The sequence below is a fragment of the Plecotus auritus genome (genome assembly GCF_963455305.1).
Source record: "Plecotus auritus genome assembly, chromosome: 3".
NCBI lineage: Eukaryota > Metazoa > Chordata > Mammalia > Chiroptera > Vespertilionidae > Plecotus > Plecotus auritus.
The window spans coordinates 86,412,127-86,484,215 of NC_137772.1; the positions used below are offsets into that span (position 1 = coordinate 86,412,127).

Genomic DNA, 72,089 nt, shown 5'->3' on the forward strand with positions numbered 1-72,089 from the left:
CTAGAAAATTTATATGGGACAGTCCAATTTTTTTCTTCCTTGTCCTATACTAGTAGCCTACTAAGAAATCCTCTCCCAAAGTCAGGAAGACAGTAACCATAATAATTCAATGTTCTGCAGTCAGTGAATATCACAAATCTGAAGCATGAAAATGTAAAAAAAAAAATTGTAGTTAATGCAAGCCATCCTTCTCCTGCATTCCATATAAAGATAGAGAACGCAGGTTATTTTTTGTAAGTGACCAGTAATTGCCAATATTAGTAAGTGACCTTATTAGTTAGCAACCAATTACAAACGGGTTAGGATACAAGACAGAATTATTGAAATGGACCCTGATGTTTCAAACCTATGTTATAGCCACCTAAGAAATTCCTTGATAGCAGAATTCAAAGAAGTAGATTATTCCATTCTTTGAAGATAGTGGCAAAGTTCTGGGAAATCATCAAGGTACAGGTGATTACAGAAATCAGGAGAATAGATGAAGAATTTCAGATTAAGAAGAAAAAAAAAAGAAAAGGCTTCCAGAACTGAACCTTAAAAATACTAAATGAAAAACATGTACATTTCAAAGAAACAAAAGATTAACCAAGAATGCCAAGAGAACAAAAAATTGAGAACTGAAAATGGGAGTCTAGAAAGAAAGTGAAACCAATTAATAATAGCTAAGCTAAGATAGTAGAGAATCAGGATAAAGTTACAAGTTTCTTAATCAAAATGAAGTTTTAACTTTCTGGAGGCTTACAAATATTCATTATGTATAATGGGGAAAGAGAAGCAGTACTGTAGGACAATAGTCTAAACTACTTCATATTCCCTTCTTTATAATAAATCTAATTCAGGTATATTTTATAATTAAAAAAATTATTTTTTAAAAGGTATTTTTATTTATTTCATAGAGGAAGGAGAGGAAGGGAGGAGAGAGAGGTAGAAACATCAATGATGAGTCCTAGCTGGTTTGGCTCAGGGCATAGAGCATCAGCCTGCGGAATGAAGGGTCTTGGGTTCGATTCCAGTCAAGGGCACAGACATGGGTTGTGGGCTCAATCCCCAGTAGGGGCTGTGCAGGAGGCAGCCGATCAATGATTCTCATCATTGATGTTTCTATCTCTCTCACCCTTGCCCTTCCTTTCTGAAATCAATAAAAAAAATAGAAAAAGAAAGAAGAAACAGCAATGATGAGAGAGAATCATTGATCGACTGCCTCCTGCATGCCCCACAATGAAGACTGAGCCCACAACCTGGGCATGTGCCCTGACCAGGAATAGAACCGTGACCTCCTGGTTCATAGGTTGACATCATCCACTGAGCTACGCCCACTGGACTATATTTTATAATTTTAACAAACCTCACCAATAAACACACTTTATATATAATGCATCCTTTAAAATATAAGAAAAACTATTACTAAATTTAAAAAAAACACAAAAAAACACAAATTTCTATTATAGTAGTGTCATTCCTAAGAAAGAAAAAAAGTTATTCTTAACTAGCAAAAATGTTTCTGTATTTAGAATCATGGGCTTCTACTTATAACTCTAAGACCTATAGATTATTTACAGACGCAGAAACTAAGTCAGAAAGGCTAAACCTGTTGAAGATTATAAAGCCACTTGGTGGCAGAGACTTGCTAGAACTAAGATTCTTATCTCTGGTGTAGTGCTGTATTCTTCCCTGACATCACCTCTGCAGCAATAGCCTACCGATCCCTTAGGACTAATGGTATTGAGAAAATTTAACATAGAGAATAAAAAATTCACTAATAGTTTCCCTAAGGGGAAAATTTTAGAATTCATACAATAAAGAACTTACTTGTACCTTTACCTTCAGTGTTCAAGAACAAAAAAATGTAACCTGTAGCTCTAAATGGGCAAAAAGGACAAGTAAACACTCTGACATTCCCGCCCACCCCCCCACCCCCCCCGCCATGGTTTGGGCATACACTCCACCATTTTCCTTATGAACAACCCTAAACTTCATATCAAATGACTAGAAGAGGCTAAATTCTCACTCTTTCGGAGGCTGAAATGATGGCAAATTTGCCTTCCATTCATCCTATCCTCAGCTATGAAGGCAGAGTAGTGCCTTACCACAAAACGTTACTAAATAATACTAAATAGGTACATATTAACTTACTCTCTTAGCAGCTACCTACCCTAAACCACTGAAACCAAAGTAACCACGGGATATGAAAAGGTTTTCTAATAAAGAAAAAAATAAATAAATCCTACAAAAACCAACTAAAGGAATCCTGGTAAGGCAAAAACAGCACAAAGTGAAGTTGGGCTTCCTTAAAATCACTCTGTTCTCATCTTCACAGGTTGGCTTTCAGTACAGTTAAATTTGCAGCATGTTAAACTCAGGTGTCTGTGTTTTATACAGGAATTTGGAAGATAAGGATCAAAATCCCAGTGCAATTACAAAGACTTCTCATAAAAAGAACCAAATGGGAATTCCCTGTGATAAATAATTTCTCAAAGTTCTCATTAAAAACTTAAGAAAAAGGTAAATAAGCCAAACTTCTTCACAGAAAAAAAATGTATTTACAATTCAATTCAAAAGCAATTTTAAAGCAAACAATATAACACTGAAGTTGAAAAATCTATGCTCACCCAAAGTTGCCAAGTCTGATAAATTATTAACAGAACACTGCATCAAAAATAAGGCAATAACCCAAGATACTCAATGAACAATTTCTCCATTCCCACAACTAGATAGAACTAATCTATCTAGTAGCAAATGATACCTAACTCCATCTCAGCAAGTCTAAAATCCTTAAGGATAGAGTGATAAAATATGACCTATATTCTTCATTAGACTCTTTGAACACTTGAAGGAAAATAATTTCTAAAGCACAGAGAGGTAAAGAGGTATAATCTTTGAAAAAGATACTCAGTGTTCAATATTCAAGAATGCAATATTAATAATACACAATGGGCATTAGGTGAATGTATGCAATACAGTAATAGCAAATTAATTTATTTAGTACTTTTTCCATTCCATATCATCAGGAGGATTGATTTCAACTTTTCTTTTACCTACATCAGACCAGTTGGTACTCAAAACTGTACCACCAGACTCCATCTGCAATAAGAAATAAAAATAGATTAATTCTTAGACCATATAATCAAAATATTTTTTCTAAAAATCTCTGAAGCATAGAGTCCCAAATATTAGCAATATTTGGCTCAATAAAAACTCAAGATCATATTTTGATTTAATCTTAAGCTTTCTAAAGAAGTTACCATGTTCTGTAAAATCTGAAAAGTCTAGAGTACGTAGGTAGGAGCATCATGTTCACATATAAAGCACCATGTCTCCCTTTCCTAATCAGCATAGAGTTATATGTGGAAAAACTACCTTCAGATGAAAAGAAAATGGGCTCCCATAGAAAATGATGATATACTGTAATTTCTTTTTCAAGGACAGTAAAGACCAGGCAAAATAAACTCTTTCTACAATAGTTGAACAGAACTTTAAGAGCCCTTTCTTAATGCTCTCTCTGTACCAAATATATGCAAGTATGTGCTGAAATTTATTTTTTAGATGACGGTGCACACACGGGTATACATAGTGTTTCAGTAAAGAACTGGTTATCTATTTAGCATCTACTGAATATACTACCCATTAACCCTTGCACACTCATAAATACCTTAAAATTTTTTCTGGACATCTGTTATCTTAATGCAATAAAAATTCATTTACTTGGATCACAACAAAGAATAGTATGAATTATTAAAATCTAAACATTTAAAATGGATCAGCTGTGTTACTGACAATGTGTAACGTTACATACCCTACTATTACACTGAAACCTCACTATAGCCGCTGCCCCCCACTCTCTGCCAAGCTCCCTTTACATGGGATGCTCTTTTTCATCCCAGTTCTTTATGTTTTTAGTTATGCTCCAAACACATCATGTCACCCTATCTCTGTTGCCTTCTTTGACCCTTATCAGGACTCTACACTTGCAGAATTTGTCTTCTGTATGAGCATAATTACCATAAATAAAACATGTATCACACTGCACTGTTATAACTTTAAGGGTCTGCCTTCTTATATCTGTTTCCTAACCTTGGCTCCAACTAAAGCTCCTAAAAAACAAGGAGTATATTTTACTAATACTTATATTCTAGACCTAAGCACAAGGGCCTGGCACCTGGTAGGCTTCAAATAAAATAGTGAATAAAATTGGGCAAGACTACATAATAAACTACACTTAAGAGGACGGAAGTAAGCATATTTAGTTTATAATATGATCATATTCATTGATATTTATTTCCCTTCTCTTCTTATGGATTGTAGTACAATTTAGCATTTTCCTCTAGTTATATTGTACATCAAGCATGTCAAACTCGTAGCTTGCAGGCTGCATGTGGCCCACAACAAATATTTTTGCATCCCAGCCAATATAAGGGTATGTAAGAAACATTTTAATAAGAACTTCATGACTTAATTTTTACAATATCCTGTAATACATAACTAGAGGCCCGATGCACGAAGATTCGTGCAAGAATGGGCTTTCCTTCCCCTGGCTGCCGGCACCGCCTTTGCTCCGGCCCAGAGCTGCCTTTCTGCCTTTGCTCCGCCCAGATCCGCCTTTCCACCTTCCCACGCTGCCCAGAGGCCCAGAGCAGCGTGGAATGCCTGTGTTGTCGCCATGGTGATGACGCAAGCATCCCACCCGCTCTGCACCTGTGTATGCAAATTAACCCGCCATCTTTATTGGGTTAATTTGCATACTCACTCCTGATTGGCTGGTGGGCATCACAAAGGTTCGGTCAATTTGCATCTTTCTCTTTTATTAGTGTAGATTATTAAAAACCAACTACAACGTTCACTAATGACTGATTACTATAATCGTGTTGCATTCATTTCCCTTACGCGCCTTACGCTCAGGCACATCATTTCTCTCCACTAATACTAGCAGCGAATATTTTATTAGCCGACTGCCACACCATTAGTATTGGACTGACTTGTTTGGTGTGGGCAACAGGAAATATTTCACTTTTGGAGAACAAAAAAAATAGGTTTATTTGCGTTACGCTTATTAATTTGTGCAGTTATCCAGTGTCTGGTAAGTTAGTGTTCAAGAAAAAATATTTTTATTAAAATGTTCTATCATTTTATGTTAATGATTACTCATTTATTTTAGCCCTTTGTATTCAGCATGTCTCTATCGAAATAAACCTATGTTTCTATGAAAATTGAAGTAGTTGGGGTTTTTTTGCAGCCCACATAAACTTAAACCTTGCTTATTTGGCCCGTGTTACTTTGAGTTTGATATGCTTGTACATGATGGTCTTTTTGTCCCAACTAGGCTGGAAGGTCATACATGATAGACGCTTATTTTGTTTCTTTTGTATTCCCACACGGAAAGAAGCAACCCTAAGTATGTTTCAGGTCAATGCTGCCAAACAGATGGCCTGTTTAATGGGTGTACATGGTTCAACTATAATTAGCAAAGTTTCTGTATGAAAATGGGTATAGCTCCTGTAATCTATTTTAGAAATTTCACACACTGCTACTTTGTCTGGCATGCTCTTGAAAGTCAATACTGAGACTGACTTGTCCTTCTTGGAGAAATGGAGTAAATGTGCTCTTTCCTATTGTTCCCATTAAGTACAACTAAGAACCTGAGAGAGAGAGAGAGAGAGAGAGAGAGAGAGAGAGAGAGAGAGAAGGAGAGAGGGAGAGAGAGAGAAACATAAGACTCTAACAGGTAAAAAGAAGACAACAGATCAACTAGAAATCAGAGACCTTGGGACCCAAGGAATAACATGTGGTGAGCTTCCTGGGTTTCCTTTCTGCTTCATATATCCTAGAGTTGAAGCTAAAGAAACTGGAAATGTCAAAGGGTGAGAACAACAACAAAAAGTCCCAACAAGCCTGATCTCTGTAGCCAAAAGATGAAGAAAAACAGAAAGACAGCCTAGGAAGAGTAGACAATCATCGCTCTACTCCAGCTAAACACCACTAAAAAAACTGTGGCCCCATCCCACCCCAGGCCAATAAAGGCTGAGTAGGGAGCCTAGACTTCCACTCTAGGCTGTCATGAACCCAGCTCCTCTGCTGCCTGCAGTGTCAATGGAAACACCTGGGGAGCTGGAACTCCTACTCCCAGCAGTGACAAGGAGATGCCAAGTGTTTAAGGAGACCAAGTGAGGTACCTGAATATCTATTTCCACTTGGTAGTAATGAGGCAGTGCCTTCACTTCCCCTGCCAGACTGGTTGTGAGATAAACCCAACTAAAACTGAGGGTTTAAACAAGATCCAGAGTCCCACATCTTAACATGAAAATGTCCAGAGTTCAACTGAAAACCTCTTGACACTGGTGAAAAACACTGACAAAGTACAGATGTTAGATTATATTTAGAAAAAGAGAAAACAACAGATATTAACTTTGAGATAAAAGAGATGTTAAAATCATCTGAAAAATATTTTAAAGTAGTCATGGTAAAAAATGCTTCAACAAGGAATTATGAACTTGCTTGAAAATAAATGAAAAGGTAGAAAGCCTCAACAAAGAAACAGAAGATATAAAGAAGAACTAAATGGAAAGTTTTAGAACTGAAAAATACAATTGAAATTCAATAAATGGTGTTGGGAAAATTGGGCAGATACATGCAAAAAAATGAAAGTAGACCACCAATTTACACCATAAACTCAAAATGGATAAAGGACTTAAAAGTAAGATGGGAAACCATAAAAATCTTAGAGGAATCCAGAGGCAGCAAAATCTCAGACATATGCCAAAGCAGTATCTTCACTGATAAGATCCTAGGGCAATGGAAACTAAAGAGAAAATAAACAAATGCGACTACATCAAAATAAAAAGCTTCTGCACAGCAAAAGAAACCATCAACAAAACAACAAGAAAGCCCACTGCATGGGAAGATATTTGCCAATGTTATCTCCAATAAGGGTTTAATCTTCAACATTTACAGGGAACTCATACAACTTAACAAAAGAAAGATAAACAACCCAATCAAAAAATGGGCAATGGACCTAAATAGATACTTTTCGAAAGAGGACATAAGGAAGGCCAAGAGACATATGAAAACATGCTCAAAGTCACTAATCATCTGAGAGATGCAAATCAAAACGACAATGAGGTACCATCTCACACCTGTCAGAATGGCTGTAATCAACAAATCAACAAATCAACAAATAAAAAGTGCTGGTGAGGATGCAGAGAAAAAGGAACCCTCGTGCACTGCTGGAGGGAATGCAGACTGGTACACCCACTGTGGAGAACAGTATGGAGTTTCCTCAAAAAACTAAAAATGGAACTCCCATTTGACCCAGTAATCGCACTTATAGGAATATATCCCAAGAAATCAGAAACACCAATCAGAAAGGATATATGCACCCCTATGTTCATAGCAGCACAATTTACAATAGCTAAGATTTGGAAACAGCCTAAATGCCCATTAGCAGACGAGTGGATTAAAAAACTGTGGTACATCTATACAATGGCATACTATGCTGCTGTAAAAAAGAAATAACTCTTACCATTTGCAACAGCATGGCTGGACCTGGAGAGCATTATGCTAAGTGAAATAAGTCAGTCAGAGTAAGATAAATATCAGATGATCGTGGAATATAATGAACAACATAAACGGATGAATAAAAATAGATCCAGAGACAGAGAAGCATCGATCAGATGCTCAAACCTCAGAGGGAAGGTAGGGGAAGGTGGGCGTAAGGGGAAGGGATCAACCAAAGGACTTGTATGCATGCATGTAAGCATAACCAATGGACGCAAGACTCTGGGCATGGGGAAGTGAGGGCATATGCTGGGGGGTAGGGGAGGCCAGGGGAAGGTCAATGGGGAAAAAAAAGGAGACATATGTACTACTATTTGTAATACTTTAAACAATAAAATAAAATTTAAAAAAAAAAGACAGAAAATCAGCAATAATATAGAGGAATTCAACAAAAATATCAACCAAAAGAAGCTAATTGATATTTATAGAACACTACATTCAATAACAACAGAATACATTCTTTTCAAGTGGAAGTTTAGTTAAGATAGACCAAATCCTGGGCAATAAAACAAACATCAACAAATTTAAAAGTATGTAATTCATATAGCACACATTCTCAAACCACAATGAAATAATTAGAAATCAGTAACAGAAAGACAACAGAAAAATCTCTAATCACCTGGAAACTAAACAACATACCTCTAAACAATCCATGAGACAAAGAAGTCTCAACTGAAATCAAAATACATACTGAACTGAATAAAAATGAAAATACAACTATCAAAAATTGTGGGAGTCAGCTAAAACCCTAAGTAATCCTATATAATAAAAGGCTAATATGCAAATTGTCCCCTTGACCAGGAGTTTCACTGGAGTTCAACCAGGGGGCAGGGCCAGCTGGCCAACCGCCCACGGCCCCTCCCCCCATAGGAGTCCCCTACCCAGATCAGGGGCGGGGTTGGCCAGCCAACCTCCTGCATCCTCTCCCCCGCCCCCGCCGCCCCCGGCCTGATCAGCCCCGATCAGGGTGTGCTGGCTGGACCCCACCCGTGTGCGAATTTGTGCACCAGGCCTCTAGAGTTTATTATATAAACCCACACAACAAACAGAAAAGAGAAAAAAAGAGTCAAACCAACAATATAAGCTCACATATGAAGAACCCAGGAAAGCCCTAACCAGTTTGGCTCAGTGGATAGAGCATCAGCCTGCAGACTGAAGAGTCCCCAGGTTTGATTCCGGTCAAGGGCATGTACCTTGGTTGCAGGCACATCCCCAGTAGGGGGTGTGCAGGAGGCAGCTGATCGATGTTTCTCACTCATCGATGTTTCTAACTTTTATCTCTCTCCCTTCCTCTCTGTAAAAAATCATTAAAAAAAAAAAAAAAGAACCCAGGAAAAAAGGGGTGGGGGGCAAAATAAACCCAAAGCAAGCAGAAGGAAGAAAATAACAAAGAACAGAAATTAATAAAATTTAGAAAAAAAATAGCAAAAAAGTTTTTAAACATCAACAAAGAGCTGATTCTTTGGGAAAAAAAATCAACAAAGTTGACAAACCTCTAGCAAGACTGATAGAGAGAGAGAGAGAGAGAGGAAGGAGACACACAAATTACCATTGTAGGAATGAAATAGAATATCACCAGAGATCCTGCAGACATCAAAAGGGTTACAAGGGAATACTACCAACACTATAAACTTAAACAAAATAGACCAATTCCTCAAAAACACACAAACTTCCACAAGTCACTCAATATGAAACAGATAATTTGAATAGTCCTATATGCCATAATTTTTAAAAATATATGTTTTTATTGATTTCAGAGAAAGGAAGGGAGAGGGAGAGAGGGATGAAACATCCATGATGAGAGAGAATCATTGATTGGCTGCCTCCTGCATGCCCCCTACTGGGGATTGAGCCTGCAACCGGGGCATGTGACCTGGCAGAGAAAAGAGCCGTGACCTCCTGGTTCATGGGTCAATGCACAATCACTGAACCACACTGGCTGGGCTAAAATAATAATTTTAAAACCCCTCAAAAGAAATGAACAGGCTCAGATGATATCACTGGTTTAAAGATATTTAAAGAATAATGAAACCCAATTATACCCAAGCTCTTCCAAAAAAAAAGTAGAAGATGAAGCACTTCCCAATCCTCTTATAATGTTAGTATTACCCTGACACCAAAACCTGACAAAGTACAAAAAAAAAAAAAAAAAAAATACTACAGACCAATTCCCTCATGAATATAGACACAAAAATCCTTAACAAAGTATTTGAAAATAGAATTGAGCAATATATAACAAGAATAATTATACACTATGACAAAGTGCGATTTATTCTAGGGCTGCAAGGCTGGTTCAACAATAGAAATCAATCTTATTAATCATATAAAGCTAAAAAATCACATTATTATATTGATCAATGCAGAAGAAAGCATTCAACAAGTCAACAGCCATTCATGATATCAAAGCTCAGTAAAAAATAGGATTAGAGCAGAACCTCAACTTGGTTGAGCATCTACAAAATATGCACAACATACTTAATAGTGAAAGACTGAAGATGGGGATGTCCACTCTTATTCAACACAGTGTTAAAAGTTCCAGCCAGTGCAATATATCAAGAAAAGAAGATAAAAGGAAAAAAATAAAACAGTCCATGTTTGAAAACAATGATATAGAAAGCAGAAGGAATCTATTCTTCTTAGATCAAAAGAAATCTACGAAAAAATCTCCTAAAACTACTAAGTTCAACAAATTCACAGAATATATGGCAAACATTTTTAAAAAGCACAACTGTATTTCTAGATATAAACAACAAACCAATATCAAATGTAATATTATTTATAATCACTCAAAAAAAAAAAAGAATTACTTAGGCACATCTACCAAAACATGTACAGGACTTATATGCTGAAAACTGCATAATGCTGATGAAAGGAATCACAGAAAAACTAAATAAGTGGGTTGGAAAATTCAACACAGTAAAGATGTCAATCTCTCCAAATTGATATACAGTTTAATGCAATTCCTAAAAGGATTTTTTGTACATATAGACAAAATATTCTAAAATGTATATGGAAAGGCAAAGGAACTACAATAAAACAATTTAAAAATGAAGAATAAAGTAGGAGGAATAAATCTGCCCAATTTCAAGACTTATATAGTTATAGTAATCAAGACTGTGTGGTATTAACAAAGGGAGAGACATGTAGATCAATGGAACTCGGAAATAGACTCACGCAAAATGCTCAACTGATTTTTGAGGAAGGTGAAAAGAAATTTAATGGAGGAAAGACAATCTTTTCAACAAGTAGAGTAATAGAATATAAACAGGTTAAAACAAACAAAAACCCTTAACCACTGTCTCACACTTTAAGTCAAAATGGATCATGGACTTAAATGTAATACATAAAACTACAAAACTTTTATTTTTAAAAAATGTGGGGAAAATATCTTTGAGATCCAAGACTAAGTTTTAGATTTGACATTAAAGCATGATCCACAGAGGAAAAAATTGACAAATTAAACTTCATCAAATGAAATATTTTGGCTTTGAAAAAAACATTAAAAAAGTGACCCAGCCAGCTTGACTCAGTGGTTGAGCATCAACCTATGAAGCAGGAGGTCACGGTTTAATTCCCAGTCAAGGCACATGACCCGGATGCCTGCTAGATCTCCAGTGTGGGGCATGCAGGAGGAGGCCAATCAATGACCCTCTTATCACTGATGTTTCTATCTCTCTCTCCCTCTCCCTTCCTCCCTGAAATCAATTAAAAAAAATAGGTATTTTTAAAAATGAGAAGACAAGCTACAGGCTGTGAGAAATATCTGCAAACTACATATCTGACAAAGACTTGCCAGATTAGTGGTTATCAGGGGTTCAGAAGGGGTAGGAGTGTGAGCAAAGTGGGTATGACTATAAAATGATAAGGAGGGATCCTGTGGCAATTGGAAAGTTCTGTACTTTAACTGTCAACATCTTGGTTGTAATGTTGTACTATAGTTTTGTAAAATGTTTCAATTGAGGGAAACTAAAGGATATAAGGAATATTCCTCATTTCTTACAACTGCATGTGAATCTACAACTATCTCAAAATAAAGTTTAATTAAAACAAAAATTTTTTAAGTCAATAGTGAAAAGCACAATCATGACCAGTTACCATATAGTAACTTATGTGGAGTATCTAAACCTCAAACACACTGATTACCTAAATATTAATTAGTAAATGTTAATTTTAACATTCTACTGTAAATATAAATGCCTTAAAAGAAGAGTTACAGCCCTGGCCAAGAGACTCAGTTGGTTGGAAGCATCATCCCCTACACCAGTGGTCAGCAAACTCATTAGTCAACAGAGCGGCAAACTGCAAACCACTGCCCTACACCAAAAGACTATGGATTCCATTCCAGGGCACCTACGGGAGGCAATGGATTGATGTTTCTCTCTCACATCAATGTTTCTTTCTTCTCTCTCTTCCCCTACCCCCCTTCCCTCTCTCTCTCTAAAAAAAAAAGAAAAATCAAACATCCTCAGTGAGGTTAAAAAAAAGTGTGTTACATTTTCAATGCTACTGGTAAAAATCAAATGATTTCATCTTCAAGCAAAAAAATCTACATAATTCTACAGTGATGACTTGTTATTGAGAACTCAGAACTTGAGGCCTAATACAGACAGCATTTATGCTGCCCTGGCAAAAATCTGAATTTTCTTAATATTTTTTGAGAAATTATTAAAAAACCAATGAATAATAATATGCACTTTCACTTGCCAAACACTGTTCTGGAAGTTTCCCTTCTATATTCTTCATCTCTGATATTGAGACTCTATACATGATTCTAGAAGGTAAACAATGGAAGTTCATTCATCTATTCTGATAAATCTAACTAGAATAACTCTATCACCCACTGTAACATTGGTATTTCTTAAGCCTTTCCAGTTCTAACTCAATGATAAAAAATATCTGGTGTAAACCACTTGTTTCTTATCTCCTCCACCAGTTTCTGATTTCATCAGTAATTATTCTAAGAAATTTTAGAGCAAAAAGAAATGTTCAGACAAAGCTTACTCAAAAAGATCTCCCAACTAAAGTACATGCAATTTGGACTCAAATTTTGATCTTATTCTTTTTAAATTTCTGAAATTTACTACCACAATATATATTTTTAAAGTTTATATTCTTACAAATGATTTGTTCATGGCACGTTTCACTTCATCAGAACCATCTGAATAGATCTGCTGAAATAATTTGTTTAAAGCTGCATCTCCCTCCAACTTCTCATTCTTTTCTTCTTCCTTGATTTCTCCAACCAATTTATCCCAATTTCTTGTATAAAGAGATGATGATGGATATAGGTTCTTTACATCTACAGAGTAAAAAGAAGTGATTAATTAACATGTGTTGATTATGCCAAGAATATGTAAACTTTGTGACCATCATGTAAAGAACACCTTAGCAAATAATGGGTGATTGAATTTCACTAAACTTCATGTTTGAAATAAGTATCTTTCTGATAGACATCAATAATTAAATTTACACTTCTAAAAACTGAATCAACATAATGTAAAATACAGCAGTCTCTTTTGAACAAAGTAGTTCCATAAAATGTAAACTTTTGATAACATTATGCAAAATTAGATTAAGAACAGATTTTTCATGTCAATAATAGGGGAAACTAAGTGAAAAGTATATACAAACTTTTTTATATTTACAGAAAAGTTGCAAAGATAGTACAATTATAAAATTATTGTGTGTTTTTTAAGTTGCTTCATTCAGAAATTTCTCTTATAGACAATATTTTAATGTTAAAAATGTGACCTTTCCTAAGACACTTATATATCTTCCAGAGTAGAAATAAACTGCAAATGTAAATAATTATCCATCCTATTCGGCAGTGAGTTAATTCATCCATTCTCTCCCCACATTAAAAATATCAGAATACTTCAATAGGCGATAGTAAGAATCAGGTCCATAATATTGAAAAATACTATATGGGATGACGAGAGTTCAATGCCCACACTATGCACACATAGCAAATAACAGTATTTATAGGGCACACTGGGATAAATGGAGGCTGCTTGCAGGCAGACAGATACCAGCTCAGGGACTCAGGGCACTGTCATGGCTGCCCCAAAGACCAAAGGAATCAAGATCTTGGCACACAAATAATTTAAAAGTAACTAACCTACCCAGTAGCTATAAGAGCAGTTTTGTTCACTGTCCAATCTACACTAATAAAAGAGAAAGATGCAAACTGACCATACCTTCATGACGCCCACCAGCCAATCAGGAGTAAGTATGCAAATTAACCCAACAAAGATGGCGGGTTAATTTGCATATGCAGGCGCTGAGCAGCCGGGGACGGGACACTTGTCGCGTCGCCATGGCAACGAGGCAGATGTTCCGCACCGCCCCAGCTGCTCGGGGCCTCTGGGCAGTGTGGGAAGGCGGAAAGGCGGCTCCGGGCTGGAGCAAAGGCAGTGCCGGCAGCCAGGGGAAGAAAGGCCCATTCTTGCACGAATCTTCGTGCATCAGGCCTCTAGTAGAAATATAATGCAAGCCACATATGTGAGCCATATATATAATTTAAAAATTTCTAGTAGCCACCTTACTAGAAAGAATCAGGTGAAATGCATTTAAATAATATATTTATTTAACCTAATAAATACAAAGTAGTATCATTTCAACATAAAATAAAAACTTTATGGCATTGCCGAAACCGGTTTGGCTCAGTGGATAGAGCGTCGGCCTGCGGACTGAAAGGTCCCGGGTTCGATTCCGGTCAAGGGCATGTACCTTGGTTGCAGGCACATCCTCAGTGGGAGGTGTGCAGGAGGCAGCTGATCGATGTTTCTCTCTCATCGATGTTTCTAGCTCTCTATCCCTCTCCCTTCCTCTCTGTGAAATATCAATAAAATATATTAAAAAAAAAAAAAACTTTAAAAAAAAAACTTTATGGCATTTATTTCTTTTCCATACTAAGTCTTCAAAATTTAGTATGTATGTTACACTGAGAGCACATCTCAAATCAGGCTAGTCATATTTCTAGTGCTCAATAGGTATATGTGGCTAGCAGCTACTATATTGGACAATGCAACTACAGAGATTTAAAAAAAAATGATTCAGCCGAAACCGGTTTGGCTCAGTGGCTAGAGCGTCAGCCTGTGGACTGAAGGGTCCCAGGTTCGATTCCAGTCAAGGGCATGTACCTTAGTTGCGGGCACATCCCCAGTAGGGGGTGTGCAGGAGGCGGCTGATCGATGTTTCTCTCTCATCGATGTTTCTAACTCTCTATCCCTCTCCCTTCCTCTCTGTAAAAAATCAATAAAATATATTAAAAAAAACTGATTCAAAGATTTCCTATCAATATATTAGAACACATTAATACTAATCTAAATGTCCTTCTTTCACTACTGCCTCTCTACATCCCCTTCCTCAAAATAAATGAGAAAACAACTAATTTTTCATTCTATTTTTCCATCTTTTCTCTTCACTGGTAAATCAACTTTCTCCCTGCCTATCCTTGCCTCAAAACAAAACAAAACAAAACTACAACACACCACACAGTTTTATTCAGGGCAAGCATACTATTTTTCAAACACTACCTACCTTCCTCTACTAGTAATCTCCTCTATCTCTGTATATTATCACTAGTAGCCAAAGAAAAATTTTAACTTGCCATGAAAATTAAGGGCCTAGGAAACATGGATTTAATTAATCCTAATGCAGACTTCCCAGAAGGATGGGAACACAGGTTCGAATCTCCACTGCCCACATTGGTTAAGCAATGTGCCCTTATATGCAGTCTGCAGCTTGCAGTACACAGGAATCTGACAAGCTATTAATTCCTTACAAAAATATAACAGGACAGGAGGAATAGCATCTTTATGAATATGCAAAGCATTTAGTTTAGAAAAAGTTTGTAAAAATAAAAAAACCTTTATAGTTGATCTCAGAAAAATTTTAACACCTGTAGGAAGTAGATGAATTACTGAGAGTAACCTAACTTCCTTGCTCATCCTGTATAATAAAAGGCTAATATGCAAACAACCAAGCGTTATGATGCACACTGACCACCAGGGGGCAGACGCTCAATGCAGGAGCTGCCCTCTGGTGGTCAGTGCGCTCCCACAGGGGGAGCGCCACTCAGCCAGAAGCTGGGCTCACGGCTGGCAAGCGCAGCGGCGGTAGCAGGAGCCTCTCCCGCCTCCACGGCAGCACTAAGGATGTCCGACTGACGGCTTAGGTCCGCTCCCCCCAGGGGGAGCGGACCTAAGCCATCAGTTGGACATCTCCCAAGGGCTCCTGGATTGTGAGAGGGCGCAGGCTGGGCTGAGGGACCCCCCCGCAAGTGCACAAATTTTGTGCACCAGGCCTCTAGTTCACTATAATATCAAATTACTGCAAAGATACTCATGTCAGCAGAGACTTTTCATTGTTAGAAAATGCAGAAACAAGCAGTAAAACATAGGAGGTTAACAGAAGAACCAGACCCAGACTCTGAAGACCTGTGTTTAGTCCTAGACAAGTGGTCGGCAAACTGTGGCTCGCAAGCCACATGCAGCTCGCGAGCTGCGGTTTGCCACTCTGTTGACTAATGAGTTCGCCGACCACTGTCCAGGACAATAAAAAACACTAGGTGATCTTAAAACAAGCTGCATAACCTTTCTGAGCCTGTAAACTAGGAGAAATAATACCAGGCTGCCTACTATATAGGGCCAGTTAGAATTAAATGAGATACTACAGTTAAAGTGTTTCTTTTAAAAATGCTTTGAGCTATATATAAACTTCAGCCCCAAAATCTATGGGAGTCAGCCCTAAGAGAAGCATATAATATTTTACTATGTCTTTCAAATAAAGTGGGACACATATGCTTAAATAGCTTAAATACCAACTTGAAATTTCATTCTTAATTATCCAGCCCCAAATTTCATTCTTAAAAATTATCTGTTGGTGTCAGTTTCCTAATTTCACTAATTATTCTATAGCTTAGTTACAATATTAACATCCAGGGAGGCTAGGTGAAGGGTACATAGAAACTCTATTTCTGCAACTTGTGTGAGAATTATTTCAAAATAAAAATGTATGATCTGTTGGCTAACTCAGAGTTTTCTAAAAAGTTCCATAAGGAAATATGTTTTCTGTTATAGAAGAAAGCAGTGAAATATCTAAAAGTAACTGAAAGAGCCTAGCCGGCATGGCTCAGTGGTTGAGCGTCAACCTATGAACCAGCAGGGCACAGTTCAATTCTTTGTTAGGACACATGACCGGATTGCAATACCCAGTGTGGGCTGTACAGGAGGCAGACGATCAGTGATTCTCATCACTGATGTTTCTATCTCTCTCTCCCCCTCCCTTCCTCTCTGAAATCAATAAAACTATATTATGAATAAATAAATAAATTCATAATATTAGACAATATAGTGAAATTAATACTTTATTCAGTAAATCTCTGAAATTCCAGGAAATTAGAGTTGACAATCTCAGCATAGAAAGGAATAAATAAGAAGGGAGAGGAAAGAGGAGAAAATATATCGGTAAATTACTAATCCACTTAAAACTAAAAAAGCACAAATAGGAAAGGCCAACACACACACACATGCAAAAAAAACCCCAATTGATGTCATAAACTGCAAGGTAAACAATAAATTCAAATTTTCTCTAGGTTTTTGCTGCCATTCATTTGTACTCTTAAGAGTTTAAGAAGTCAGAACCTTTATAAGATGAGCCAATTTGTATTCATTATAGAGCAACCTTATGATACTCGATGTGTCTTATATTGGGAACATAAATAATGAAAACAAAAAAAAAAGCTCATTACTATTTAATTTCAACTATATAACACAATTTGAATTTAAAGCTCATCAAGGCCAGAAAACAAACCTGCTACGAACTGTTTTGGCTTAGGCTCTTCTCCTTCTCGCTCTAGCTTTTCCCATCTCACAGCCTCTGACTTTTTCATTTTAATTTCAATCTGCAGAAAACACCAAATAAAATCCATCATTCAATGTAAAGTAGACACAAAAAATGCAATTCTCTTAAGTCATCAAAGTTTTATAATAATTAATAGTGTCCCTGAGATAGTTTCCTAAATTATACAAGGTTAAATTTGAAGAATTTTGAAACATTTGTTTTTACTTAAAAGCCCTTAAAAACATACACACATTATAAAGTAGAATTAAGAAGAATCTTGAAATCCTTATGCTTTTCTCTTCTAAAGCAGTGTTCTCAACCAGGAGTCATACTGACCCCCAAGGGACATTTGGCAATGTAAGAGACACTGTTGGTCTTCACAACTGGGGTGAGGATAAGGAGTGCTACTGACATCTAGTGAGGAGAGAGTAGGGCAGGCTAAACCATACAAGACAAGATCCCCACAACAATTATCCAGCCCAAAAGAGAACAGTGCCAACCACCAAGAAGCCCTGTCCTAAACAAATTAGTACATTTGCATATACATTAACCTGTTTTAGAGTGGAGAAAATTCATTCCACTGTATAAAAAATAATACAATATCAACATTTTCACAATCTTTCATGCAATACTTATTAAACACCCACTATGAGCAAGGTATAGTTTTCAGGGATATGAGAGATTTTTTAAATATTCAAGACATGTTCTTGACCTTCCATGAAAGTTACTAAAGAGGCAAATAAACGTTCTAAAAGCTTAGGAGACATCACACCTATATGTGAACAGGTAAGGTTTCAGGGTACCTGTGAAGAGCTGTGAGAGGAAGGAGTATCTCCTATGGTGGACAGGGTAGGTCTCCAGAAGCAAAGGGAATAGCCTAAAACTGGAGCCATGAGGTGTGAAGGGGCATCAGGGAGTACATCAGGGAGTAGGGAGAAAACCAATTTGCCTCAAGACCAGGATTTATGTTAGAGCAGTGAAAAATATAGATGGGGGAAAAAAGTGTAAGGCAGACTATGAACAGCTCCTGAAAGCTAAACTTAAGTCACTTATTAAAATAAAATGTCAACATTATTCTAAAGGCATCTTTTACTCTCTAATCAAGGCTTGTCCCTAAAATCTACACTTACCCTAACATACACTCACATACCACTACTACCCTTTTTCCTTATTCAAATTAGTGCCCTCACCCCCATTTTTATCCTAGCAAAAATCAGCATTTATAGTGATGGTAAACAGTAATAATTATTATGCAAACAGTTTAAGAATCAAATTAGATTAAAATAACAATAATAATAGTAACAACAAGAATCTAATAAAAGAATCAAATTAGAGCCATGGAAGGTCTGGATCAGTGGTTAAAGTGTTGGCTGAGGTTGCAGGTTCGATCCCCAGCCCAGTCGGGGGGCTTATGTGGGAGGCAATCAATCCACATGTCTCTCTCGCATTGATGTTTCTTTCTCTCTCCCCCTCCCTCCCTCTTCCCCCCCCCACCACGCTCTTTAAAAACCAGTGGGAGAAAAAATATCCTCAGATGAGGAGTAACAACAACAAAAAAGAATCAAATTAGGCCCTGACCGGTTTGGCTCAGTGGATCGAGCGTTGGCCTGCGGACTGAAGGGTCCCAGGTTCGATTCTGGTCAAGGGCATGTACCTTGGTTGCGGGCACGTCCCCAGTACGGGGTGTGCAGGAGGCAGCTGATCGATGTTTCTCTCTCGTTGATGTTTCTAACTCTCTATCCCTCTCCTTTCCTCTCTGTAAAAAATCAATAAAAATATATTTAAAAAAAAAAAAAGAATCAAATTAGATTTTATATCCTAGCATTTTTTTCCTAAGAAAAAGATTACTTTTATTAATAGAAAAAACTTGCCCAGCTGGTGTGGCTCAGTGCTTGAGTTTCGACCATGAGCCAAGAGGTCACCAACTCTATTCCAGGTCAGGGCACATGCCTAGTTTGCGGGTTCAATCCCCAGTAGGGGGCAGCCAATAGATGATGTTTCTCTTTCATCAATGTTTCTCTCTATCCTTCTCTCTTCCTCTCTCTCTAAATATCAAAAAAAAAAATGTTTAAAAAAAGGCAGATTTAACAAAAAGAAAAGCCTATTCACACCTTAGTTATCTGACTCCTTTAGATGAGATGAATCATTTAAATTAGCAATTATTGGTAATCGTTCTACAACCTGCATTTAGTGTGCGAATCCTTAAAGTATGCATTTTAAAATACCTAAACAAAACATTTATCACAGGAATACACCTCAATATTTTAATCATGAAGTGATGGTATGGAAGAGAATGTGGCTTCTGCATAATCTAATTTTTTTTTTTTTTAGCAACATAGAAAGGTAACAAAAATTGTTTCATAATGAGAAAACATAAAACAAATGTCACTGGGAAAGGAATAAAAATTATAATATTCTTAATTTAACATATATGTTTAAATTATACATAAATAAAAACAATTATTTCATAAGAATCTCTAGAATTCCCTAAAATAAACTATGATTCATTTTTATAAAGTAAAATATCACCAACATTTTCTCATGCACAGTATTGAACTCTGGTTATTTTAAGTTGTCATTGCTGATATTTACCTAAAAGGGACAGAAATTGAATAGCTGGCAATGACACAGCAGTAGTACTAAAAAAGGTTATTAGTATTATCCTAAAATTTAAAATTGCCATCTTACTCCTTTAATTTTTGACTCATCTGGAAATGAAGACCTGGCAAGCAGGGTATACATAAACACTATCCTTAACTAGCCTCCACCACAGGGCACCCTATATTCAAACCTCATGTTACCATGCTAAGCACTATCTATAAAAGGTTCCTTGTTTTACCCAAAGAGCAAAACATACTAGCACTAGCATCTATTGAAAGCCACTATAACCTAATTGTGCAGTCCAAACAGGGAGGCCTTTATAAAGCCAGTCAAAGCTTGTAGTAACAACCTGATTCAACTGAGAAATGTTGACCTGAACTTGAAATTATACTTAATCCATTCACTGAAATAGCTGCACATAATAAACCATTTAAAGTAGCTTTTTTAAAAGGTAAAAGGGGGTTGGAGAAACTAATTTTCTATGAATTCTTTTTTACACCTACTTCACTTCTGATGCTTTAAAAATTAAGTTTAAGTCTTGATTTTGGCAAAAATTCTAGAATCGCTACCAATTCAATTTCAGGTATTTTTACTGCAACCATTAACAAGTCATTCTATTTTCATCTTAGTCAAAAATAATTTAAGGAGGAGTCAAGATGGCGGCCAGCAGTGAGGGAGCACGTGTACAGGGTGTGTGTGTGTGTGTGTGTGTGTGTGTGAGAATAAGGGGCAGTTACATCCTGCAGGAGACTTGGGAGTTGGCAGACTGGGCTCTACTAGACAGGGAGCCCCTGCTACTGCTGCAGGAGTTCCCAGGGCAGCCGCTCTTGCTCAGAAACCATGCCATCTTGAAGGGGAGAGCTGCTGTGACTGGAAGCCCACCCTCACCACCACCCAGACTGGCCTCAGACACCATCCCAGACCCTGTAGCCATTCCGGCCAAAGTCATGCTACCGCAGCTGCAGACCCACAGACCCGGGACTCAGGCCTCTCGGGCCGCAGGCTCCTGTGAGCCCCGGAATGCGCTCCCCTCCCACCAACCTGCAGCTTCAGGCATAGGCCACATGTGCAACTCTGGCGCTTGGGCACTCTGGTGAGGCTTGGAATGCACGACCCTTCCACCAAGCCCGTCGCTTCAGCCACAGGCCCCAAGAAACTCGATGCCTGGACACTTCAGTGAGAGCAAAAATGGGGAGACAAAGAACCCCAAAGGAAAGAAAAGGAGGAGTCACCGGAAAAGAAACTAAATGAAACGAAAAAAGAATTCAGAGTAAGGGTCATACAGTTCCTAAACTGGCTGGATGAGAAAATCAACAACTTATGTAAGAATCAAGAGGAAATGAAGAATGCTTTGGCTACAATAAAAAACACATTGGAAGGTTTCAATAGTAGACTAGAAGAAGCGGAGGACCGAATTAGTGAGTAAGAAGACAGGGTAGAAAAAACACCCAAGCAGAATAGCAACTGGAGAAAAAAATTAGAAAGCAGGAGGAGAGCCTAAAGGAGCTTTGGGACAACATGAAACAAAGCAACATACACATAATAGGGGTGCCAGAAGGACAAAAGGAGGAGCAACACCCTACCTGGTTTGGCTCAGTGGATAGAACGTTGGCCTGTGGACTGAGGGGTTCTGAGTTTGATTACGGTCAAGGGCACATGCCAGGGTTGTGAGCTCGATCCCCAGTGTGCAGGAGGCAGCTGATTGATGATTCTCTCTCATCGTTGATGTTTCTCTCTCTCTCCCTCTCCCTTCCTCTCTAAAATCAATTGAAAAATTAAAAAAAAAAAGAAGAGGAACAAGGATTAGAAAACCTATTTGAAGAAATGATGACAGAAAACTTCCCTGATTTGGGAAAGAAAAAAGTCACACAAGCACAGAGAGTCCCAAACAAGAAGAATCCAAAAAGACCCACACCAAGACACATCATAATTACAATGGCAAACTTTAACAACAAAGAGAGAATCTTAAAGGCTGCAAGAGAGAGACAGAGAGTTACCTACAAGGGATCTCCCATTAGGTTATCAACTGATTTCTCAAGAGAAATACATCAGGCCAGAAGGGAATGGAAGGAAGTATACAAAGGGATGCAAAGCAAGGAACTGAATCCAAGAATACTCTATCCAGCAAGGCAATCATTCAAAATTAGAAGGGGAATTCAGGAGCTTTGCAGACCAAAAAAAAAAAAAGGGCTAAGGGAATTTGTCACTACCAAGCCAGCAATGCAAGAAATACTAAAGAAGAAATAGAAAGGGAAGGAAGAACACAGGCCTAAAGAATAAAAATGGCTACAAACAAGTACCTATCAATAATAACCTTAAACGTAAATGGATTAAATGCTCCAATCAAAAGACACCGAGTGGCTGAATGGATAAGAAAACATGACCCATATACATGCTGTCTACAAGAGACCCACCTCAGAACAAGAGATGCACACAGACTTGAGAGTGAAGGAATGGAAAAATATATTTCAGGCAAATGGAAATGAAAAAAAAAGCTGGGGTAGCAATACTTATATCTAGCAAAATAGACCACAAAGTGAAGGCCATAACAAGAGATAAGGACGGCCACTTCCTAATACTAAAGGGATCGATACAACAAGAGCATATAACTCTGGTAAACATATACGCACCCAAAGCAGGAGCACCAAAAAACATAAAAAAACTTCTGGAAGATATCAAGAGAGAGATTGACAGCAATACAATCATAGTAGGGGACTTTAATACCCCATAGACATCACTGGATAAATCCTCTAGACCAGTGGTCGGCAAACTGCGGCTCGCAAGCCACATGCGGCTCTTTGGCTCCTTGAGTGTGGCTCTTCCACAAAATACCACACCTGGGTGAGTTTATTTTGAAGAAGTGGCGTTAGAAGAAGTTTAAAAAATTTGGCTCTCAAAAGAAATTTCAATCGTTGCACTGCTGATATTTGGCTCCGTTGACTAATGAGTTTGCTGACCACGCTCTAGACAAAAAAAACAACAAAGAAACAGCAATCCTAAACAACTCACTAGATCAGATGGACTTAATTGACATCTTCAGAACATTTCACCCCAAAGGTACGAAATATACATTCTTCTCAAGTGCACATGGGACATTTTCAAAGACCACATATTGGGTCACAGGCAAAGTCTCTTCAAATTCAAGAAGACTGAAATCATATCAAACACCTTCTCATATCACAATGGCATAATATTAGAAATGAACTACAATAAAGACAATAAAAAATGTAAACACTTGTGGCTAAATAGCATGTTATTAAACAAGTAGAGGCCGGTTGCAGGAAGATTCCTGCAAGAATAGGGCTTCCTGCGGCCTTCTCCACCACCCCGCCTGCTTCCCTCCCATCTCCGCTGCCCCACCTGCTTCCCTCGCTTCTCCACAGCCCCGCCTGCTTCCCCACCACCCCTCTTGCTTCTCTGCAGTTTCACTCCCTTCTGCAGCGCTTGGCTTCCTTCTACGCTGTCTTCAATCTTCGCTCTGCGCCTGGATATGCAAATTAACCGCCATCTTGGTTGGGTTAATTTGCATGCTCCTGATTGGCTGGTGGGCATGGCTGGTGGGCGTAGCGGAGGTACAGTTAATTTGCATGTTTCTCTTTTATTATATAGGATTAGTGACCCGGTGCACAAAATTAGTGCATATCAAAAGGGAATTAATTAAAGGAAATACCTTAATATTGCTATTTGCCCTTTCTCTATAATAGAAGTGTCAGAAATGAAAGAAAATTAGTAAAATGTATATGAAAATCTCCCTCCTGTCAGAGTCTGGAGTGCACCATGGGAATCACAGTCAAGTCCCCGCCCACCCACATGCGCCTCAAAATCGCACGAGACCCAGACCCAGCCAGCCCCACCCCCATCAAGCCCCATCCAGTGGGGGGCGTGGCTTCAGGTCACCTGGCCCGGCACCAAGGCGGGGGGCGCAGCCTGAGGTCCCCCATCAAGCCCTGCCAGGCAGGGGGCGCAGCCTCAGGTCCCCAAACCCGGGGCAGGGAATGCAGCCTGAGGTCTCCCAGGCCGGGCCGGGACAGGGGGCTCGCCTTGAGGTCCCCATCAAGCCCCGCTGGGCGGGGGGGCACAGCCTCAGGTCCCATGACCTGGCGCCAGGGCGTGAGGTGTGGCCTCAGGTCCCCTGGCACAGTGCCAGGGTGGGGGGTGTGGTCTGAAGTCCCCCAGCCTGGCGCTGGGGCAGGGGGCGCAGCCTGAGATCCCCCAGCCTGGCGCCAGGGCAGGGTGCATGGCCTGATGTCCCCCAGCCTGGAGCCAGGGGAGGAGGTACAGCCTGAGGTCCCCTGTCAAGCCCCACCAGGCGGCGGCGGGGGGGGGGGAAAGGGGGGCGCGCAGCCTCTGGTCCCCTGCCCCGGCCCAGCACCACACAGCCTCAGATCCCTGCTGATTGCTCGTTAAGACTCATTACGGGAACTTGGCCTCTGCTGTGGGCGCAGCCAATCTTGACCATTACGACGTGATGGTCAATTTGCATATTCCCTCTTTATTAGATAAGATGATTGGGTTACCAAAGAGATCAAAGAAGGAAAAAAAAAACCACCCTGGAAACAAATGACAATGAAAACACAACAATCCAAAATCTATGGGGCACGGCGAAAGCAGTCCTGAGAGGGAAGTTCATAGCATTATAGACCTATCTCAAAAAAACAAGAAAGAAAAAAAAAAAAAACTGGTAATAAATTATCTAACTCTACAACTTAAAGAATTAGAAAGAGAGTAAGAAAGCCCAGAGAGAGCAGAAAGGAGGAAATAGTAAAGATCAGAGCGGAAATAAATGACAGAGAGACCAAAAAAAAAAAAAAAAAAATATTCAATAAAACCAGGAGCTAGTTCTTGGAAAGGATAAACAAGATAGATGAACCTCTAGCCAGGCTCACCAAGAAGCAAAGAGAGAGGATCCAAATAAACAAAATCAGAAATGAAAGAGGTAACAAATAACAACAGACCCCACAGAAATACAAAGGAGTGTAAAAAAATACTATGAACAACTCTATTGCAACAAACTTAACCACCTAGAGAAAATGGACATATTCCTAGAAAAATATGACCCTTCAAAACTCAATCAGGAAAAATAAAAAAATGTGAATAAGCCTATAACTATGGAGGAAATTGAAGTAGTAATCAAAAAACTTCCAGCAAACATAAGCCCTGGGCAAGACGGCTTCACAGGGGAGTTTTACCACATAGTCAAAGAACTAAAACCTATCTTCCTCAGACTATCCCAAAAAATTCAAAAGGAACACTTCTAAGCTCTTTCTATGAAGGCAACATTACCCTAATCCCAAAACCAGATAAAGACACTACAAAGAAAGAGAATTACAGGCCAATATCCCTCATGAACATAGATGCTAAAATCCTCAACAAAATTCTAGCAAATCAATCCAGCATTACATTAGGAAGATTATACACCATAACCAAGTGGGATTCATTCCGGGGATGCAAGGATTGTACAATATCCATAAATCAATAAACGTGATACATCACATAAACAAATTGAGAGATAAAAATCACATAATCATATCAATTGATATAGAAAAAGCATTTGACAAAATCCAACACCCTTTCTTGATAAAAACTCTCAGCAAAGTGGGAATAGAGGGATCATACCTCAACATAATAAAAGCCATATATGACAAACCTACAGCTAATATATTCAATGGGCAAAAACTAAAACCATTTCCCTTAAGAACAGGAACAAGGCAGGGATGCATGCCCATTTTCACCACTCATGTTAGGCATAGTATTGTTAAGTGCTAGCCATTGCGATCAGACAAGAAGAAATAAAAGGCATCCAAATTGGAAAAGAAGTAGAACTGTCGTTATTCACAGATGATATGATATTGTACACAGAAAACATTAAAGATTCCATCAAAAAACTACTAGACTTAATAAATGAATTTGGCAATGTAGTAGGATACAAAATTAACACCCAGAAACCTATGGCTTTTTTTATATACCAACAATGAGCTCACAAAAAGAGAAGCTAAAAAAAATCCCATTTACCACTGCAACAAAAAAATTAATATACTTAGGAATAAACTTAACAAAGGAGGTAAAATACCTGTACACAGAAAACTACAGGACATTGAAAAAAGAGATAGAGGAAGACATAAATGGAAGAATATATTGTCTTTGTGGATTGGTAGACTCAACATCATTAAAATTTCCATACTACCCAAAGCAATCTAGATTCAATGCAATCCCCATTAAAATGCCAACAGCGTATTTCACAGACCTAGAAAAAACTCTCCAAAAACTCATCCTATCTAAAATAGTAATATGCAAATTAACCATCACTTCATGATAAATATGGAAGCGCCCACAGCCAATAAAAAAGGAGTATGCAAATTGACGTGACAAAGATGATGGCGCCGGCTGGAGCCATGGAACTGGACGGTGTGGGCGGGAGGAGAGTGGGCAGGAGGCGGAGGCTTGGCTTCCTTGGTCACCCCAGCCGGCTGCATGGCCACTACCCAGACAAAGCCATAGTGGCAGGGCCGAGGCAGAGGCAGTTAGGGGCGATCAGGCCAGGAGGGGAGGGCAGTTGGGGGTGATCAGGCTGGCAGTGGGGGAAGCTGAGGGTGAGCAAGCCGGTGGGGGGGCAGTTGGGGGTGAGCAGGCCAGCAGGGGGGTGTCAGGTGGGGGCAAGCAGGCCGGCGGGGGGCGGGGGCAGTTGGGGGCGAGCAGGCTGGCTGTGAGGGGCAGATGGGGGTGAGCAGGCTGGTGGGGGGGGCAGTTGCGGCCGAGCAGGCCGGCAGGGAGGCAGTAAGGGGCAAGCAGGCTGGCGGGGGGTGGGGGGCAGTAGGCAGCAAGCAGGCTGGCAGGTGGGGAAGTTGGGGGTGACCAGGCCAGCAGGGGGGTGCAGCTGGGGGCGATCAGGCCAGCGGAGGGGGGGGGGCAGTTGGGAGCGAGCAGGCTGATGGGGGCAGTTGGGGGTGATCAGACTGGTGGGGGGGCAGTTGGGGGCAATCAGGCCAGCAAGGGAGGGCAGTTGGTGGTGAGAAGGCTGGTGTGGGGGCAGTTGGGGGCGAGCAGGCTGGCAGGCAAAGTGGTTAGGGATGATCAGGCAGGTACGCAGGTGAGCCGTTAGGAGCCAGCAGTCCCGGATTGCGAGAGGGATGTCCCAGATGGGAGAGGTTGCAGGCCAGGCTGAGGGACACCACCCCCGCCCCCCGTGCATGAATTTCGTGCACCAGGCCACTAGTATGGAAAAAAAGAAATACCCTGAATAACCGCAGAGGGAAGGTGGGGGGTGGGGGGAGGAGGGTGTGTGTGGGGGGGGGTAAGAGATCAATCAAAGGACTTGTATGCATGCATATAAGCATAACCAATAGCATAGACACTAGGGGGGTGAGGGCATGTGCTGGGGGGTGGGAGTGCCAGGGAGAGGTCAATGGGGGAAAAAGGAGACATATGTAATACTTTAAACTAGCGGTCCCCAACCTTTTGGACCTCTCCAACCACTGGTTGGCGACAACTGCTTTAAACAATAAAGAATTAAAGGGAAAAAAATTCAAAAAACAATTTTTCAAAAAGGAAAAACGTTTGTAACAATATGAGGTAATGTATGTTAACTAGACTTACAGTGATCATTTTGTAATATAAACAAATATCAAAACATTATACACCTGAAACTAATATATGTCAATTATACCTCTACCTCAATAAATATGTATACATTCATGAATGTATTCAAAGAAAAAAATCTGGAAAATACAAAATATTAGTACAAAATGTTAGCAGACCTCTGAGTAATGGAATTACAAGTGACATTATTTTCTTCTTTATATTTTTAAATATTTCCTGATAATTTTTCAATGAGAATAAATTAGCTCTATAATCAGAAAAAAAAAACTACTAAAAATAACTTTGATGGGCCGAAACCGGTTTGGCTCAGTGGATAGGGCGTCGGCCTGCGGACTGAAGGGTCCCAGGTTCGATTCCGGTCAAGGACATGTACATTGGTTGCGGGCACATCCCCAGTGGGAGGTGTGCAGGAGGCAGCTGATCGATGTTTCTCTCTCATCGATGTTTCTAGCTCTCTATCCCTCTCCCTTCCTCTCTCTGTAAAATATCAATAAAATATATTTTAAAAAAAAATTTCTTTAAAAATAACTTTGATGGGCATTTTAGGGGAGATTATTCTATGGTTCCTGAGAAATAATAGCAATGTCCATGTATGTAGCACATTTGAAAGGAATCTATTTTTTTATTTTTTAATATATTTTATTGATTTTTTATAGAGAGGAAGGGAGAGGGAGAGTAGAAACATCTGTCAGCTGCCTCCTGCACACTCACTACTGGGTATGTGCCCGCAACCAAGGTATATGCCCTTGACCGGAATCGAACCTGGGACCCTTGAGTCCACAGGCCGATGCTCTATCCACTGAGCCAAACCAGCTAAGGCTGAAAAAAATCTATTATGTTTGATACAGCCCACTTGCAAACTACATAATGTCAATTAATCAGTTACAAGCATTTGTCAAACTTGTACAACATGAGAAACATAATATTGCACATTGTAGGAGAATAGAAGAAATTGAGGATGCCTTAAAGGACCTTATAATCAAGTGAAGAATGAAAACATATCTAATTTTTACTACAAACTAGTAAGGAATGTAAAACTTGCTAAACTCATGTTCATAGGCCAGAAGGAAGTTTAGCTACTTAGTGAACCAGTTTCATGTTTGTGCACAAGATGAAGTTGATGCAGAACTCTTTGTTATCATTTAAAATTTATAATTTTATAGGCATCAGTGTCTTAGGATCTGTTGGACTCTACTGCACCAAGTTAAATTTATGATTTATAATTTTTCTCTCCTACAACAATGGAGAAAAGCTCTCTTTGTTAAATATAATTAACATTTTATTCCAATCACCTGAAAATGTGACATTCTTTACATCTAGAGTTTCTCAATGTCCAGAGCTTACATTTTTAATATTTTACCAAAATATTCACAAAGTGTATTCTTTCCTTCTTAAATATATAAATAAAATTTGAAAAAAAATAATTTCAAAGTTAACTTAAAACTTTGGTATTGTGCTTGAATGTTGCTCTCATATGCACAGGAAAGGCTTTCAATGCATAATATCCCAAAGCAATATTCACAGGTTACTAATAAGAATTCCTGCTGTTATGGATTTTCAGTTTTCTATGTGTACTATCACCCACCTCTAAGGTCTTCTTTGCACAGTAGAGAGTTTAATTTTTTCCAATGAAAGGAACTTAAGATTTAAAGAGAAGCCATTACCCTATGGGATAACCAGGCACCACCTTCTTAAGAAGTGCTAAGTAAGGTTCCACTTAATGCTACAGATTGACAGTTAAGGGATCTTTCCCAGACATAGAGAGCTGTGCAGTTTACTAATATATTACTTTTTTCTGACAAACCTTTGTTTGCTAAGTAATTGTTCCCCTAATATTCAGAATGCAATTTTCCCAACATTTTCTTACTCAGATCTTGCACATTTAATTGCTGTATCAAACTCCTTTGTCCGATAACAGAGTAGCTCAGCCTCCCTGAGACAGAGTGCGCATCTGGCTTCTTTACTTTCACACTCAAATAACTTTATAATCATTTTTTTAAATGCAACAGATGGTAATGAATAAAGAGGAAGTGAAAATCTCCAAAGTTCTAATAGCTCAATTCAAATATTGAGTGCCTATTCTAAGCTAGGCACTATGCTAGTACAAAAGGTCACAGCCTCTGTTCTTCTTTAAAAAAAAAATCAATCAGGAGACATTTCCCACAAACAAAAAAGTCCAGTACTGCAGTTATCATCTGTAGTGACAGACCTAAGTACTGGAAAATACCTAATTGTCTGGAAGGAAGTATGTCAAAATTTCATCAGTAGTAAGACCAAGTGATTACTTTCTCATGTCCTTTGTATTTTTCTGAATTTTCTATGACATACATCTACTGCTTCCATAACCTGAATAAAAATCTAATTAGGATAATAATAGTAGTAATATTTATTGAGCACTTATTTTATACCCTGTGTAAAAAGTGCTTCATATATATCATCTCACTCAATGGAACAATCCTATAAAAGCTTACCATCCAAATTTTAGAGATGAGGGAGCCAAAAGATATAACTACTTGCTGAAAGTGTCTTTTACTGTTAGAAGTTTTACTTATTTCCTCAGAAATAAGCAGAGGTTGAAAACAAAACAATAATCGTTATGTTCAATCACTTGCTATGATGTGCATTGACCACCAGGGGGCAGCGCCAAAGGAAGAAAGGCCCTGGCCAGCAGCCAGCAGCTGGGGAAGGGCCCTACCTGTGCACGAATTTTATGCACCAGGCCTCTACGTATTTATAAAAAAGTCACCAATGGTGCAACTTGTTGGATATATGACCCTGAGCAAGTAACTAATTTCACTGAGCCTCACTTCCTCCAGTACAACAGGATTAAGAGGCCCTACTTCATTTAGGATTCTTATGAGGATTAAATGAGACCACAAATGAAAAGAAAGTAGCACTGTGTCTGGCAAATAACTTGAATGCTCTATCAATCTCTTTATAATCATTACTAAAACATCTGGGTATATTTACTATCTCTGGGTTCAGTTTCCATACCTGTAAATTGGTGATAAATATAACTATACTACACAATAAATTGTGAGGATTGCATTGGTTAATACACAGCTATCAAAACAGTTATCTATATACTATATATATAATAGAGAAACATGCTAATTAACCAGGACGCCGTAAGGGGTCAACCAGACAGGAGGAGTTTGCATGGGCAGCGTCGGGGGCGGGGCGGTAGGGGCCTCCACACGCCTGCACTGGGGGAGGACCTGATCAGCAGCGGCCATGGCTGCTGTGGGGCCCAGGGAGCCAGGCAGGGTCGGACCAGCAACTCAAGGGTGGGCAGTGCCGCACGGGCTCCTAGTCCTATATAATAAAAGAGTAATATGCAAATTAACCACCACTCCGCTACACCCACAAGCCAATCAGGTGCGAATATGCAAATAAACCCAACCAAGATGGCTACGGCCACAGAGAGCAGGAGGCAGGCTTGGGTTTCCCCGGCAATGGAGGAAGCCAAGCTTTCCGCCTGCCCTTGCCCACCTAGGACTCCACTCAAGGCTACAAAGTTTCAATGATAGAAGATACATAAAACCAAACAGAAATGGCGGCAGCCACAGAGCTGGAAAGAGCAGGAGGCTAGGGTTGCCCCCGGTGATGGAGGAAGCCAAGCTTTCTGCACACCCTGGCCGGCCCAGGCCTCAGCTTAAGGCTACAAAGTTTCAATTATAGAAGATACATAAATCCCAACAGAAATGGCTGCCGCCACGGAGCAAGCAGAAGGCTTGGCTCTGCTCCAGGCTACAAAGTTTCAATTGTAGAAGATAAATAAACCCCAGATACCAGGGCCTCTGCTTGAGTCACCAGGGGGCGTGGCCAGCCTGCAAACCACCACAGGCCCCTTGCCCAGGCCGCCCCACGCCCCAAGGGAACCCCCACCCTGATCCGGAACACCCTTCAGGGCAAACCAGCTGGCCCCCACCCATGCACCAGGCCACTATCCTATCTAATAAGAGTAATATGCAAATTGACCATCACTGCAACATACAAGATGGCTGCCCCCATGTGGTCAAAGATCCTGCCCCCATGTGGACACAAGATGGCCGCCACAAGATGGCCAGCAAGGAAGGGCAGTTGGGAGGGACCAGGCCTGCAAGGGAGGGCAGTTGGGAGGGACCAGGCCTGCAAGGGAGGGCAGTTAGGGGTGACCAAGCGGGCAGAGGAGGGAAGTTGGGGGCAACCAGGCCTGCAGGGAAAGGCAGTTGGGGGCAACCAGGCCTACAGGGGAGAGCAGTTGGGGGGGACCAGGCCTGCAGGGAAGGGCAGTTAGGGGTGACCAAGCCTGCAGGGGAGGGCAGTTTGGGGGGACCCAGGCCTGCAGGGAGAGCAGTTGGGGGGTACCAGGCCTGCAGGGGAGGGCAGTTAGGGGTGACCAGGCCTGCAGGGGAGGGCAGTTAGGGGTGACCAGGCCTGCAGGGAAGGGCAGTTAGGCATCAATCAGGCTGGCAGGGGAGTGGTTAGGGGGTGATCAGGAAGGCAGGCGAGCAGTTGGGAGCCAGCAGTCCTGGATTGTGAGAGGGATGTCCGACTGCCCGTTTAGGCCCGATCCGGGATCGGGCCTAAACGGGCAGTCGGACATCCCTCAAGGGGTCCCAGATTGGAGAGGGTGCAGGCTGGGCTGAGGGACACCCCCCTCCCCCGTGCACAAATTTCGTTCACAGGGCCTCTAGTCTACTATAATTCTCCACAGTTCACACAATAGGAGACTGGCTAAATAAGCTATAGTAAATGTATACTTTGTTACAGAATATTTAAGGGCATGAAAAAAATACAATCAAAACTCATTTCTTGAATGTCCTCCATCTCAAACAATTGGGTTCTCGACCAAGTTGTTCACAAAGAAAATGTCTCAGTTGTTGACCAAAACTTCCGTTTTGCACCTAACAAACCTTTCATGCGGATACCTAAGCAAGACAAAAAATGTCTCTCAGGCAACAAACAAAGGAGAGAATGCTTCTGTTGCTGGGGAAATCGAGGATTAGCACAATTTTATAAACACAGAGAGGCCATCAAGAGTGCTAATGTTGCTAATGCTGTAAAAGTGCTCACAGAACACCAGTCACAGGCAATTGAATAAGCAGAAAAACTGCTGTTGGTGGGATAAACGAAAAGCAGTTAGCCAGTGATAGCATTTCAGAGGCAGTGACAGAAATGAAAAATTTGCTTAAGGCTAGCAGGGTGTGGTTCAATAAATTTAAGAAAAGTGTTTATTTATAGATTAAACAGTACTTTAGACATGTACTGTATGTATATAAGAAAGGTTAAAACGGAATCATTAGGGGGTCTGGAAGGGATTTCTAATGGGAAAAAATAATTTGGCTTTCAAACAAATCGCTTCTCAGTCTTCTGGAAGGAATTAGGTCTGAGAACCGAGGTTCCACTGTACCTGTATTTTTATTTTAGTAAAAATAATATTAATCCCCTAACTGGTTTGGCTCAGTGGATAGAGCGTCGGCCTGCAGACTGAAAGGTCCCAGGTTCGATTCTGGTCAAGGGCATGTACCTTGGTTGCGGGAACATCCCCAGTAGGAGGTGTGCAGGAGGCAGCTGATCGATGTTTCTCTCTCATCGATGTTTCTAACTCTCTATCCCTTTCCCTTCCTCTCTGTAAAAAATCAATAAAATATATAAAATAATAATAATAAAAATAATAATCCATGGCTAAGTTTAAAAAGACAGCTACAGATAGTATGCGTAGTAAAATCCTTTTCATTAAAAATATATAAATATACAATAGAAAAATTGGCAAGAATACACTCCAAGATCTTTAATTTGTAAACACCAGCAACTAACGTTATTTAAAAAAAACAAAAAAAAAACCCTCACTATTATCACCACCACTGTATCAAAAAGATAAAACAACAATCCCCAAACCTCCACCTCTGTGTATTTAAAAAAGGAGTAGCCGCCCTAGCCGTTTTGGCTCAGTGGATAGAGCGTAGTAGGCCTGCTGACCAAAGAGTCCAGGGTTGGATTCCGGTCAAGGGCATGTACCTCGGTTGCAGGTTCCTCGCCAGCCCAGGCCCTGGGGCTCTTGCAGGAGGCAACCAATCAATGTTGTTTCACACACTGATGTTTCTCTTGGTCTTTCCCTTCCCCACTTACCCTAAAAATCAATGGAAAAATATCTTGGGTGAGGATTAACAAAAAACAACAACAAAAAAGCAGTAGCAGTCCTAGACACAGCAACTCCATCCTATCATCATTAGGATTCTATGAATATTAAGAACTTCTCAAATTTTAGTGGGTTAAGAAGGGAGAAGGGAGCTATTTGTCTCTAATTAAAGATACAGATTTTCATTTCCCATGTTTCCAGTTAAAAGCCATTATATTTTATGTTGACATAATACAGAGAAATTACTTTGACTAAAATAGGAACACAGGAACATTTCCACAAGGGAAAATTCATTCCAAAAGATACTAAGAATTTTAATTTTTTACTTAGAGAGAATGAGTATTAATCTTTAAAATTATTTCACAGCATAGCTGTCATTGAAGTTATAATCCTGTGATTGTGACCAGAGAATATTGTCATGAAATTAACAAGACAGAACAAAAGAACATTACAATTTCTTAATAAAGAAAATTCAATTAATAGGCAGATACGTGAAAGCTGGTATTCAGTAAAAGGTAGAAATAATTATCAGAGATACTGGAAAATATTGAATTCTGACTTGGAAAAACATTAAATATTACACTGTAAAAATATTTAGTTAATAAGTGCTATTTCATTAATTTAAGAGTTTTAGTTCTTGCCCTAGCCACTTTGGCTCAGTGGATAGAGCGTCGGCCTGTGGACTGAAGGGTCCTGGGTTTGATTCCAGTCAGGGGCACATGCCCGGGTTGCGTGCTCCATCCCCAGTAGGGGGCATGAAGGAGGCAGCCAATCAATGATTCTCTCTCATCACTGATGTTTCTATCTCTCTCCCTTTCCCTTTCTCTCTGAAATCAATAAAAATATTTAAAAAAATAAAGTGTTCTAGTTCTTGTTTTCATTGCAAATTATATTAATTTTTCACTTGAACTAATAACACTTAACCAATGGTTATACATGAATATGCAACATTCATTCAATCTGGAAGGTGGGAAAGAAGACAAAATTTTCAAAAGCAAAAAAAAAAAACCCACAAAAACCCTTTTAAACCCAGAGTTTACAGAATCTCTATTTTTAAGCAAATCCTTCTGAGTAAAATGCATCCTTTTCACAATTCACATAAAAGATTCAAGACATTTGAACACATATGAAAAGCAATTAGTTCACTACTTTTCCCTCTTAGTGTCATTAAGTAACTCCCAGTAACCCAGAGAAAGATTTTATTTTCAATATTGTAACACTGTCTCCCTCTGCTGTATGAAAAAGGATTCAAACTTTCATTTCCCTTAAGATACAATTAAGTATGACAGGCTCTTGAATAATGTCGTCTCCTTTGACATCATTTTCTTTTTTTTTAAGGCAATTTGTTAATACATATTGAAATCTTTTTATTTATTTATTTTTATTAATCCTCATCCAAGGATATTTTTTCATTGATTTTTAGAGAGAGTGAAAGGGAGGGGGTGAGACACACAGAGAGAAATATTGATATGAGACACACTGATTGGTTGCCTCCCTCACACTCCTGACCAGGCCAGGGATGGAGCCTGCAACCAAGATACGTGCCCTTGACCGGAATTGAAACCGAAATTGAAACGGAGACCCTTCAGTCCAAAGGCCGATGCTCTATCCCCTGAGCCAAACCCACCAGGGTCAACATAATTTTCTTTTTTTAAAAAATATGTTTTTATTGATTTCAGAGAGGAAGGGAGAGGGAGAGAAAGATAGAAACATCATGAGAGAATCATTCATTGATTGGCTGCCTCCTGCACGCCCCCTACTGGGGATAGAGCCTGCAACCCAGGCATATGCCCTTGACTGGTATCGAACCCGGGACCCTTCAGTCTGCAGGCCGAAGCTCTATCCACGGAGCCAAACTGGCTAGGGAAACATAATTTTCTTATAACTTGTTTATAACAGTATATCAATCACTAAAACAGTTTCATCAGGCGTTGTTTTCCTTAAAGTCACAGAACCTTTTAATGACCTTAACTGAGTACTTACTGTTCAATTCTTTCAATCTGGTTCCCATAAGACAGAATTTAAAAACGTGGTAGTCTAACAGAGTAATACATGTTATCCTTCAGAATACATCCAACCTAATCAAAGAAGCACTAGCTTTATAGAAGTAACAACATTCCTCCTGGCCAAGACTGAACAATTTAGTAACTATGTGAACTTGGGAAAAGCATTTAAAGCCCATGAACCTCAGGGTTTTTTTTAATCTGTAAAACTAAGAATGAAAATACTCTGCCAACTTCATAGGGTAACATCAGACTCCAACTTAAATTCATTCACTAAACAATTAATTATCGAGCACCCACTCTGTACAATGCACAGGGCTTGGGTTGCCAAATTTAGCAAATGGAATATACTTGTACTAAAAAAAATTATTCAATGTTTATGAAGTTAACTGGGCATCCTGTACTTTATCTGGCAACCCCACCTGGAGCATATACAAAGACACTAATATGGCATGCTACTTATCCTAAAAACACTTAAGTGCAAAGGAAATAAAATGTACACATAAATTAGTATGCAAGAAAGAAAAGTACTTATATAGCATTTTTAAAAAAGGGAAAAGGAGCAAAAAAAGGCAAACTAGAAACAGAGTAAGGGGGGTTGGGAAAAGGTTAGAATCAACAAGCACTGACAAGGTTCAAAACAGAAAAAATTGAGAGATGACAGTGCTTAATTACATCCTCAACTCTAGGCACACAGACTTGCCAAACACACTATTCTTGTCTTTTTAATTTATTTTCAATTATAGTTGACATATTATATTAGTACAACATAGTGACCAGAGATTTCTATAACTTACAAAGTGATCATCCTGGTAAGTCTAGTACCCACCTGACACCATAGTTATTACAATGCTATTGACTAGATTCCCTATGCTGCGCTTTACATCCCAGTAACTATTTCTGTAACTGGCAGTTTGTATTTCATCCCTTTCACCATTTCCACTCATCCCCTCAAGTCCTCTCCCATCTAGCAACCTTCAACCAATCTGTTCTTTCTATCTACCTACAGAATATATGTAGTATATGAAGTAGCTCGGCAATACAAAATTTTAAGCCATTTAATTAACACCTACTCATACAAATCTATTTACAATTATTTAAATAACTTCAAAAGGACATGCACTGACAATCTCTTTATAAAAATATGTACAAAAACACCAAACTCCTAATTATCTGACCAGTATCCCTCCCAAATCTAGCTAGTTTTGTGCTTAATTACTTCACCCTATATTCTTTTATTAAACAAACTAGAGGCCCAGTGCACGAAATTCGTGAAAGGGGGGGGGTGTGTCCCTCAGCCCAGCCTGCACCCTCTCCAATCTGGGACCCCTCGAGAGATGTCCAACTGCCTATTTAGGCCCGATCCCAGTAGGATTGGGCCTAAACAGGCAGTAGGACATCCCTCTCACAATCCAGGACTGTTGGCTCCCAACTGCTCGCATGCCTGCCTTCCTGATTGCCCCTAACTGCTTCTGCCTGCCAGCCTGATCACCCCTTAACCACTCCCCTGCTGGCCCGATTGCCCCTAAGTGCCCTCCCCTGCCAGCCTGATTTCTCTTAACTGCCCTCTCCTGCAGGCCTGGTCACCCCCAACTTCCCTCCTCTGCCGGCCTGGTCACCCCTCACTTCCCTCCCCTGCAGGCTTGATCTCCCCCAACTGCCCTCCCTTGCAGGCCTGGTCCCTCCCAATTGCCCTCCCCTGCTGGCCATCTTGTGTCCACATGGGGGCAGCCATCTTGTGTGTTGGAGTGATGGTCAATTTGCATATTACTCTTTTATTAGATAGGATTCTACACCAAGCATGTCAAAACTTGCAGCCCGTGGGCCACATGCAGCCAACATGGAATATTTGCGGCCCAGCCATATAATGGTATGTAAGAAATGTTTTAATAATTGCATAACTTAATTTTTACAATATCCTGTTATATATAATTAATAACAAACTAAAACATTCGCTAATGACTGATTTACTATAATCATGTTGCATTCATTTCCCTTACGTGCCTTATGCTCAGGCACACAGTTTCTCCACTAATACTAGGCAGCGAATATTTTAGCAGCCGATTGCCACATCATTAATCTTGGACTGATTGTTTGGTGTGAGCAACAGAAAATATTTCGCTTTCAGAGAACAAGAAAAATAGCTTTATTTGTGTTACGCTTATTAATTTGTTCAGTTTTTCAGTGTCTGGTAAGTTAATGTTCAAGAAAAAATGTTAATTTTTATTAAAATATTCTATCATTTTATGTTAATGATTACTCGTTTATTTCAGCCCTTTGTATTCAGCATGACTCTATCGAAATAAACCTACATTTCTATGAAAATTGAAGCTTTTTTTTTTTTTTTTTTTTTTTTTTTTGTAGCCCACATAAACTTAAACCTTGCTTATTTGGTCCGTGCTAGCCTTTGAGTTTGACAAGTTTGTTCTACACTATGTGGATGGATGCGGCCAGTAAGACTAAGATTTCATCCCTTTCCCCATCCCAGGTTGGGACAACTAGTCAATGTAAAAAAAAAATATATATATATATATATATATTTCATCCCTTTTCTGACTTTCTATGGTCCAAGCAACTCTGTTTCCTCTCTCCCCAATAATCATACAGCTTTGTACTTTGTAATCTTCAGATAAACAAGTAGGCAAATCATTTTTAACTAGATGCAAAAAAAAGCGCTTTACTTTGTACTTCCTGTTCCAACCCTCTGCAGGTGTACTATTCTTTCTGCAGGCCCAGTTACCTCTCTTCATGTCATAGGCTGACCCTAATTCTACTCTATGATAGAAAAGTCACATGTTCTTAGAACTTAACACTCAATAATTAACAACACAATATATTGTAGGATGTGTATAAAGAAGGTGTAGTAATGAAAAAAACTCTATTATATCATTTATTCTCATTAATTTATATACCTTCATACAATTTTATAGATAAAAGAAATATAGAGCTCATTTAGTCCACATCCCTCATTTTTATAGATGAAAATTTAGTTCTCTAGTCATTTTGTGACTAGGTTAAATTACAGGACAAGCAAAGAACCAGTCAGATTTTTTTAATTTTCAGTTCATTATTTTTCCAACTAAATTATACTACATCTACAGCTTTTGACTGATATTTAAAGTATCTGCTGAATTTTAATTCCATTGAATATTTTACTTATTTTTAAAAATATAAAAATATCTGAGCTATACACACAAACTGCTATTTAAACTGTTCATTAATCCCTCATATCAAAGTAATATAAAATTTAGTTGAACTAAAAAATAAACAAAAGAGCAGATTCATCTTTATAGTAGTTTATATTTTTAACTGTATAAGGTAGGGTGAGAAAAGTATTTGTATATCAAAACAAGTTCAAGAAGAGTCATTGTCAGTATCAAATTGAAACAGAGGCTATTATCTTTTTTTAAAAACGTTTTATTGAGAAGTATTACACGTATCTTAATAAGTATACAGATACCACTGAAATTAAGTAGAATTTTATGCTCTAATAGAGGCCCAGTGCACGAAATTCATGAACGGGTAGGGTCCCTACACCTGGCCGGCGATCAGGGCCGATTGGGGCCTTCTGGCTGCTGGCCAGGGCCTCCCTTCACTCTGCACTGCCCCGTTTGGTCAGTGAACATCATAGCGAGTGACCAAACTCGCAGTCAAACTCCTGAGGGGACACTTTGCATATTAGGCTTTTATATATAGAGATAGACTGTCCTAGAATTTAGAGAGGGGAAAATTGTTAATCAAACATTATGGTTACTGCCCCAGCCAGTGTGGTTCAGTGGATAGAGCATCAACTCACACATGGAAGGGTCTCTGGTTCGATTCCTGGTCAAGGGCAAAACATACCTGGATTGCAGGTTCGATCCCCAGCCCCAGTTGGGCATGTGCAAGAAGCAACCAATCTATGATGTTTCTCTCCCTCTCCCTCCCTCTTTCCCTTTCACCCTCTAAAAATCAATGGAAAAAATATCCTCAGTTGAAGATTAACAAACAAACAAACAAACAAACACAAATTATCATTATTTACCTGTCCCTTTTAGAGATATGTAGCTGAAAGGATTTATAAGCTTATAATCACATGAGTAATTAGTTAATCAATGTTTCTATGTTTTAAAAATATTACTACTGACAACCCTTTTCAATTTTCTTACCTTTGTTGAAAGTACTTTAAACATGCTCTGTTCTGGTATTATAGAATGAAGAAGTCTCAGATTCAAATTGTAATCCTCTTCAGCAGGAAGTTTCACCAAAGCAGACAACTAATGAACACAAAATTAGCAGCACATTTTATAAATTTATATAATGAAGGGTAAAATACTTAAACTAAATACAATTACAGAACTTCAATACGTTGCAGAATATTTTAAACACAGATTTATGAACCTCAAAATAATCCATTTTTAAAACCTGGTATCCTTCACATCGATTCTCACATACACAATTAAGTTAAATAGCGGAAAATAATACTTCAAAACACATACTTAATATTTAAATCTCAAGGAAACAGAAGATAGTGAGCATAATGACACAGTACTAAAGAAAATATTCATATGCAAAATATCTACTTCTACCACTAATCTATCATAAAGTTTTCTACTAAATGCTGAGAAACCAAGATATTAGAAGTCATATTCATTTAATATAGTTAGTAAATTCTAAGATGTATAAATTACACAATAAATAGACCTTTCTTCATGAAGTATATACCACACAAATATAAACAAATCACATCTTATAAACATCTTTTATATTTGTCAATCAAGTTCTGCTTTGAATTAAAAATCTGAAGAACGTACATCTAACTATAACTTACCGTATACATACTCTTATCTCAAAACTTAAAATTATGCAAATTGAAAGCAATACTTTAGATTTCCATCAGCATTTTTCACATAACCTCAGAAAGAAATGACATATCTGATAAACTGCTATACATTACTCTGCAACATACTATATTTGCAAATAAAAGTATTTACTCTCAACATAAAAAACAGTTCAAAGACTAATGACCTCTTTTTCTGAAAATTCCACATTTACATCATTCTTCTGAACATTCTTGATCATAAGTGTAATGATTACTTGAGATTCTGTTTGATACCAGTCATACCTATTAAAAAAGAAAGAAGAAACTTAAAACAAATTCTAATTTTCTTATTGTTGCTTATGTTTTGTTAAGATAAAAACTACAATGTGATAAGCAATAGCTCCACCTTAAGGAACAAACTAGCACAGCAACTGAAGATACACAAATAATTTTAGGAAACTAATTTCCTACGATCTGTAGTGATAGAACAGTACAGACGGTAATGTATAGGATGCCCCAAACCTTTCCACTGGATTTAAATACTTACATGATTTTCGGGGTTTTCACTTATATGTTTAATTGTGTTGTGCTTAAGCTAATGTTAAAAAAATTTATTCCAAACAGCTAACAGTTATTATACACCATCAATAGTTTCACACTCTCATTCCAAAATAATACAAAAAGAAACACTTCTAATCCCAATTTTACAGATGAACAGATACAAGCTCAGAAAGGTGAAGCAATCAGTCAGTGGCAGTTGTAACACTGGACCCAGGTCAGCTTCAATGATCTCTTAACTGAAGCTGGGAACAAAGAGCCCTGAGCACAGGGAAGCAAAAGCAAATGAGCTAAAATTAAAATAATTTAAAGTTTAACTCATCCCGCCAAGCATAACATTAAATACATTATCTTTTTTCAATCTCAAGGTATGTGGGAAAACTAATGTGCCTAGAGATTCTTCGTAACTTTCCCACTGAAAGCTCTAAAAATAAAAGAATCCTCACATTCAAATTAAACTAGATTATAAACTCCTTGAGGACAAAGCTATTTATCTATTGTGCCACTATTATTTTCCCAGGACCAAGCACAGTGCCTGGTACACAGTGTACTTATTAAATCAATGCTGGACTATTTTATGCTCCAAAAATCATAATTATTTGATGTTTATGTATCCTACCCCTGCTGCTGCCACCAAAGTTCCTTGTATACTCGGTACTTGGAGAATCATCCTCTTTCTCCCCACAAAGAACATGAATTAGCCCTGGCCGATGGTTCAGCTGGTTGAAGCGTCATCCCATGCAAAGGTTGTAGGTTCGATCCGCAGTCCTGGCACATACCTAGGTTGTGGGTTCAATCCCAGTCAGGATGCGTATGGGAAGCAACCGATCAATGTTTCTCTCCTACACTGATGTTTCTCTCTCTCTCTTTCTCTATCAAATCAATAAACATATCCTTGGGTAAGGTTTAAAAAAAATTTTTAATAAAAAAAAAGAATATGAATAAATTATTTTAACATTTCCAAGCCATTTCAGGTAATGAACTTTAAGCGTCTCAGTTTCCCTCTGAAATTCAGTGAGGATGAAAAGCTCCAAATCAATTCCTTGTGTTTCTGTTACAATCCTAAGAATACAAGTTGTACACATGGCTAATAAATAATTTAAAATAAATTCAAATACTTGTTAGATGCTTATTCATTATTGTAATCAACAACAGTTATTTTCAACTCATAAAAAATTTACTCCAAATATAAAAGGCAGGTCAAGTTACAATTCTATCAAGCCTACTATCAACTTATTTACCTGTGTATTAATAACTTAGTTGGAAGAGGCTCTCCTTCATATATGGAAAGGTGACATAACACAAAACAAATTTAAAGCAGACAAATGATCTGAATTTAACCTTAATTTAAGTACTAATACTAATCAGTAAACACCCTTAGAATTAGTTTTTCCAGGCTATGATTTTTATAATATGATTTTAAGAAACACTTAAAATCACAGGGTAAGGACTTGCTTATTATTAAACAACAGGTTTTTTTTTCTCCTTAGGCATATTTATCATGCATTGTTTTATGAAAAAGAAACACTTACTTGATTTTTGACTGAGGAGTCCTCTGGGATACAGACTGAGGCAAGTTGAAAGAGAAAAGATTTTTCCAAGTTAGCTTAGCAACCATATATCAAATGTACATATTATTAATTTACCTAGTGCTATAGTTTGATATGGAATAAACTACATGAGGACTTCCTTCCAAGAAAAAGCCTGGTACCATAATTATTAAATAACAGTAGGCTTCACACAAAAATTAGAATAATTCAGCATTTTTTAATTTTATGAGTTTCAATTTTAAGAAAATATTTTTCTTTTAAAATAAAATTTTAAAAAGCATACAAAAACAACTTTATAAAGGTATGATTGGAAAAGGTTACATATAAAATGTCAAGTTCCAAGACTAAGTAACTCTCTAAACTGAAAATAGTAACATTAAAAAAATTTTTTTTAGCCCTAGGCTGGTTTGGCTCAGTGGATAGAGTGCCGGCTTTCAGACTGAAGGGTCACTGGTTCAATTTCAGACAGGGGCACATGCAAGGTTGTGGGCTAGATCCCCAGTAGATGGCGTGCAAGAGGCAACCAATCAATGATTCTCTCTCATCATTGATGTTTCTATCTCTCTCTCCTCCCTTTCTCTCTGAATTCAATAAAAAAATATTTTTAAAAATTTATTTTAGGCATAACAATGGCAACACTGCTCTGGAACATATGAAGCAACACTTACATGGTGCCCTCCAGATAATATCTTACTCCATTTATGGCGTCTCTACAACAAACATCCTACCTTGCCCATCAAGAAACAAAGTGAACCTTGACCAATCCATACTTCCCTAAACTATGTATGTGCCAGTTAAGACTTTGTAAAATCGAAAGAACTTGCCCTGTGTTATAGGGGGCCTCTAAGTTGTCCCTAAATAAAAAGATTCATCTTAGTACCAACATAAAACTAGACTGAACTATAGCAGTAATAACATGCACTGTGACTAAGCTGTTTGTGTTACTAGACAGTCTGTTATTCATATTCCACTGTGTTGTTTTCAGACACAATCCCAATTCCAAATATTGTAAGACCTGGACAAAAATACTAATAGGTGAAGAAAGCCAACTTTTAAACAGCTCCTTCAATCCATTCCCTACCTACTCATCACCCCTAGGAATATGAACAAGCCTAGAGACGTAAGAATAGCCAGATATCACTCACTTTTGGTGATGTTCAAAAACCTAGTCACTACATATGCACATAACTGGCCTGATGCCCACAATAGCCTGCCTGAGGAGATTAGCTCTATGAGGCCCCAGTATACACATGAAGAAAGCTCAGAGGGTAAGTGACTTTCTCAATGTCACAGTGTAATTCTAGAAGACAGAAATGTAAATCTTCCTTTATGGATGAAAAAGAAATACCCTAAAAGGTTAAGTAATTGCCTATGAAGAGTTAGGACTACACTACACACATATCTCCTAACTCCTTGTCATTTTATTTCTTGACTAAATACGTAGACAATCACTCCTAAAAACCATTAGCCATAATTTAACTATGGTTTTATATATAAACCTAAGTTGGTTAAAATAAAAATTGAACCACTCCACCATAATTTTTAATAACAGAAAAAACTTGAATATTTTCATGTCCAAAACAACTACATAAAGAGATAAACATTTCCAAATTTTAATCTTTGTGTTTTAGCATACCATAAGCCCTGTAAGTACAGAAATTATCTAACCTAAATTGTTGCTTTTCAGCAGAGAAAACAAATAATCATCCTGACCATACTAAAATATACCAAATCAACTAGAACCACACTAAATTCCTTAAAAGAGCCCAATTATTTTCATGACTATAAACTCCTACATTGCCCTGGCTGGTGTGGCTCAGTTGGCTGAGTGTCGTCCCATGTACCTAGAGGTCATGGGTTTAATTCCCATACAGGGCAATGTTCGGGTTGCAGGCTCAATCCCTTGTAGGGGGCATGCAGAAAGCAGCTGATCCATGTTTCCCTCTCTCTTCCCCTTCCTCCTTCCCTACCTCCTCCCTCCTTCTCTCAAATATCTCTAAAATCGATAAAAACAATTAAAAAAAAAAAAAAAAAACAACTTCTATTGTTTTTTCACCAATGTTATTTCAGTTACTAAATGAACAAGTATTTAAATTGTATTGCTTAATATTTAACTGAGAGAATGATCATTCTGATCTTTATCCTGTCTCAAATATGCACGGCAATAATGTAATTAAGTAAAAACATGAAAGATAAAAACTTTGGACTTACCGCTGTTGATTGTAACTCTATTAAAAACATAAAAAAGAAACATTTTCAGATAACTGCATTTATAGGTAAAGTTATGTGCATGATTTCTACATTCTAAATTTTAAAAAGTGGTTTAATTTTGCATCCTGGTTTAATTTTAATTCCTTAGTAATTGCGTACCAGTGATACCACTGCAACACAAATTCATCCACATCTCCTTTCAACTTAACAAACTCAGAATACCTTTGGAAGAATTCCAGTCAAGATGGCAGTGTAGGTAAACGCAGTACTCACCTACTCCCACAACCACATCAAAATTACAACTACAGAACCACCATCATTCAGAACCGCCTGAAATCTGGCTGAATGGAAATCCTACACCTGGGGAATTAAAGCAGCAGCTACATACAGACTGGCAGGAGTGGACATGACAAACTGGTTAGTCCCACAACTACATGTAGCAGACAAAAATTGGGAGGGATATCTCAGCTGCAGAGGTTCCTTCCTGAGGAGCAAAGGGTCCCAGCCCCACACCAGGACCCCCAGCCCAGAGTTCCAGTGCCAGGAAGAGAAGTTCTCATAACTTCTGGCTGAAAAAAACTAGAAGGAATTGACACTTGAGGGAGATGAGGGCTGCTGGAGCCCCATGTAGTTCCTCTTAAAGGGCCTGTGCACAATTACTGGGACTCACTCCCTCTAAGCTCCAGGGCAGCATCTTGAAAGGCCTCACAGCACCAGAGACTTACAGGAAGGAACTGAATTGCCTGGCAAGATGGAGGGGGGCGGGGAGGGAGCATCTATCTCCCAGACCGAACTGTTGGCAGAAGCCATTATTCCTTTGATGAGCCCTTCCCTCACAGATCTGGCAAGCAGGGACCACATCTGAGAATCCATCAACCTGGTTCTCACTGTTTGCCCCCCACTGATAATTCTCTGAGGCCCTTCCCACCCAACTTTCTGGCCCACCCTAGCTGTTTCCATTGACTTTTCCATATGAATGACCTGTCTTTGCTCATGTTTCAGATTTTCCTAAAATCTCTCAAACAAGCAGCATCTTACCTCAGTGAGCCCCATACCTCTTGCTAAGTGGTGCCAAGCCCAGAACTAGCAGTAGCCAACTTGACCTCACCTGGGCACCTCCAAACAAAGCACAAGTAGCAATATCTGGGTATCACTTTGTAGCTCATACCAGGTGACCCCAGACAGAACACAGGTGGTGGTTAACCTTAGCCTGAACCTCCTGGAGGCCCCAGAGCCAGTACACCCACTGAATAGCTTCAGACCACGTTGCAGCACTACCACCCAACCACCTCCAGAAGCGAAACACCCAAGGGAGGGACTGTGCAGGCATCAGAGACCCACTGAATTAAGTCCTGTGGGGTGGGCCCCTGCACAGCTGATCCTCCACCATGATCGAGGTCGCAGCCAGCCCTAGCAGCTGATCGGCCTGGGGGTAAATCCCTCCCATTGACATGTCAACAGCAATCAGACTCAACTACAAGAGGAAGGTCTATAGTGCCCATATGGTGGGTGCACCTCGAGTGCCCAACTTGGGTGATCAGGGAGGCTGTTCCACTGGACTCTACAGAAAACCTACTATGTTAGCTCACTCTACAAAGCTAGAGAGATGCAGCAGCTCTACCTAATATATGGAAACAAACACAGGGAGGTTGCCAAAATGAGACAAAGAAACATATCCTAAACGAAAGAAAAGATCAGAATGCCAGAAAAAGAACTAAACAAAATGGAGACAAGCAATCTACTAAATGCAGAATCCAAACACTCCTTATAAGGATGCTCAATGAACTTAGGGGAAGAGGAGATGAATTTAGTGAGAGCTTCAACAAACAGATAGAAAACATAAAAGTGGAGATAGAAAATATAAAAAAACAACAACTGTAAGAAATGAAAAATACATTACAGGAAATCAACAGTGGAGTAGATTAAGCTGAGGAACATATCAGATTTGGATGATAAGAAAGCAAAAAATAATCGGAACAGCAAAAGGAAAAAAGTATTTTAAAAAATGAAGATACTGTAAGGAGTCTCTGGGAGAGCTTCAAGCATACCAATGTTCACATCATAGAGGTGCCAAATTGAAAAGAGACACTAAGAAATTGAAAACGTATTTGAAAAAATAATGACAGAAAACGTCGCTAACTTGGTGAAGGAAATAGACATACAAGTCCAGGAAGCAAAGAGAGTCCCAAACAAGATGAACCCAAAGAAGCCCACACTAAGACACAAAATTAAAATGCAAAATGTTAAAGACAAACAGAAAATCTTAAAAGCAGCAAGAGAAAAGCAGTTAGTTAACTACAAGGGAGCTCCCATAAGACTGTTAGCTAATTTCTCAACAGAAACATTGCAGGCCAGGAGGGATTGGAAAGAAACATTCAAAGTGATGAAAAACAGGGACCTAGAACCAAGATTACTCTACCCAGCAAAGCTATCATTTAGAATCTATGGACAGATAAAGAGCTTCCCAGACAAGAAAAAGCTAAAGGAATTCAACACCACCAAACCAGTATTACAAGAAATGTTAAAGGGTCTTCTTTAAGAAGAAAAAGAAAAAAAGATAAAAATATGAACAATAAAATGGCAATTAATCAACAATCATCTATCAACCATTCAATCTAAAAAACAAAACAAGCAGAACAGAAACAGATTCATAAATATAGAGAACATTTTGATGGTTGCCAGATTAGAGGGTTAGGTGGCATTGGGCAGATGGGTGAAAAGGGTGAATAGATTACGAAGTACAAATTAGTTGTTACAGAATAGTCATAGGGATATAAAGTATAGACTACAGAATGTAATCAATAATACTCTAATAACTATGCACGGTGTCAGATGGATGCAAGATTTATTGGGATAATCATCTAGTAAGTTATGTAATGTCTAATCACTGAGGTGTACAACTGAAACTAATATAACAATGTATGTCTACTATAATTGAAAATTTTTTTAATGATTAAAAAAATAGCTTTAGCAAAAACCAGCTTCTCAGATGCTCCTTGGGAGAGTAGGAGTCAAATGACCTGGGTATTGTCAGGGACATACTGAAGGGAATGAGGAGAGAACCTGCTCACAGAAACAGGGCCCAAATTGTGTGGGTGCATGACACCCCCCAGGAGGATGCAACCCACCACCAAAGAGAGAAGGGTCTAGCACTTTACAGGTTATACCTATTTTTTAAGTTGAATACTGGGGTAGGTCAGACAATCACTGAAACCTGAACCTTGAAAACATTATGCTAAGTGTAAGGAGCCAGTCACAAAAGACCATATACTGTATGATTCCACTTATATGAAACTAGAGGCCTGGTGCACAAAATTCCTGCACGGGTGGGGTCCCTAGGCCTGGATGGCAATCAGGGCCAATCGGGGCCTTCCAGCTGCTGGCGAGGGCCTTCCTTCATTCTGCACCACCCTCTGGTGGCCAGCGCATGTCATAGCGAGCGGTCAAACTCCCGAGGGGACACTTTGCATATTAGCCTTATATGTACATAGATTTATATATATAGATGTCCAGAATTGGCAAAGCCATAGAGACAGAAAATATATTAGTGCTTTCTTAAGGCTGGGGAGCAATAGGGTTAGGAGACAATGGAGAAGGAAGAGTGCTAAAGGTTTATGGGGTTTCTTTAGAGGGTGATGAAATGTTCTAAAATTGATTATGGTGATGGTTGCACAATTTTTTTTGATGGTTGCACAATTCTGTGAATATACTAAAAACCATTTAATTTTACATTTTAAATGGGTAAGTTTTATAGAATATGAATTCTATTTCAATAAAGCTGTTATAAATTTTTTTTGAAAGAATACCTTTGGAAGTTCCTATCTAAGTTATAAAGTAAAAAACAAATTTGATTAAATAAAAAATGTTGACCATTTACTTCTTTTTAAATTGAAAGACCATGAGAAACCTACATACTTACCATTCTGAGCTTCTTGACACCTTTTAATCCAGACAATAAAATCAGCATCTGCACCTAGAAAGAGCAAACTGACTGTAAAATCACTCATCTGCAAATCTAACATATAATTCAAGAAATACTTATTGACTACCTACTATGTTCCAAACAGTGCTCTAGGCCCTGAGGATTCAGCAGTGAATTAAACAGACAAAAATACCTATCCTAACAGAGCTTGCAGCAATCCTAATGTTATAGCTATAAATATACCAACAGGCTTAATATTGGGCTGTTCATCCTGAAGAATTCTAATTTTTTTAAATTTAATTTTAACCAGTCAACCTTACCATTTCCCAGATATAACCTACATTTTCCCTCACCCCTCTCCTCTTAAAGAAGCTTCTTTCTCTCTCACAAAGCAAAATCAGACCAAAAGGAGATTCCTAACGTGTTAGGATGGGGTGGAGGCTTAATAACCAGCAGCTGGAATGTGCTCTAGAAGCCTTTCTCAACCCCAGTTTGCTCTCCAGTATGTACATTGAACCTGCCTGTGTCCACCACAGAGAGAGAAAGAAACTTGAAAGGTGCCAAAGTGACTATTGGTTCTGCTAATAACAAAGTAGCTGGCACCCAGTAATAGATGAAATGAAGTCTATTGCTTGAGTGATGGGTGTACAAAGTGTGGTGTTCTGTTATCATATTCTTCATAAGAAATCGATCAAGTCTTTTTAATAAGTGAAACTACAAAGCACAAATATTATTTCTACCTTCTACAGGCTGTGTATTTATCATATCATTGCTGCTTTTACTATCTATTACTATTATTTTAGGTTATATGTGTTATTTGGTATGATTTGGTAGGTTATTTTTTGGGATTGGGAATACTCAAAATTTTTTGCATATGTATCAATGACTAGAGGCCCAGTGCACAAAATACATGCACTGGTAGGTTCCCTAGCAGCTAGCGGCTGCCAGCTGGGGCCTCCCTCCCTTCCCCCGGCTGGCCCCACCCCATGATCAAACTCCTGGAGGATCCCCCTGATTGAGGGGACAATTTGCATACTACGCTTTTATTATATAGGATAATTACTTCTTCACTTTACACCATTTTGGCTTATAAAAAGTTTCATAGGGATGGTTCTACTTTCAAATGGCAGGGAAAACCTGCATTTCTCCCATAAAGATGACCTTAGCCCTGGTCAGTGTGGCTCAGTTGGTTGGGCATTGTCCTGTGTACCTAAAGAGTGCTGGTTGGATTCCCAGTCAGGACATATGCCCAGGTTTTGGGTTCAAGCACCAGTAGGAATGTGCAGGAGGCAGGCTATCGTATGTTTCGCTCTCACATCTATGTGTTTGTTTTTTCTCTTCCTTCCTCTCACTCTCTAAAAATATAAATTTTTTAAAAAATTTTTTAAAAACATGAAATACAACACTCTCAAAGCTCCATGTTTCTTCCGTGGCCTGTATCACAATTTACTTAAACTAACACTTCACTTCTCAATCTTTGTTGTAAGATTTCCTATATCATTAATCTGAATAACACTTAAAATAAATAGACCTCTGAACATCAAAACGAATTAAACTTTCACTTGTCCATTAGGAAAAAATAGTTTCTAATGGTAAAGTTTATCAGGGATTTAAATACTAAAGAAAGGCCTATTTAATCACTATTTAAGTAAACCCAAATTCTGCAATCAACACAAAATACCACTAAAAGGAAAAATAATGGAATTGGGTTTCTATAATTGAGATTACACTAACAAAATTCAGCTACAGTATTTAAAAAACAAGAGAAATAAATGGATTAACTTATTAACATATAATTCCAATACTTACTATCTAATTTCTGTCCTTCTGTAAATGTTTCCAAAGCAGCAGCATAGTTTTTTTTATGGTATTCACATATCCTGTATGAACATATTAAAAACAAATGCCACACACACATGAGATTATGAAAAACAGCATTCTTTCTTAAATATATCCTAGTATTGTTTTCTAAAATAATCTATGTAACTTCTAATTCCCACTAACATCCAATTTTAGAATCCATATCAGAAGGAATTTCTTGATTTTAATTGTATACACTTGCTTATTCCAAAACATAGTTATAAAAAGGAATTAAAGAAGTTTCTTAATTAAAGAAAAGTCCCATCAACAGAAGCAAGCTGGGATACAAAAATAATACACAGATACAAAGTTTTCATAGCACTAAATGTAGCCTCGTGTCCAGCTTGGTTGAAGAATAAATGTTCTCTAGTCAAAGGCAGTAAATTCCAAATAATGAACAGTTTAATCTATACCTTGCAGTTACTTCAATCATCACTATTTTAAAATATACTAAGTATACATCTCCTATCACATACTGTTAATACAATAATAGTAACATAAATTATATTTAAAATTGAATCCTATCTCAGCTATACAATGTATGAATACAGAATTCACGATTTATATAAAGCTTACCACTAATTCATTCAACAATTTAAACACCTATCTATTGTCCAGATCCAAAAAAAGAATAGTTATTGCATACCCTTTTCTCATCATAGCAGTGGGATTATTTGGATTAAGTTCAAGAGATTTCTTTGCATCAGCAACAGCATCTATATATATTTAAAAAAATGTTTTTTAGTCAGCTTTTTACAGATCCTAACAAATATTACACATAAAATTTGAATCATGTTTAGGTTTTTAAGTTGGTAAAATGGACAAGTGGTTTTAAATTAGGAAAAGCTAATTCAAGATATAATCCAATAAATATTACCCTCATATCTTCCTATTAGCCTAGTATTTAACTTCCTTTTTAAAACTCTCAGTCAGTGAATAAAGCTGTGTGTTACAAAGCTCACCTAATTTTCTCATTAACATCATTCATGCAATTTGACTCAAGGTATTTAATTTCTGCCTACCCAGATTTTCTATGCAGCCTAACTAAAGTTAAACAAGTAATAAAGAAATACATTCCTTATAAAAATGCAAATAAGAACATTTCATTTAAATACTCCGTAAAACAGTAAATATGATGCTAATCTGTTAGCATATCCATTAACCACAAATGAAATCTGTATAAATTCTCTACCCACTGAAGGAGGGATATCCATAAAACTTAAATGGGTATTGCTTAACATAATGTTTGTCACATTTCAGCTACTTTACCTTGTATGAAAGACCAATTTAAAAATCCTCATAGATAATCTCTATTTTACTTGGACTCATTGTATCATGGGCAAATTTTATAAGTAACACTTAAAGAAGAAACAATATATTTTGTAAGAAAAGTTACCACAGTAATTCCCAAGAAGGATGTGACAATAAGCTCTTTGACAATAATGTTGTGCATCATCTGGTTTCTGTTCCAAAGCCTTAGTCAGCTCCTACAAGCACAAACATATTGAGTGTAAGTAATCTGTTTTTTAAAAGTCACTAAATTCTAATCAAATATGATTTTTAATCAAATAAACTATTGCCATAAGCTATTTGGAGCAAAGATAACAGAAACAAGCCAGAGCTTTTCTTTGCAAGAGGATCAATATCTACCCCTCCCACAGTTCCTGGCTTACAGTAGAAACTCAATAAATGGTAATTATCACCTCATTTATTCTGAAGAGTTTAGCTAATATACACTGACCATCATAGATTTTTCTCCTAATGTGGAGAAGACTCAAAATCATACAGAATTTGAACTGCTTAGAAAATATGAAGCTGTCCAATAAAATAAAATAAAAAGAGCCCTGGCCAGGTGACTCATTTGGTTGGAGCAAAGTCAATGTGTGGCTATTGAAATAGTTTAACTAGAATGGAATACGGGTTCCATTCCCAGTCAGGGCACATACCTAGGTTTTGGGTTCAATCCCTGGTCAGAGAGTGTATGGTAGGCAATGATCGATGTTTCTCTCACATTGTTATTTATTTTCTCTCTCTCCCTTCCTCACTCTCTAAAATCAATAAAAACATATCCTCAGGTGAGGAGTAAAAGAAAAAAAACACTGAAAGTTAAATCTAGAGTTCAGGAAGATTAACAGAATCAATAAATGCACAATTAAGTTTAGCTGGCTCTCTACTATCCTCCTAAGAAATTACAGTATTCAGTTGAAAGTCTAGATATAATACCTCACATTACCAAGTGACCAAGAGTTGATACTAGAGAGATTAAAATTTTTGTCATCTTGAGCATTCAATATATCAGTAGTAGCTGGAAAAATAATGATGGGAAGTATAGTATGATTAGTGAGGCCAAAAACAAATGAAGGCAAACAGGAACAATGTGATTCTCTGCCCACTACTCACACACCCTAGGAATTTGGTAGTCTTCTTAAAAGTTAAACTATTTCAGTAAACACACACTGACTTTGCTTTAACCTAATAGTGTGATGATTTTCACAAAACAATAAATCCCATACCTGGTAATCATATCCTTAAAATCAAATATACCTAAAATCCAAACCGTTTTTATCATTTTCATCCTTACTGCCCTGATCCAAGCAGTAACGAATATCAGATCCTTTTACTGGGTCTCTTATCAAAACTCTCAATGTGTTTCCAGCTAACCCAGAGCAAAAGCCTGAGTCCTTCCAATGACCTAAAAAGCCATTCTTGATATGACTCTCTGTTATCTCTCTGATGTCATCTCTTACTACTCTTCCACTCGGCTCTTCCAATCTAGCCCAATGGCTCCTTGCTCTTCATACACCAGCAGGACTCTGCACCTGCTGCTCCCTCTCACTAGAATGCTCTTTCCCCAGATGTGCACATATTCATTCCCTCACTTCCTAGTTAGTGGCAAGACTATGCCAAAGTCAGGATTCAAATCCAAGTCTGATTCCAATTTGGATTTTAACCTCTAAAGGCACTGCCTCTTGGCAATGTTCCTTTACTCTAAGTTTTCTTTCACATGCCATCTGATCTATGTATTATGTTTTCTAATACTTTGAAATTCCTAAGTTAAATAATACCATCATGCACTAAACTTTCAATTTTGAAAACAGCTGATAGCTTCTTACTGACCTACTGCAAACCTCTCCTCAGCAAAGCAGACATACCACAGGTCCAAAAGGCTGTTACAGATCATATCATCAATTCAAAAACTATTTCTAAACACACATTATGTAACAAAGATAGACCAGACATTGCAGGTACAAAGAAATTAAGCATACACTAACTGAAATAGAAAAGAAATTACAGGGATTCAACAGTAGAATAGAGGATTCTGAGAATCAAATCAACGATTTGGAATATAAGGCAGCAAAAAAAACCCAATCAGAAGAGCAAAAAGAAAAAAAAAAGAAAAAAATATGAAGATAATTTAAGGAGCCTCCAACAACTTTAAGCTTACCAACATTCGCATTATGGGGGTGCCAAAAGGAGAAAAGAGAGAGCAAGAAATTGAAAACCTATTTGAAAGAATAATGACAGAAAACTTCCCCTACCTGGTGAAAGAAATAGACTTACAAGTCCAGGAAGCACAGAGTCTCAGACAAAAGGATCCCAAAGAGGCCCACACCAAGACACATCATAATTAAAATGCCACAGGTTAAAGACAAAGAGAGAATATTAAAAGCAGCAAGAAAAAAGCAGTTAGTTACCTACAAGGGAGGTAACCCATACGACTGTCAGCTAATTTCTCAACAGAAACTATGCAGCCAGAAGAGAGTGGCAAGAAATATTCAAAGTGATGAATAGCAAGAACCTACAACCAAGATTACTATACCCAGCAAAGCTATCATTCAGAATTGAAGGTCAGATAAAGAGCTTCACAGATAAGAAAAAGCTAAAAGAATTCATCACCACCAAACCGGTATTATATGAAATGTTGAAGGGAGGGGGAGGGAGAAGAGGAGGAGGAAGGAGGGGGGAAGAGCAGGGGAGGGAGAGGAAGAGGAGGAGAAGAAAAAGATAAAAAATATGGCCAAAACCGGTATGGCTCAGTGGATAGAGCGTCGGCCTGCGGACTCAAGGGTCCCGGGTTCGATTCCAGTCAAGGGCATGTACATTGGTTGCGGGCACATCCCTGGTGGGAGGTGTGCAGGAGGCAGCTGATCGATGTTTCTCTCTCATCGATGTTTCTAGCTCTCTATCCCTCTCCCTTCCTCTCTGTAAAATATCAATAAAATATATTTTAAAAATTTTAAAAAAAGAACAATAAAATGGCAATAAATACATATCTATCAACAATTGAATCTATAAATCAAAATAAATGAACAAGAAATCTAATGAACAAAATAAACTGGTGAATAAAATAGAATAGAGACATGGCAACATGGGCCAAACTGACAAATATCAGAGGGAAGGTGAGGGGAGTAGAGGAGGAAGAAGAGATTAACCGAAGATCTTAAGTGCATACATGCATTACACAGACAATAGGTTGGTGAAGACCTGGGACAGGGCAGGAACTGGATGGAGGGGGGCAATGGGGGACAAATGGGGGCCATCTCAACAATGAGAGTATTTTTTTAATGAAAAAATAAATTAAAATAGAGGACTATTAAAAAATGCAATGTCACCCAATAAATTAAATTAAAAAAATAAAATAAAATGCTACTCACAGGTAAACATTTGTTAAGATTAAAAGCAAAAGCAGTCTTGCTCAGACTCACTGAAAGTTTGAAGGCCTTTAGCTCTGGGTATCCCAATTTGATTCCATTTTCTCTTTTCTTCCAGCCACAGCTAATCCCCATTCGTGGATGATAAACAATAACAACCCTTCTCTCTTCCTAAGCTATGATGGAGAAAAACCACATAACCGTGCAGAACTGGTACCAATGCATGCTTATGCTAATCAGCTATGCTCTCAACAAAGTTATCCCTGGTCAGCTACTTCAAAGTCAGGTATCAAACCTTTCATTATATCATACACCCTCAATCCTACCATCTCCTCCAAAAGATGACCCTAATATATTGAACCCAGAGACTTAACATTTCTGAACCATATAACCTTTAGCAAATTAAATCTCTTTAGCTTCCTTGTTAGAAAATGCAAATATTCACCTCACAGTTGTTGCAAGAATTATGGTAAGAGTAATTTAGCACATTTGAGTGCCTACCACCTCCCAGGCACTACACTAAGAACACAATGGTAGTAAACAAGATACACAAAATTCCTCCCCCCCCCCTTTTTTTTTTGAAAGAGAAAAAACATCGATTTGTTGTTCCACTTATTTATGCATTCATTGGTTGATTCTTGAATGTGCCCTGACCAGGGATCAAACCCAAAACCTTGGCACATCAGGACAATACTCTAACTGAGCTATCTGGCCAGGGAAAATTTCTGCTCTCTTGATGCTTACATTAGGGCCCAAATTAAATATAGGATGGTCAGAGAAGACAAGAAATCTAAGGTGATGAGCATTCCAAGCAAAACATGAGATACGTCAGGAGAGATTGAGTATACTTCAGGCAAAAGGAACTGCCAAGTCCAAAGGCTGCTCAACAGAATTAAGGAGAGCAAATTCAAGTAACGGAAAGAAAGCCAGTGTGGTTAGAACAACAGAGCAAAAAAACTACAATACCTACCTCAAGGGGCCCCAACATGTATCTTACATTACCTATCTTCATAAAAAAACTTTCAAAGGTCCTATTTTGTTCCAATTTATAGAGACAGGAATTGGGATTCAGAGTGATAATAGGAACTTTCCTGAGGTTACAAAGTTATCATGAAACTAGGATTTCGAACCAAGCAGTCTCATTCCATGCCCATTGTTATAATAAATTGTGCTACATTTATACAATGGAATACTACACAGCAATGAAAAAGAACTAGGATTCACACAATATGAATGTATCCCACACATGTTTAAAGCAAACAGAGTGCCTATAATCAACTGAGTACCTAGTCTACAATCCTGTTTATGTTAAGTGCAAGAACAAGCAAAACTAATTGATGGTGATGAAGGTCACAATAAGGTTTGTCTCGTGGCAAAAAATTATTGGCTGGGAAGAAGAATGAGAGAATTTTGAGGATGAAAGTGTTCTAGTATATACACAGGTGTGAGTGACATATACATATGTAAAACAACAACTAAATTAGCTGCAGACTTTAGATTTGTGTTATCTACATATGCCATACTTCAATAAAAAGTAAAATAAGCCCTAGCCGGTTTGGCTCAGTAATTAGAACTCCGGCCTGCGGACTGAAGAGTCTCCCGTTCTATTCTGGTCAAGGACAGTGCCTCGGTTGCAGGCTCCATCTGCAGCCCCAATTGGGGCGCATGCAGGAGTCAACTAGTTGATGTGTCTCTCTCACATTGATGTTTATCTCTGTCTCTCCCCCTCTCTAAAAAAAATAAAAATAAAAATAAATGGGAAAAATATCCTCAGGTGAGAATTAACAACAACAAAAAAAGTAAAACAGGTGAGATAAAGACATCAAATCCTTTAAAAGCAACTTTCCAAAGGAGGCTCTGAGCCTAAGACAGGGGTGGGCAAACTTTTTGACTGGAGGGCCACAATGGGTTCTTAAACTGGACCGGAGGGCCGGAACAAAAGCATGGATGGAGTGTTTGTGTGAACTAATATAAATTCAAAGTAAAGGAGCGGAGGAGAGAGCAAGAGAACTGGATAGAACAGCCGGATCCGGCCCGCGGGCCGTAGTTGCCCAAGACTGGCCTAAGAGGACCATAACAAATTCTGAAAATAACTATCTAGCTGACATAAGGAATTGTGGAGAAAAATTCTCAGTACCTCCTGAAACATATTCTACTACTGATCCCAGAGGCCTCACTAGGAAATATTATAGTACAACTGATTAATCAACCACTTTATTTGAAGGCCTTCATATTCAGAAAATACATATTCTGCTCTAAGAGGCACTAAGGGACCTAGCTCGGGTTTCCTTTCCACCTCATCTCATACTTTTTTACCCCTCTCTAGTGGAGTGGGCCTTTTTGCTGCTCCTTGTACAGACCAGCTTCATTCCTACATCAGAATCTCGGCATTGCCTGAATGCTTTCTCCAAAGCTCCCCAGCTCATTCCCACAGGTCTCTGCTCAAACCTCACCTCCTCAGAAAGGCTCTACTACAATGTGGCAAATTATTTTTAGATGTTATAGGTAGGAAAAAAGATTCTCTCGCCTCAAACTGCTAACCCTAGGTATGTTAGAGCAGTGGTCGGCAAACTGCGGCTCGCGAGCCACATGCGGCTCTTTGGCCCCTTGAGTGTGGCTCTTGCACAAAATTCCACGTGCAGGCGCGCACGTACAGTGCCATTGAAACTTCGTGGCCCATGCGCAGAAGTCGGTTTTCGGCTCTCAAAAGAAATTTCAATCGTTGTACTGTTGATATTTGGCTCTGTTGACTAATGAGTTTGCCGACCACTGTTAGAGTATAACAAGAGAACAGGGTTTGGTTTCTTTTCCTAGTATTTCAAAGCAAGAAACCCCTGGCTCAATTCTGTGACCCACTGCCTCGGGTATCTTTAGCTTGGGCTCTCTTTATTACTTTGTGTTATCTAACTCTTACCCTTTTACTTTCTTTTATAGCTTTATAGCCTTTCACTTCACACAAACACAAAGTGCTTTTTTAAGTCAGTTAAATATATGAATACGACTTTAATCAATAGCAATCGGCGCCTCGCACACATCAACTCCAAAGAATATTGTTTTGATGAAGAAACAAATGAGTCAATAATGAACAATGGCAGGGCATATACACCTTGCACATCGCCTGGTACATAAGAATGGCAAGGATGACTGTCAAACGAAAAAACGAATTAAATATCATCAAGCTTGGGTTTCACTTGTCCAATGTCATTTAAAAAAAAAAAAAAAAAACCTTCCCGGTCAACTATAGATGTCAACTACAGAAATAGACAACGTTTTTCTAAAGACCTGCGAGGGTGAAGAAACAGTCTAGGAATGGGATGGTGCAAGAACAGGGGTCTGGGTTAACGGAGTCACTAAAGAACAGAGAAAGAGGAGGCTGGCTTTGTCTATACGAGGGCTGAAACACCGCAAAAACAGCCGACACAGTCCCAGAAAGGAAGACATGTGCTGGGAAGAGGCGGGGTTCGCCGCCTTCCCCAAAGGAGAGTAGAGGAGGCTGAGACGGGTTCTCTCACCTCTAACGCCGCCTGGGGGTCCTCGTCAATCAGAGCATCTGAGAAGCTCCGGCAAAACCTGCCAAGAAAGCAACGACTTCAGCAGGGCGCACCAACCAAGGAAAGGGGGACAAGGGATAAAAATAAATAGCAAAAAGAAGAAAAAACACGTACCTTTGGGTTGTTGCAGGTCCAGCTGCAGCCGCCGCCATCTCTACTAGTCAACGTTGTGTTGCTGCAGCTGCTACTACGGAGGTTACTAGCTCCGCCGCCGCCCAAGGGGGAAACTTCTGGAGAGACACCAACCGAGCTTCCGCTCTAAGTAGCCAACGAGCAGCCACGCTGCGTGCCGCGGAGGGAGAGGACCGGAGGGGAGCATAGGAGAGGAGGGAGGCAAAAAGCAGGCGCGGGGCTCGCCGGGACCTTGGAGGACCGAGTCTCCCGGCCCAACCCGCTTCCGGTGACCAGCACTCCTATTCCCCGCCCCTCGAAGCCTTGGTTACGGAAGACTCGGCTGGCCCTCACGCCACGCGCCAGCACTCCGACAGAGACCTCTGGGGTGGTAGCTTAAAAGGACTTTGGTAATATACTGTCATCGCTCAGGAACGGGAGGCATTTAAATGCCTGTTAATAACAAGCCACATCGCGCTCCATTGTCACCATTCACCACAGCTCTCATGGTTACTGGAGACAGACGAGCCTTTCGTGACCCTTGAATTCATTTGCTGTTACGTGAAAGTTCCCAGATGGCAGCGGGTCACTCCCAAGATCTTTGCGCTAGGAACCCTAAAGAACTCGCCGGAAGTCGTTCTGCCCCGCAGAGGCTAGACAGACCGAAGTCTTTTGGTTCCGGTGCGGGGGGGATGTTCCATTCCCCTGCACGCCACAGGTGCAGGTTTCCTTCTCAGTTAGCTTCCCAGCTTAAGAAGAAAAACTTGTTCCTGCGGAAGGCACTGAAAGGAAGAAGGTGGGCTGAAGTCTCAGTGCTGCTTTACTTTCCAACCTAGTCAGTTAGGCTTTCCCTCCCCGGAGTTTGTCCCTGGCAAATCAGGTAGAAGAAGCTTCCAGCAAGTACTCCTGTCAGGGGTGGGAGGAGCAAGAGGGAGTGGGAGTAAGCGGCTCAGCCAGTAGAGATAAACAAGTAAATGAACGTGAGGGTTAGTACACCCAAAATCTAAACTAAGCCTTGGAATTCAAAAACGTTAATGCGCTCCACAAACTTAAACCAATGCTGTTCTAAATGGTAAAATGAAAGAAGGGAAATAGTCGTGATAGCAAGGTGGGTCACTTAGGGGAATATTAGGTATAGGAATGGATTTCTCAAAGATGTGGAATCCTATGAGCCTCAAAAGATGAATTAGAATTAGTTGATGATGGAATTGGAAAAGGTAATCCAGAATAGGATTTGTGTTATAAACTATGTGAACTCTGTTTCAGGTGGGGGTAGTTGCTGGCTCAATCCCCAGTTGAGTTCGATCCCCAGTAGGGGGCCTGCAGGAGGCAGTCCAGGGATAATTCTCTTTTATCATTGATGTTTCTATCTCTCTCTCCCTTCCTCTCCGGAATCAATAAAAAACTTTTTTTAGAAGAATGATTAAAGGGGTTCCCTCTGCCCCACCGCCGCCCAGGAGGCGGTGGGGGGGGGGGGAGTATGATTAAAGGGAAAATGAGAACAGCTGTTGGGAGACCACTGCTGTTTTACAGGGGTGGGAAAGGGAGGAAAATGCCCCTTTCTTTCCTCTAGTTCTTTTGGCTGGCCAAATCAAATTAACAGGAGGCAGATTGACAAGAGAAAGTCAAATTTAACATTATGTGCATGGGAACACCACATACATGAGAGACAGAGACCATGCATACCTGACAGATTCAGAGATAGAAAGGAGGATTGAGGTATATAAGACATCCTGAGCTAGGGATGAAATAAGGTGCCTTGGGGACTTCAAAAGGTCATTGCAGGATGATAAAAGAAGACATTCAGTAATTAGTAGGTTGCCCTGACCTATACTAGATAGGTCAAAAGTTATCTCTGATATAGTAGGTAGGTCAATAGAAGTTATCTCTGATAATCTCTCATGAGCAAGGCCTCTTATTCAAATTCTTCTAGGTACTTGGGGGAAGAGGGCAGAATTTTCTCTTGATCCTGAAGCTAAAATTGCTTTCACCTCAAAGTAATCTGCATACCACTGCCACACATCTTGGGGTCGCTTGTTCTGGACTCTAAAACAGGCCAAAGTGACTCATAAATAGCTCAGTGGTTGTAAGGATGAAGAGGAAGGTAACAATTACAGAAATATTTAAGTTAAAACTTTCTGGATTTGTTGATCTTTTATAATTAATGCTCTTTGTATCACGGATAATAAAGCTTTGCCTATGCCAAGGCCATGAAGAAAATTCTGTTTTCTTCTAGATGCTTTATTATTTTACCATGCATATCCAGGTCTGATTTACCTCAAATTAATTTTTGTGAAAGGTAGGAAGTTGAAATCAAGGTTTATTTCCCAACACACACACACACACACACACGGATATCCAATTGATTCTGTCTTATTAAAAAACACCATCATTTGCCATGTCCCCCATTAAATTCATTTTAAATATTTTTTATTTCTCAACTAGAGGCCCGGTGCACGAAATTCGTGCATGGGGGGATGGGGAGGGTGTCCCTCAGCCCAGCCTGCACCCTCTCCAATCTGGGACCCCTCAAGGGATGTCCCCAGATTGATTGACGCCTAACTGCTCCCCTGCTGGCCTGATTGCCCCTAACTGCCCACCCCTGCCGTCCTGGTCACCCCTAACTGGAGCTCCCTTGTAGGTAACTAACTGCTTTTCTCTTGCTGCTTTTAAGATTCTCTCTTTGTCTTTAACTTCTTGATTTTATTTATTTTTAATTAATTAAATTTTCTTTTGAAGTTAGAACTAGCAGGTTTTAATAGTAGATTAGATATGGTGTGTGAGACAAATAGAAGAGTTAAGGATGAGTCCAGGGTTTTGGGGAGATGATGTTTTGTTTTAATTTTTTAAAATCTTTATTGTTGAAAGTATTACATATGTACCACTTCTAGACTACCCCAATGCCAGGCCTTCACCAACCTATTGTCTGTGTCCATGGGTTATGCATATATTCATACAAGTTCTTTGGTTGATCACTTCCCACCCACCTTCTTGCATTTTAAATATGATGTCACTTGGTGTGGGCCTCTTTGGGTTCATCTTTTTTGGGACTCTATGCTTCCTGGACTTATATGTGTATTTCCTTAACCAGGTTAGGGAAGCTTTTTGTCATTATTTTTCCAAATAGGTTTTCAATTTCTTGCTTGCTCTCTCTTCTCCTTCTGGTACCCCATAATGTGAATGTTGGTACACTTAAAGTTGTCCCAGAGGCTCCTTACAATATCCTCATTTTTTTAAAAAAAATTTTTGTACTTTGTATAACTTTTATTAAGAGTGAACCAATATCAGTATTCATAAACTGTAAAACAATGGGGAACTGAAGTAAATAGGAAACAGTAGGGATCCTAAATAATAGACAAAACCCCTTAAATTTTCTTATTGCTTATATACATCAATGTGTAATATTTAAGCATCACTGAACTCCTTATTAAGCAAACATTTTTTTCATATGCTGACTTCTCTTTATCTTTCTGTGCCTTTATCTTTTGACTTTCAGCAATCCTACCTGAATAGCTTTATCTTCTGGTGCTATCTCCCGGGCTTCCTTTTTCCTTTTTTTTTTTTAAATATATTTGTATTGATTTCAAAGAGGAAGGGAAAGGAAGAGAGAGAAACATCAGTGATGAGAGACTCATTGATCAGCTGCCTCCTGCACAGCCCCCACTGGGGATCAAGCCTGAAACGTGGGCATGTGCCCTGATTGGGAATTTAACCATGACCTCCTGGTTCATAGGTCATTGCTCAACAACCGAGCCACACCAGCTGGGCAATTTTTCTTTTTAAAGTACTTTGAGGGGCATCAGAGGATGATTTAGGTGGAAAGGGATATGAGGGAACCTTCTTGGATGCTTGGGTGGTACTTATACCAGTATGTTCAGATGTAAAATTTTATCAAGTTTTACACTTAAGATTTGTGTACTTTATGCTTCAATAAAATAGGAGAGAAAAATTAAAAGAAAGAAAATCAAACAATCCATTTGAAATTTTTAAAAATGTGACATTTACAGGAGCATAAAAAATGTTACGTACTGAAAAATAAATCTGACACAGCATTGCACAAAGTATACCTTGAGACTTACAAAACATTGATTAGAGAAATTAAAGAACACTTAAATGGAGAGACACTTTATGTTCATGAGTCCAAACACCAACTCATGTTGGTTCTTCCCAAATTGGTTTATAGATTCAACATGATCCCATGCAAAATTGAGGTTTTTTTCATTGTAGAAGTTGAAAAAAACAGATTCTGAAATTCAAATGAAAATGCCAAAAATTTAGAATAGCCAAATCAACTTTGTAAAAGAACAAATTTAGGTAACTAACACTACCTGATTTCAACACATCAACCTTCTGTATTGGCACAAAGATAGGCAAATCAATAGAACAGAGTCCATAAACAGACCCATACATGTATGGACAACTGATTTTCAACAAAAGTCCAAAGGTAATTCCAGGTAGAAAGGATACTCTTTTTAGATTTTGGATATACAAAAGTAAGAAAGTGAACTTCAAACATACCCTGCACCATACAAAAATGAACTCAAAATGGATCTTGGATCTAAATGTAAAACTCAAAACTATAAAACTTCTGGAGGAAAGAAAATTGCTGTGACCTTGGATTAAGTAAAGATTTCATAGACATGACACCAAAAGCCAAGTCTTGGATGATCATAAAAGAAGTTGATAAATTAGACTTTACCAAAATTTTAAAAGTTTTTTACTTTGAAAATATTTGTGAATCACATCTGAGGAGTTTGTGTAACAGAGTGAAATGCTTGGTCTCTCTGAGTCCATCTTGTTTAAGTTCCCATGACCTTCAGGCTAACAGCTTCTGCTTTAGACATGCTAATCATTAGAGGAATTCTGCTTGGGGCTTGAGTTTTTACAACAGCTCTCCTATTTCCCCTTCCCTTAACATAAAAGGAGCCTGGACTCTGTACTTTCTTAATATGGATTTGAGGACTAGATGTCCCATCTTCTTAGTTGGTGCCTACATGATCAATAAACCTCTCCTTATTCCAAATTGATGTTTTGAGTTTTAGCTTTTTGAAGGTCAGGCACACAACTTAGAATCAGTAACACCTGTGTCCAGGATTTATAGACTTCTCAAAACTCAGTAATAAAAAAATAACAGAATTTTTTAGAAGGGCAAAAAAAATTTAACAGTCACTTCATCAAAGAAGATATATGGATCAGAAAAGAAACACATGAAAAGGTACTCAAAATCAGTCATTAGATAAATGCAAATTAAGACTGACATGTTGGAGATATAAGGAGCATCTGGAAGAAGCATGCACTCCTGGTGGGAATGTAAAATGATATATCATGACACAGCCAGACCACTCCAAGGTATTTACCCAAGAGATATGAAAATACATGTCCATATAAAGATTTGTACAGAAATATTTATAGCAGCTTTAATCTAATAGCTGAAAATGAGAAACAATCGAAATGTCCCTTCAACAAGTGAATAGAAAAACACAGTATATCCATGTAATGGAATATTACTCAGCAATAAAAGGAATCATGTACACTACAACATAGATGAATATCAAAATAATTATGATAGTGAAAGAAGACAGATAAAAATAGTACATCCTGCCCTGACTGGTTTGGCTCAGTGGATAGAGCATTGGCCTGCGGACTGAAGGGTCCCAGGTTCGATTCCTGTCAGGGGTATGTACATTGGTTGTGGGCACATCCCCAGTAAGGGGTGTGCAGGAGGCAGCTGATAGATGTTTCTCTCCCATCAATGTTTCTAACTCTCTATCCCTCTCCCTTCCTCTCCGTAAAAAAATCAATAAAATATATTTTTAAAACATAGTACATACTATTTAATTCCATGTACATAAAATCCTAGAAGGTGCAAACTAATATATAGTGACAGAAAGCAGATCAGTAGTTGTCTGAGGGGTGGAATGGGCCAAGAGCAGGGAGGAACAGCAAGAAGGGAGTGGTTACAAAGGGGTACAAGGAAACTTTTAGGGTAAGACTCACCAAATATATGGATAGCTTCACTGCTTGAGTATAGTGATTTCATGAGTTTGTACTCTTTAAATATGTGTAGTTTATTGTATGTCAATTATAGCTCTATAAAGACATTTTTAAAACAAGTTCAATGCTGAGTAAAAGTTGATAATCATCAGCATACAGATAGTATTTAGCAATATGAGAACATGAGCATGAAAATAGGCAAAGAGAATCTACCTAATGAAGGAGTAACATGCTAATTGACCGTACCTTTTCGACGCCCACCAGCCAATCAGGAGTGATTATGCAAATTAACCCAACAAAGATGGTGGGTTAATTTGCATACGCAAGTGCCGAGCAGCCAGGGGTGGGTTGGGACGCAGGCATTCCACACCACCCCAGCCGCTCTGGGCCTCTGGGTGTGGGAAGGCAGAAAGGCGGCTCTGGGCCGGAGCGGAAAGGCTGTTCCAGCCAGAGCGAAGGCAGTGCTGGCAGCCAGGGGAGGGAATGCCCATTCTTGCATGAATCTTCATGCATCGGGCCTCTAGTCCTATATAATAAAAGGCTAATATGCAAATTGTCCCCTCGACCGGAGTTCAACCAGAGGGTGGGGCCGGCCAGCCAACCTCCTATGTCCCCTTCCCCTGGCCAGCTGGGCCCGATCGGGGTGGGCCAGCCAGACCCCATCCATGCACAAATTCGTGCACCGGGCCTCTAGTATGTAGTATAGTTGCATATTTAATGAGTATTGAGTGCATACTACATACAGATATTACACTTGGGATTGAGGGCACTAAAATGAGTACAACATTTGCTCGTTATAATCTAGTTTTGGAATGACACATATCAGCAGGCAATTATTTACTGTCATATATGCCCAAATGGGAGAAATTAAAAGGCTCATGACAGCAGTGGCAAGGTTTTAAGAGCTCAGAGAAAGCTCTCGGAGGAAGTAATGTCTAGGCTGAGGCCTGAGGAACAGGTAGGAGTTAGCCAAATAGAATGAAATAAACTGTGCCAAGCAGAGTAACAGCAAACGCAAAGGTCTGGAAAATAGAGCACAGGGAGTTGAGAATTACAGCCTTAGAGCTGTTCATTTGCATAAACTGATTCAAACCCTCTAATTTGGTATTCTAATTTTGTGCTTTTCCTAAATAAGTCCCCCTTACCCACCCAACCACCAAATTTTGTAAATTCAGGTCCCAAAAATCTGGATTTGCCCTTACAGAGGAGACTGATCATTCTTCTTAGGCAGCAAAGAATCTAAGTCCCCTTCAATGTTGGGGGGAAATTCCCTAAAGTTTAGTTCTCACTGCAGCATCTTCTTCTATAGAAACTAAAAAGCCAAACTAGTTGAGAAGTTGAATTCTCTTTATCAACTTCCCTTGGAGTTAAAGGCCTGGACACTTGACCTAGATTCTGCCAATCACATAAATTAGTAGCTAATTGACACAATGCATTAAAAATGACTGTGGTTAATTCTATGTAAAAATAAAATTTCTGTTGTAGTAGAGAAAGAGGTACAAAACTCAGTATTCATTTATTTTTGAAGAATAGTTTGTTTTTTTTAGAGAGGGAGAAGAAACATCTATGTGAGAGCAGAATCAATCAGCTGCCTCTTGCATGCCCCCCCACTGGGAATCAAACCCCAAACCTGGGCATGTGTTCTGACCTAGAATCAAACCAGCAACCTCTCCGTGCACAGGATGATGCCCAACCGAGTCACACTGGCCAGGGCTAAAAGTCAGTATTTAATGCTTGACAAGACTGGCTACAATTTCCTCACCAGACCAGTTGTGCAGTGTAGTTTTGCAATTGATTCTAGCTTTGTGACTCATATTGACCCTGATTCTCTAGTCCTCTTGTCTATTCTGTGAGCTATACAGTATTCTAATGAAATCTTTTATGCTGAAAACCAGAATCCATCACTATCCTATCTAATAAAGAGTGAATATGCTAATTGACCCTCACGCCGTTGCAAAGATGGCGGCGCCCACAGCCAATAAGGAGGGAATATGCTAATTGCCCCGCCCATAGCCAATAAGGAGGGAATATGCTAATTGACTGCCATACCCTCAAAGATGTCGGCGCCCACAGCCAATAAGGAGGGAATATGCTAATTAACTGCCATACCCTCAAAGATGGCGGCGCCCAGTCCCCTCAGCCCCACCCGAGCGGCAGGCGTGCATCAAGGCTGGGCCTGCCCCAGGTGGGCCCGGCCACTCTGCGCACCTGCCTCTGGAGTCCCCCAGTCCCCTCAGCGCCCCAGCCGTCCAGGGCCAGCCCGAGGCACAGGCAAGCCTCAGATGGCAGCTGCCCAGCCACCCAGGACTGCCCAAGGCTCAGGTAACCAGGGCTGGCCAAGGCTTGCGCTGCCCGCAGTGGCAGCAGCAGAGGTGTGATGGGGGCGTCGCCTTCACCTGATTGCCGGGTCGCCTCCTGCCCCTGAGTGTTCCCGGACTATGAGAGGAGGCAGGCCGGGCTGAGGGCTGAATTTTCATGCACCGGGCCTCTAGTTGTTAATGACCAAGAACCTAAACTGGTAGTATAATAAGCCAGGTGGAAGAGGCAGAATGGAAGGCACTAAGGATGCAATTCTGGGAAAATGGGGACCCTGAGACAGGGCATCAAATTTACACCATCAAGTAGTGTAATCTAAAGCTGAGAAGACTTGGAAAGTATTCTTCCTAGTGCTCATACTAGATAGATGTGGTTGTGCAGGACAATAAACTAGGGAGCCATGGCTAATTTGAAAAAGAGGACTTGCATATCACCTTGTCGATCCTAGTCATGAAAATGGATCAAGTAATTGAGCCTTTGGCTGATCTCTCTTTGGGAAATACATGTTTACCATAGGCATGAACATTTTTGAAAGTGTACCAGTAAATATAGAATGATGTGTATGGGTGATAATAGATTGTATCATTCCACCCTTATTCCTTAGGATGGAGCCCCAATTTTGTTTGCTATCCATCTTCCCAACACATGACTAAGTCATTTATGATAATCCTTTCTTTGGCCAGCGATTGGTTTAAGGGGTATATGACCAATCTAGCCAATAAACTGTGAAGAGATGGCTGCTCAGGGTATTCTGGGAACGGCACTCTTGTTGCATTGAGGAGAATAGACTGGAGGGGACAAAGTGAAGCAAAGAGAATGAGAAGAACAATGACCACTCATTAAAATTAAAGGGAGCTCCAACCTTTGAAAATGTCTCTCAAGAAACCCAAGAGGAACACAGTATGAAGGCAGGAGGAGGACAGGAAAGAGTTGGGTACTAAGGTGAAGACAATAGAGAGTCTCAAGAAGAGTGAGTTATAAAAGGTTGTCAAATGCTAGAGAGATCAAGGAAGAGGACAGAAATCTGCCAATATGGAAATTGATTACTAATTAGAGATCTTTGCAACAGTAATTTGAGGGTAATAGGAAGGGCAAATGCAATATTAAAGAGGGTTAAAGAATGGAGAGTGAGGAAAGCAGCAGGATTATAGATTAAGGATAGAGACAGTAACATCACAAGTGCTTCTCCTTAATAAATACATATTGAATCAATGATTTGATTTTCAAAGGCCAAGTACTGAATGAGAGCTATGCCCCTATTCCGGAGTTCAGTATGATGAGATTATGTTAAGGGATGCATGCCTAGAGAGAGTTCCAGGGGAGGAAAAAACTTTGCTCACTCTTCTTTTTTTTTTTTTTAGATTTAATATTTTATTTTTTTATAATTTTTTAAATTTTTTTTTTAATTTTTATTGCTCACCCTTCTTAGTGACCCTAACTGGGCCTAAAAATCAAATTGATAAAAACAGATTAAAGATGAAAAGCATGCAAATTTATTTAATACAAGTTTTATGTGACATGGGAGCCTTCATAAGGAAATGAAGACTCAAAGAAATGGTTAAGCATGAGTGGTTTTTTTGTGTGTGTGTTTTTTTAAATATATTTTATTGATTTTTTACAGAGAGGAAGGGAGAGGGATAGAGTTAGAAACATCGATCAGCTGCCCCCTGCACACCTGCCACTGGGGATGTGCCCACAACCAAGGTACATGCCCTTGACCGGAATCGAACCTGGGACCTTCAGTCCGCAAGCCGACGCTCTATCCACCAAGCCAAACCGGTTTCAGCAAGCATGAGTGTTTTTATACTAAGTTTGATGAAGAGTGGAAAATTGTGGGGAAAAAGAAGAAAAGGGCATGAGCGAAGGGTAGTAAACTGGGGAAACTCAGAAAGGCTTGTTCATTGAGATCCTTCTCAGTGTCTTTCCATCTTCAGAGATAAGAATGCTCCTTTTCAAATGATATTTTGGAAGAATATTACCTGGCATGAGAAAATCCATAAGTGAAAGTAACTTCTGGATATAGAGGTATAGGATTGAAATTGTAATTTTCCTATATTTTCTGTTTCTTGTATTCTGTTTTGTTAATTAACATCTAATTTCTAACTAGAAATTAGGAAACTTGTTTTTAAAATTATGTTGAATATTATTGCTGAGAACATTTTATTGTTTTCTAATTTCTGGAGCTTTGTAATCCATTGTGTGATGTCTGGAAACTGCCATTTGGCATGGAAGAAAGGAAAAATGAGAGGATGACATTCTGCAATTCTGACTAATGGAGTTTGTTACATAAGCATTTACTAACACTATAAATACTAGCAACATTTTCTGTATACTTGTTCTAAAGAAACTTTTGCTTGAAAACACGAGAATTTTTATATGATTTATTTAATAATAAACCAATTGTAGATACAAAAATGTTCAGAGGATTCCAAAATTTAAATTTTTGTTTAAATACAAAGTTACTCTGTAATATGAAAACATTAACATTAGACCTCTAAAGAAAATGATTTTTTCATCTACAAAAATTTATCTTTCCTATACTAGAAAATAGGCAGAAAACAATTTTTCTTGTGAAATTAAATGTACATTATTTACAGTTGAAAAGTAATCTGAAATTTATTTCAGAAACGTGGATATACATATATATATTATCTTTGTATGCAATTCCCCCCTACTCATTTTTAAAAAAATCCAAAATAGAAAGCAATTGTGCTTTTATAGCAACTGACCATTCAAACAGATTAACCCAAGGCTTGATTGTTTTCTGAGCCTTGACTCTCTCAGAACAGCAGTGTATCAGCACTTAGCAATGTACGTTTGCTAATGGGCCACAGTGCACAGAGGCCCAAAGAGTTAATGAAGAATTCAGGTTCATAGCAATCTTACAGATAGAATTTTAATTTCTAGGGCCATTTATTTTTCTGCAATATTTTTGCTATATTTACATTAGGAAATAAGCTGATGTTTTAATTGATATAATTCTAAAATATAGGAGTTGGAATCATAAATTTAGAACTATAAAGGAAATTGAAGATCATCTAGTCTAATCCAAATGTATTCCTTACTTTCATGAGAGAACTGAAGCCCAGAAAGAACAGTGGCTTGCCCAAGGTTACAAAACTTGCCCAAGGTTAGGAGAGCCACTCTTAGATTGATGCTTTCATACTACCCTGCTTCTGAAACAGGTTCAGTCATCAGCATGGGCATATTTCAATTTTAATGTTATATTTTACATTCATAGTTCAATATACTGTGCAGCCAACTAAAAGTCAATCTAGTGAAATCATAATTTTAACAAAGCATAAGATAGGTGTCTTGCAGTTGAAAGAGTCAAGACTTAACTTACACAACTGGAATGAAAATAGTTCCTATATAAGTTTCCTGTTGTCTTCTATTTAAGTACTGTATTTACAACAGAATCAGAAAAGATCAGACATTGTAAAATTTTAAAAGCAACTTTAAAAATGCTTAAGATATAGCAACTGGAAAAAAAAATCTCAAAATAATGTCTTCATAGTATAAAATGCCTGTTCCTTCACAACTGAATTCGGAAACATTTGGCAAACAAAGAGAAACACTTTGGTTTTCCTCCCTCATCTAACAAAGTCAAGACTAACTCTTATTATTTTTAAAAACTACAAAAAGGAACATCTTTATAATTTTGTCTTAGAATCAGATAGTTTGCATTCAATTTGAAATGTTAAATTAAAAAACAATCATCCATAATTCTTTTGGAATTTTAATTAAAAAGAGTTGGGTTCCATCAGTTCATTTTGTTTCATAGCTACCTGAGAAGTAAGTTCATTGGAATTGGAAACCACCATCACGTAAGGCTGTGGCTGTTGCTCAGTTTCCTCAGTGTCTTCTTTCGAATCATCTTCGACCTCCTTTTTCTCTACTTCCTGGGTAACAGTTTTTGTGTCTTGAGCTTTGATAACTGAAGTGATTACAGTGCCAGGTGGGTGGGCAACCAGCTGTGAACTGCGAGGAGAAAATGTCACCACAGGTGTAGTAGCACTGAAGGATGGAGATGAAGCCACGCTGACGGTTCCATTGCAAATGGACTGGACATTACTAGTAAGAACCTGCTGTACATGGGCAGGACTCAAGACAATCGAAGGAGGAGAGCCTGGCTTCTGAGACTGTAACACAACATTTTCTTTCAGTACTGTCATGGGCTGTGATGATGGAATGGCTTGTAAAATAAATTTCTGAGACCCAGCACCTGATGATGGATCTGTGCTGGCTATAACTGTTGTGATTGGCACTGTCTGGAGTGTTACTGTATGCAAATGCTGATTCCCAGGAGACACCACCACTGGAACTTGGGTTGGAGCCTGTATAGTCCTATAGAGATTAAGGAATAAAAGTGAGAAAATTACCATATTCTACATCATTTAAAACATTGACAAGTCATTTTGACAAAAATGCTACATCCCATATTTTCATCACAACATAACTAACATCATGCCAGACTCTGCAGATACCCAGGCATACCATTAGATAAAATTAAATAACCCAAGGCTTAATAAATAGTTAACAATCGCCAGATTATTACAGGTAAATTTTAGTAAATTATAGACATGTGGCCTGCCACATATGTGAGAAATGAAATTGTGGAGTAAAAAACAAATGTGCTAGGTAGAAAGGTGAAAAGAAGACTCAGTGCAACTCAGAAGTTCAAAGGAAGTGGAAAGACACAGGGTGACTTAGACCCCACCCACACAGGTAAGATGACTGATTCCCAAGTTCAGATTGCCACCAAAGTCACCATGGTCAGGATCAGTCTACAGCAGGATATTAGCAGCTCTTGTGAAGAACAGAGATAGAAGAGAATGTAAGTTG

At 38.9% G+C, this 72,089-nt stretch overlaps 2 protein-coding genes across 3 annotated transcripts in view; both read right to left on the minus strand.

The window, feature by feature from the left end:
* Nucleotides 1-2,522: 2,522 nt before the first annotated feature.
* On the minus strand, nt 2,523-59,575 carry SUGT1 (SGT1 homolog, MIS12 kinetochore complex assembly cochaperone). 2 transcript variants are annotated; one of them, XM_080661359.1, is made up of 13 exons: nt 58,938-59,197; nt 58,785-58,842; nt 52,017-52,107; nt 51,267-51,336; nt 50,570-50,640; nt 48,758-48,811; nt 44,839-44,855; nt 42,610-42,644; nt 40,726-40,822; nt 39,867-39,974; nt 17,365-17,455; nt 12,666-12,847; nt 2,523-3,081 (listed from the first exon to the last, which is right to left on the minus strand). In XM_080661359.1, exons 1-13 carry the CDS (start codon nt 58,973-58,975, stop codon nt 2,980-2,982), a joined length of 1,014 nt encoding a protein of 337 aa, XP_080517485.1. In that variant the 5' UTR covers nt 58,976-59,197; the 3' UTR covers nt 2,523-2,979. The 2 variants fall into 2 exon arrangements, with proteins under 2 accessions (XP_080517485.1, XP_080517486.1); XM_080661360.1 differs by lacking the exon at nt 44,839-44,855 and having other exon boundaries at nt 48,750-48,811; nt 58,938-59,575.
* Nucleotides 59,576-69,610: 10,035 nt separating this feature from the next.
* ELF1 (E74 like ETS transcription factor 1) overlaps nt 69,611-72,089 on the minus strand; it is a 57,012-nt gene continuing 54,533 nt past the window's right edge. Inside the window, 1 exon segment of the mRNA XM_080658937.1 lies at nt 69,611-71,591. Coding sequence (XP_080515063.1) covers nt 70,988-71,591 — 604 coding nt within the window. The 3' untranslated portion in view covers nt 69,611-70,987.

Coding starts and splice junctions, on each gene's coding strand:
- SUGT1 (XM_080661359.1), bottom strand. CDS start 58,975: ATGGCGGCGGCTGCAGCTGGACCTGCAACAACCCAAAG. Junction 51,337..52,016: donor CCTTCTTGGGAATTACTGTG/GTAACTTTTCTT, acceptor AAATATATATAG/ATGCTGTTGCTGATGCAAAG. Junction 50,641..51,266: donor ACTGCTATGATGAGAAAAGG/GTATGCAATAAC, acceptor ATGTTCATACAG/GATATGTGAATACCATAAAA.